This window comes from Trachurus japonicus, chromosome 6, assembly GCF_045865225.1.
Source record: "Trachurus japonicus isolate A0001 chromosome 6, Traja_1.0".
Classification (NCBI taxonomy): domain Eukaryota; kingdom Metazoa; phylum Chordata; class Actinopteri; order Carangiformes; family Carangidae; genus Trachurus; species Trachurus japonicus.
Window position 1 is genome coordinate 26,515,678 of NC_140912.1, and position 72,089 is coordinate 26,587,766.

At 40.4% G+C, this 72,089-nt stretch overlaps 2 protein-coding genes across 6 annotated transcripts; both read right to left on the reverse strand.

Annotated features, from left to right (window-relative positions):
• Positions 1 to 1,105: 1,105 nt before the first annotated feature.
• e2f4 (E2F transcription factor 4) lies at positions 1,106 to 12,887 on the reverse strand. 2 transcript variants are annotated; one of them, XM_085780058.1, is made up of 11 exons: positions 12,460 to 12,887; positions 10,016 to 10,125; positions 6,644 to 6,805; positions 4,807 to 4,850; positions 4,645 to 4,709; positions 4,353 to 4,541; positions 3,583 to 3,679; positions 3,258 to 3,425; positions 2,207 to 2,254; positions 2,051 to 2,095; positions 1,106 to 1,963 (listed from the first exon to the last, which is right to left on the reverse strand). In XM_085780058.1, the coding sequence occupies exons 1-11, from the start codon at positions 12,631 to 12,633 to the stop codon at positions 1,848 to 1,850; spliced, it is 1,218 nt and encodes a 405-aa protein (XP_085636184.1). In that variant the 5' UTR covers positions 12,634 to 12,887; the 3' UTR covers positions 1,106 to 1,847. The 2 variants fall into 2 exon arrangements, with proteins under 2 accessions (XP_085636184.1, XP_085636183.1); XM_085780057.1 differs by having other exon boundaries at positions 1,731 to 1,963; positions 3,258 to 3,422; positions 12,460 to 12,691.
• A 7,872-nt stretch (positions 12,888 to 20,759) lies between these two features.
• wt1a (WT1 transcription factor a) lies at positions 20,760 to 48,769 on the reverse strand. 4 transcript variants are annotated; one of them, XM_085780060.1, is made up of 9 exons: positions 48,196 to 48,769; positions 42,793 to 42,915; positions 41,399 to 41,501; positions 36,124 to 36,207; positions 30,713 to 30,812; positions 26,272 to 26,416; positions 24,836 to 24,925; positions 24,371 to 24,454; positions 20,760 to 23,137 (listed from the first exon to the last, which is right to left on the reverse strand). In XM_085780060.1, exons 1-9 carry the CDS (start codon positions 48,713 to 48,715, stop codon positions 23,016 to 23,018), a joined length of 1,371 nt encoding a protein of 456 aa, XP_085636186.1. In that variant the 5' UTR covers positions 48,716 to 48,769; the 3' UTR covers positions 20,760 to 23,015. The 4 variants fall into 4 exon arrangements, with proteins under 4 accessions (XP_085636186.1, XP_085636185.1, XP_085636188.1 ...); XM_085780059.1 differs by having other exon boundaries at positions 24,362 to 24,454; positions 48,196 to 48,766; XM_085780062.1 differs by lacking the exon at positions 36,124 to 36,207 and having other exon boundaries at positions 48,196 to 48,764.
• Positions 48,770 to 72,089: the final 23,320 nt, after the last annotated feature.

Here is a 72,089-nt window from a genome sequence, read left to right on the forward strand (position 1 = left end):
AGTGATGTAAAGTGCAACGATGAGACAGGAAACTTTTTTATGAAGCAGAAGTTTTTTGTGGATAAATCCCTTAAGAGTTTTTTTTTAAGTGTAAGCACAAAATTAGTAGCAACGGTCATGTCATAATATAGCTAGCAGGTATAAAAAAATAAAGGCTATTCTATACAAGCGGTAGAGAAGGATATACACAGTACATACTGTACATACATACATGTCACCCTGGGCAAAAAAGTGATTTTACAGAAGAAAAGCACCGTAGGAAGATGAATATAATATCAGTATTATATTTATACAGTCTGACGAGACTGCAGTCTGACTGGTAACAACAACTCATCCTGTGTTGCTACTCATCTGAGATAATAATTAGAGTTGAGAAATCTAATTGAGGGTGAACAGAACGAAAAAGCAGCAAAAAAAAAAAGATGTCAGAGCCAAATATACAGAAACAAAACAATAACGATCAGATGTCATGACATGGTGACTATATTCACTGCATCAGTAAAAATACATCAGAATTACATACGTACATGTTCTTTTACATACAAATGAAGGGGGTACAATGGTTTTCATACACATACATTATAATTGAAAGACAAGTCGCCACGAAACTCAAGTTTGGAAAACAACTGGGGAAAAAACTAAACGCTACTCCTCCTCCAACAGACAGACACACATCTGTTAAGTTATATATATATATTTATATATATAAATCAGAGCCAATAAAGATCTGCAAGGTCCAATAGAGGTCGTCTGAAATCATGCCTCTTTTCTTTAGTTTTTTAACAATCAAACCTCTCAGTGTAGATGTGCTAATGTTTTACCAGTTTACACAATAGTATGCGTTTATTTTTCATTTTAACAAGCACATTCATGACCTAAAAAGGCGTTTATGTAAAAATGATAATAATCTAAAACTCCCCTCCTTGCACCTTTTTTTTTTTTTTTTGGTTTAACTTTATTGGCGTTAATAGCTGAATATTTAAAATCATCTTTCTGTAGCTGGAAGCCAGCAGCACGCCACCACTGAAAGGTTTAATCAAGTCTCATAATTCATAACAAAGCAATTCATACATTATTGATCTTTTTTTAGAATATGGTACCTTCCTTTCTTTTCTTTTTTGGCAAACTACTGCTCTGCCTGTGTCACCAATGTAGTTCATAATAATACAATAGTCTTGTGTGCTGGCAATACAAAATATATATTCTCTATGTACATGAGGACAGTGCATATTTAACCAGCTGTGTTTGGACTCATTCAGCCAATGAGTGAGCAGCTGCCAGGTGATGAAAAAGGCCGTGCTCCGTTCGTCTGCTTTGACTCTTTGACCTGATAAGTTTGTTTTTTTATCTCTCTCTCTCTTTTCTTTTTAACTCCTGGAGACGTCTCGACTCAAGTTTAAGAAATCATTCAATACAAAACACAAGCAGGCACACGGACTCACACGCACACATTCGCTCTTGAGATCATGGGGAAAGCTTGATACACAAACATGACGCTTTATAATACACAAAAATCCAAAAATATAATTATTTTGTCACTTGTTTTGACTCTGTTTCCTTGGAAAAGCGGTAAATAAAATGTTTTGTTCTCGCCTGTATTTTCTTCATAAAGCTGTACATCGAGCTACTACTGCCTGACCGAGCTTAGAGCGAGCTCGCCGTGTCAGTGCCAGAGGTGTCCTTGAACGCTCACTGGAGTCGCTGCATCTCTTCTCACCTTCACCGTCAGTGAGGGAGGGAGGGAGGGAGAGACGGAGAGAGGGAGGGGGGGAGAACTTGGAGAAAATTAAGGTAGATTAGCTTCTTGTGTGGGAAACAGTTTCCCGCTCCGACGACAATCTCCGAGGTCAGAGGTTGAGAATGGGGACGTCGAAGAGGTCGCACAGGCCTTCTGTCTCGTCCAGGTTGTATATGTAGTCGTGGTCGCTGGGCGGAGGGGACAGCCGCAGGAGAGGCGAGAAAACTGGGGAGGAAACAGACGATGAAACATTCAGGATGCGTAAAAGGGTTGTTGACATGTTCAAACAGAATCAAATCATCTCTGTCGTACCTTCTGATGACATCAAGTCCTCCAACAAATCTCCACTCATGATCTCTGCCGGAGAGAAAACAGAAGGGAGCGAATGTTTATTACATCCTGGTGTCACACTGGCAAACTCTGCAATCATCTAATTTATGCAAATATAAAAAGAGATATTTAATTTACCTCTTGTTGGGTCAAACATTTCAGAAAGCTCTTTGGGAAAGTCCAACACTAGAGGGAAACCGAAAAAAAAAATTAATCAGCTTCACAGTAACATGGTTAAGTCTGGGTACGATGGGATAGTGACATTGTCTTGCATGGAATAAACACCGATCAGGCAAAACATTATGGTTGTATCTCAGTTCTCTGTATGTCTCCGTTTATGTTAGGGCCGTCGATCTTCCCCCCAAATCAGATTCAAATTTCTAATGCTACTTTGGTAAATATTCTAATTATATTCAAATTTTTAATGTTTTTTTTGTTCATTACACACCTATACCAGCTTATTATTGCGTCCTGCATCCACTAAACCAAATCTGTTTTGTAACATTTGCGACACACTTAAGTTTTACCAATTCAATACAAAACTTCAAGAAGGGAATTTTAAATATTATAAGTAGTAATGCAAAGGATCGCAGTTGATCTCCACAGATCGGCACGCAAGTCGTCCGCAGATCGATCGATTAAAAAAAAGAATGTGTGCCTGTAGTGTGGGAATGCGTAGGCCACTGCTGCAGCCGAATAAACGTGCAATTAAAACAATATCTGGTTGTATATTTGAAACTGCAGCTCTACGTCACTCTATCGTTGCGGAAGGCACAGGTTCATTCATTGTTACTTAGTTCACCTGTCAGTGCTGATAATGTTATGCTTGATCAGTGTTTATGGATATAAAAACTTGTTTTGTATAATTAAATTACTTTTGTGGCCTCAAATATTCAAACAGATGAATCTGTGTGTGAGACGTGATCCTAATGACACATAAAATTAACCTAAGCCGGGCTTTGTAATTCTTCTGCAAATGGCAGATGAGCTGCCAGACAAATGAATTTCCCTTTAGGGATTAATAAATTAATTAGTATCGTATCATATGATACCCTCGCCAAATGTTAAAACAGTGATATTTTGAATGTAAACGTGGAAAATTAGTCCTCAAATCATCGTCGTCTTCAAAGTTTGTATTTTCTAAAGCGGTGCACGTCGCAGAGAGAGTTCAGCTACGTGCAAAACTCACATTCAGAGGGATCTGACTTGATTGGTTCAAATACTGCAGAGGTGGACGAGGACACAGATCCATCCAACGAGGCCGAGGACTGGAGCTGCTGAGTGACTGCAGAGGGTGCGTCTGTCGTTGGGGTGAGTGCAGCCGCTGCCGTGGTGTTGGTGGTGGAGGTCACTGCTTCTAAAATAAAACAACCGCGTCCGTGATATGACATGTCGTAAATCACTGAGGTAATGGTCGCCCTTGGCATCATGTTACAGTCACAAAAGGCTGACGATAAAATCTGATATGATGAGGTGTTAATATGTTCTTAGAGAATAAAAACCACTGCACCCACCTGTCGCCGACGCCGTCTGGTTCCCTGCTGCTGCTGCTGCTGCTGCTGTCGTAGCAGGAGCTGGTTTTGAAGTAATGGCAGGAGCTGCTTTGGAGACCTGCAGGATGAAAAGATAAAGGAAGGTCATAACACTGCAAATGCAAAAAAAAAAAAAAAGAAGCTACAACCTAGCCTGACAAGCCATTAAAATGTATAGTCTGGCAACGACCGGTAGACCTCGGCTCAATCCAGGGGGCGGGATGAAGGCTGTCTTTCAAACTGCCTCTGCACGCAATAGGGTAGCGCTACGACCAATCAGAGCAAAGAGCAGGATGACGGAGCAAGCTGGTAGATTAAACTTTTCCCATATCCCGTCGGCAAAACACCAAATACATCCTTCTTCGAAATGAATGACTTCAGTGCAGTTTCTTGCTCAACTTTTAAAGAAAATGACAAGTTTAATTCTTTCAAAGTTGATGCCAACGCCGATTCAAACGATTCCTTTGCCAAAGCCATCTTGCCAAAATGTTTTTCACCGTTGCAAGTATGTCGTCATGGCGTTAAGCCCGCCCAACGACTCTCTAAACAGATAGAGCGCTGTGATTGGTGAACACAAACGGTGTTCGAGACTCAAAAAGTTCCTATGGCTCGTTTCTAGACCGACCTGCGGAGCAAATATATTTGCTGCCGCTAGGGTGCGTCTAGATTTCTAGGCCTAGCTACAACCATTTTGCATGGTTTAAATTGTGTGAACACCATCTCAAACAGCAGTTGGCAGTATCCGTGTGTACCTGGGGGGCAGCGGCGGCCAGCTGGGAGGTAGGAGTCGGTGCTGGGAGGCTCTGGAGGACGTCATCTGGAGGAGGGACGGGTAAAACGACCGGAGAGGCGCTGGACGGGTCCTTGTTGACCAGCAGAACCTCGATAGGACCAGATGAACTCTTGAGACGGATCTGGTATTTCCTCTGCCCGTTCAGGATCTGGACGCACACACACACAAAACAACCCAGTCTAAGACAGGCGGCACAACAGCAGCAGGTGGACTGGACATATGAAGACGATACACAGACACACACAACTTACAGATTCTGGGATGGGCACTTCTAGTTGTGTGCCGATGGGAGCACGAATTGCTAGGAGTGTGTCACCTATAAAAAAAAAGAAAAAAAGGAGGTAATGAGTCATGAAAAATGTCAACGAAGCAGGATATAATAAGAGAAAACAATGAGTATGAAGCATAAATACCTTTGAAAGCTCCACAGAGGTCTTCATGTTTTACATACGCCATCGTATTAACACGTTAAGGATTCATACAATAACAAGGTTCCTAACAACGCAGCTTAATGAAAACATAGATTGGTTTTCAAAGCGGCGGCCAGGGTCGTCGGTGGTTGCTATGATCCTTATCAAATTAGATTGAAGATGAGAACAAATGCAAACTACAAAATAAAATCTAGTTATTATATTTTGAGCATTATTGTGAAATATCATTTATAATAATATAACATATAGAAACCTAGCCTCAAACTCTGTAGTTCCCCCAGCCAGAGGGAAATGCTATTTGTGGGGCCTTGACATGGAAAAGTTTGGGATCCTCTGGTTTAATTAACAGGTTAGTGCAGTAATTAAGTCAAGAACATACTGTTCCCAAGTCCTACAGTTCCTGGAGTGACAGTTCATGGCACATTTGACTCTCCCTGTCTTGTAAGTACTTAACATCTGTCAATCTTCACACCCTCTGAAAAGCAGGCATGTCTATGAACAATACACAGTATCAAGCTCAACCTGAATCGACCATGATGCCGTCAACACCAGGGTTATTTTCTCAAGGCTTTAACGAGCTGCCTCCAGAAGCTCAGGGGTTAATGCCAGGGGTGCCAAAAATAATCCTTTCAAAGATGCATCGAGATTCTTAATGGGGCGATTCTGAACAGATGCAGTTTTGTCACATAATCTATTTTTAAATTCAGATAATTCATTCAAGTTTGAGCATAACGCCAAGATTTACGTTTTCTTTTTGAGAATTTAGCAAGTGCACCTTTAAGTAGACTGTAGGCCTTTTCTTTTTCTTTGAGTATTCAGACTCCAAGGAAGCTGCTGTATTGTGGAAATGCATTTGAATCAATTTCCTGACTAGTAATTAAAAAGCCATGTGTGGCAACATAGAAAATTGAGGATGTGATGCATCAAAATGCAAATGAATCGTAATGAAACTGAATCGTGAGGCCAGTGAAGATGCACACTGCTAGTTAATACACAGGATGGCTTATACTCTTCATGTGTAAAAAAAAAAACTAAATCAGCAGAAGAGCAGAACAGGAAAACCTCGACAGGAGCGGAGTGGCTGACAGACCTGGGATCAGTGCCCAGGAGAGAGCACGATGAGAAGCCAGATGGTGTTGAGATTGGATATGTATCACTGGTTTGTCATGGCGTCTACTGTCTCACGCACATATCTAAGTAGTGACTGAGCGTGAATGCTTTGAACAAAGTGCAGCGTATAGAGCACATCCAAGTAATCCAAGTATTTCATAACAGCAGCGTTACACCATTGTCCTTGTTCTTCTTCATAAGCATTTCATCCCCATGATAAAAACAATTGGCACTGTGTCCCATACAGGAAAATCCCTGGCTGTACATCAGTACCTACGGATTTCCATAGTCAGCAGCGACTTGGCACTGCTCCTGTGAGTCTGTAGATTCACCAAATACTTTCCATTGACAGGTGAATGTTACATTATGTTGCTCTACTGAAATACTTCAATATGAATATACAAAAATAACTTGTTACAGGACATAAAAGGTAAAAAGATGATGCCTGGTCACGAGTGCTATTCATTCATTCAGTTATAAAAGCATAATAGACAAGTAAAATGTCTTGGTGACTCATGCGGAGAAGGGTTTCTATGGCTGGATGTGAAGCAACACAAATGAGGAACTAATCCTGTGAGGAACAGTCACTGCGTGTGATTGATTGGGAACGAAACAGAATAAATTTATAACTAAAGTAATCAATGCTGATCTGACAAAGTGTTTTTCTAGCTACAACAGACATAAACAATCTCTATGCAGTAAAGGATATGGGCTGTTGTTGGAGTCGTCTGTGACATTCTTGATGCTCTGCTGGACCCAGACTCGCTGCTGGTCCAGCTCGTGTTCCCTGAGAGCCAGATCGTCGAGCTCGGCCTTCAGATCAATCAGCTTATCGGCTATCTCCCTGGTGTTGCAACCTGGACCTACACCCCTGAAAAAACAGAAACACACACACACAAACAGCTAAGTACTGACAGCAATTGTGGAAAAAAATAAACAGCTTCACACACTCATGAGCACATGTGCTGTTTTTAATTAACAGCCTGTTTTATCATCGATACAACGAAGCAGATTCATTCAAACTCACTTTGTTTTGGCTACTGGTCCATCTGTCTGCCATTAGATCTTGGATACAACAGATTCGGCCGCACTAATGGGAGATTTTTTTTGCGTAGTGTTTACTTTAAGTAGTCACATTTTTAAATTATGTTTCCAGAACCCATATAACACTATTTTGAGAGCATCTGCCCTCACTGTGGTTTTCTGTTTAAAGAGGAACGATGCAGGATTTGTAGCTTAACTATGCTACATTTTTACCTTAAAGCAATACTTAAGAACTTTAATTTTTGGTTGAGTTTGGCGGCGCCAGTGGACAGAAGCGTAGCGTCGTAAATATCCATATCTCCCGGTCGCGTGCAACAACTCGCTGCTGACCTGTTGATCTGCCTATTTTGTGAAATTACAATCAGTATCTCCTCGTTCATGGTGTCGACGGGGTGAAATGGTGTCTGAAAACCTCTGACCTGTTGACTTCAGGCCGGCCTCAGCCCGTTACAACGTTTTCTTTCTTTTTTTTATTCAAATTTTCTTTCAACAATTACAGTGTCAGGGCACATAATACATACATGGTTGAACACTCATCCTTACATCAATGTCCTTATTGTTCAGTGGCAATGGTGGTGTCCTCTTCTCGTCTTCTGTAATCAGTCCATTTTTCACATTTATCCTCAAATTGTGTCTCGTTACAGCGTTTTCAAAGTGTAGAAGAGGAATGACATCTCAACCAGCCACAAAATCAAAGCGTGGCTGTGCTGGGTCCGCCACTTAAAGAGCAGATGGAGAGGAAGGGTGGCACAAGATAGAGGACACAGATGAAGAGCCTGAACCATTCCAGTTCCTGCCAACCAGACCATTGACGCCACCACATCATGGACTCCCCCTTTCTCTGTTCCAACTGTTATTCAGTATGTCAGTCATCCATACTTTGATCACCGACACCAATGCTGCAAAAAGAACAGCATCTGGAATAACGTTCACCTGGAAAGTGCTGACGGTGAAGGGCTTTTACATTTTCCTTGCCATCATCATGTTCTTGAGCCTTGTCAGTGTGCATCGTCGAGCGGATTATTGAAGAAAGAAGCATCCAAGACGATGAGGAAAATGAGAGAAAGAACGGTACTGCAACATATGACAGACTCGCTGTTCAAGGCTCATTTTCAACCCTACCAATATATTTGTATTGATGAGAGGATGGTGTCATCGAAGGCCCTCATAAGCATGAAGCAGTATATGAAGGACAAGCCCACAAAGTGCAGACTCCTCAACAGCCTTCACCTGGAATTTTTTGTGTATTCCAGTTGGAGCGAGTCTGCCACAGGCAAGGGTCTGCTGAGCTACTCGTCCATCTGGATGAAGAACATTCCTGCTCCGGACGCTGTCATTCACTATACTAACAGCAAGATTGGTGATGTGGATGTCTCAGATGCGCTGACTGGGTGTCGTCCACAAGACCATGAAATGGTACAAGACTTGACTTGGTTTTTTTGACCATTTTCTGGACATCGCTGTGGTGAACAGTTTCATTCTTCACAGTCAAGGAGCTGTGCAAGCTGATGAATGAATGCTGCATGACGCACAAGGCGTTCAGGGAGACTCTTGTAGCAGAGCTGATTGAGTTTGCGCAGGGTCACCCAGCACCAGAAACACCCCCGTCAACCTGCACGCCACTCTTTTGGAGACGATGGTCCAGCATCCAGGAGATACTGTATGCTTTGCCAGGAAGCTGGAAACATGAGGGTAAAGACTCATGTGTACTGCAGAAAGTGCCAGGTTGTAATGGTTCCAGTTTTGCACTTTAGTCAGGGACACAAATGGACTCTGAGGCAATTTTTCTATTTTTCATGTTTACATTTTTACAGTATATTGTATTTTATCATGCATATTTTTTTTTATAAATAGTTACATTTTTTAGTGTGTTGTCTGTTGTGTACAATAAAACTCAATTTTGAGACTATTCTGTTGTTGTTTTTTTATACATTTAGACTACGCACAATGGTAGATTTGCTAATAAGCTGTATAATATGATGGGGAAATGACTTTATTATGTTCACATAATATAAGGAATATGAGTTGTTGGTTATAGCAGGAATCTCCTGTAGCAAGTGCAACACATGTTTGGGGACATTGGTCTCCAAATGTCTCCAAATTGAGATTGACCTAGTACTACCCTCACTAAAACCTCTGTAGAGTAAATAGGCTTTTGTATATATAAGCGAGTTGGAAACACAAACGCAACCCGTATCCTCTTTATGACAGATAAGACTAAACAAATATGTCATAACATTGTATATGATGAATAATGTTATCTGTCGCTCTATTGATTGCTTTCTTGCCGGCTTCGTTGTAAACATGCACATGGCTGAGAGGAGGGTTAGCAAAACAGCTGAAAAGCGACCAGACTTACACAGTTCCTCTTTAAAACCAAAGAGTTAGAGGAAAGATGCAAACTTTATATATCATGTACATTCCCTATCCTGATAGCTAAAGCTCTTAAAAAGTGGTTAATTATTGTTGCACATCTACAGTAGACGGTGGATACTTTACTACTGTTCAAGTCTTTTTTTATGGTTTTAATTATGAAATGATTATACAAAGACAACTTGTCAACTACACGCTGGAAAAGTGACAGACTTTGATTCTTGTAGTACGACTCACGCACAAGCAGACGTTAAGTACATTAAAGAATATTATGACATCAACACTGCTGCTGTGCTCCTGTGAAGAATCACCCTCCACTACGCCATCTCTCGATAGCTGTAACATTCATACACCACATGAAAAAGTGGAAGGGGTGTGGTGGTGGTGGGGGGGGGTTGGTGAGGTGCTTTCTAAGACACTATGGTTTCACATAGTTCCACCCTATAATGTAACCGCAATGACATTTGTGATGACGGCAAGGTCAGACGAGGACAAAACTCCTAAATATGATTGTAATCAGCTCATAATATATAAATTATGGAGGTATTATGTACTGTTTGTTTTTAATTAACTGGTACAATGAAGATGAATATTTGCCTTTTTCATGAGGATGAAACACAGACAGACAATCTGTTATACGGTAAATGTTGAACCGTGAACTTACTTCCATTGGATGCTGTTCTTGGACTTCTTCTCTATGAGTCCAATTCCCTCCAGCACATTAGTGATATCGTAAATCCGTCGTTTCTGCCGCACCGCCAAGGTGTCTGCAGCCTGAACGACAGGAGGACAAAACCAATGAAAAATACAATAGAGATTGCTATCACTGCCACCTCCTAAAGTACAGTCGGCTTTAAACTAAAAGGTACATACAAAGAGAGAGAGAGAGAGAGAGAGACTGCTGTGTCTGTGCCAACGGGTTCAATGCCCCGGCCGCAACCAAGTTTTCTTTACCACCCGTCTTAGTGTCATTTTAACTTCCTTCCCAGCCCAACCTCTTGATGTTTAACAAACTAATGATAACCACATGTCTGGTGCTGATAAGTCTGGGCTTTGTCATAAAGCCGACTGGGTGAAATACTGTTTCAGAGCTGCTGGATGACAGCCAAAAAAAAAAAAAAACTACAAGGACTGTACCTGAATAGTTCACATGATGGCATACGTTAATTATTCACTTACACAAATATATGTTAAGACTTCCAGCTCAGTGTGACTGTGGGAGCCACAGATGATCGATAGCAATACCCCAACCGCTCATTATACAGTTTTGACTGGCATGTTTTTCTGTTATGTTTGAAATGAAAAGCTCCCGTTTGTAAATACAGAACAACTTTCAGTCATAGCGCTGAATTAAGCCCTTCAAGAAACTAAAACATGTGTCAAATTGAAATGATCACAAACACCAAGGGTTTTAGTTAATATCTAATAATAGAGGAACAAGATGAAATGTTTAAATTTACTTTTGAGCTGGTTTGACAGTTCATAAATGCAGTTTGGTTTGCGGATGCATAAAAATGAAGAGTGAAAGAGAAAGAAAAAGAAGAAAGTGCCTGGTGTTTTATTATCAGCACAGCACAGAACCAGGATGAGTGTCGGCAGCTCTGAAGCCAATCTGTCCGCAAACTAAGTCACTGAGGTCACAGTGAAAAAGAAACGGTTCTGTTATTACAATACAAAGTAATGCTTGGCTAGTCAGGCTGCCATCTGTGTCTCCTGTTTTGGTGGAGAAATAACATGGATGTCAGTGTTTATCAAAATGTCTATTTATAGTGTAATATACCAAGTCTATTAATAGGTTTTAACAAGTCTGGGCTTTAGACGAATACCCCAAGTATATATATCCTTGCTCACACCAGCCACTGTGCAAATATCTATTTGTTTCCAGTATTTTTAATTCATTAAATGCAAAACTAGTCAAGTATCTTTAAACAATACTGCTCAACCAGTGGGATCAATATGCAATATCTGAGCATCTTATTTTATAGATTAAACCCTACAGAGTGTGTGTGTGATGATGAGGGACAGAGCGAATAACAGTATTTGATTGATGTGTTTCTAAAAAAATGCAAAGCAAATTCACTGGAGTCAAATTCAAAACTAGTGACCACGAGGTTCTCAATCAGGGGGGAAAAAATAAAAAAATTGTTCATGTGTGAAGATGCAGCAGCAGTTAGCTCAAAAGGGAAACGACAAAAGATGACCCACTTTTTATAACTTTGAATCTGCAGGGGGCAGAGTCTGAAAAGTTGACCACCACCACCAGTCTTCCCAAAGTTCATTTAGTAATCTCACTTTCCTTTTCTTTGGAAACACAGGGCTCCAGACTGCCCCTAATTGGGAGCATTTTTCCCCTAAAATTTGTGACAGTGCAAGAAAAGTTTTTCATCTACTTGCACATGTGCAACCAGATAATCTGCTGTTTTTTTTAACACTGGAGGGGGGGGCGACTCAAAGAATCTGGTATCTGTCATTGCAGGTGTCAGGTCAATGTGTGTGAGGATCATGAATGAAAAGGAAAGTAAATATTTGCTTTGCAAGTCAATTTAAATGTTCTGCTTGTGCTCTTAAAGTTAGGGGCAACAACTGTGCTCCTGGTAGTAAAAAAAAAAAAGTTACTATGGTTCATGTGTGTAGATACACCAGCTGCAGCAGTTAGCTCAAAAGGGAAATGACAAAAAGATGACCCACTTTTTAAATTGAGAAAAAAAAACTTTGAATCTGCAGGGGGCAGAGTCTGCAAAGTTGACCACCACCACCACCAGCAGCATCAGTCTTTTTCAAAGTTAATTTAGTAACCTCACTTTCAAAATACCACAACATAACACAACATTTAAACAGTGAGTGTTTTGAAAAGAATAAGTCTGGATGGTTTAAAGAGAAGAAAAGAAAAGACTAAACTACACAGAAGCAAAGAGAGATCTCGGTCTATTCAAACTAGCCTGTCACACAGCAGCAGCAGCAGCTAGGCTAACATGCTAGGCTAGGCTAGGCTAAGCTAAGCGAAAGTGCATGTAACCCAACGAGGCTCAGACTGACATGTGCTAGCTTAGCTAACAACAAAGACTCTCATTTCATTTCATTTCATTGCCAGTTGGCTTCAAAACTTACAGCTTTCAGATCCAGCACTCCGTCCTTCGCCTCCTGTAGTAAAGTCACAAACTTGGTGGTGAGCAGTCCGAGGCTCTTTTCGTGCCTGCTGGGGGTCTGCGGCTGTAGCGACGAGTCCCCCACCACCGCTCCCAGTTCGCCTCTGTTACTGGCCGACTCCAGCTCCATCATCATCGCCGCCGCCGCCGCCGCCGCCACTGGGGACGAGCTCCGTACTTCCCCCGCTGCCTCTCCGAGCCCAGCGAGCCCCAGGAAGAAGAAGAAGAAGGCCGAGTGGGGAGGTGGGAGGAGGGGAGGGGGGGTAAAAGAGTGTAGCAGCAGGTAAAGTAGTTGTTCAACGAGCTGCTCCAAATCCCCCCGTTCGTTTGGCTCCAAAATATCCGCTTTAATCGAGAAAACTGACAAGGCGGTAGGTAGTAATTCAATGAGCGAGGCAGCAGCAGCAGCAGCAGCTTCGGTGTTGGTGGTTGGAGAGAGCCGTTGGCCACGCGAGGTATGACGGGACAGTTCAACCGCTGGAGGGACCGTCTGCCAATTCACACACCCGGTGAAAAAACGTAAAAGGAGAGTTTAAAATCTGTGAATACTTCCTAAGGGTATTAAAAGGTGATAAATCAATTTGGGGGGAAATTAAGACCCTTAAAAGGTATTAAAAAGTCTTTTCACGACTTTATAAAGTCTTAAATTTTGAAAGTTTTTTTTTTTTTTTTTCAGAATTATGGTGCGTTCCAGGCAGGCTTTTTAACCCGTAAGTCACGACTTCAAGTCACCAGTTACGAGTTTGTAGCGTTCCAGGCAAGTTACCAGTTACGAACTGGGAACTGGGAGTAGATCGATCTAGTACGAGTTCACAGGTGGGAAGTTACGAGTTTGACTGTACGTTCTAACGGGTAACCATAGGAACAGGTCGGAAAAACACGAGTTACGAGTTGCCTGGAACGCACCATTAGCTGTCCAAGAGTTTGAGTCCTAAAAAAAAACATTGTAGAAGTGTGTGAATTTATTCATTTAAAAACTAAAAACAAAGATGAACTGCTACATAAAAAAGAAAAGAAGATTGTTGTTTTTGTTTTTTGAGAGTGGAGCAATGTTTTATTTTTTTATTTTTTATTTTTGATAAACTTTGCCTTATCCCAGCCTATTTTGAATTCTGTAGCATCATAGTGGTCTATAGTCTTTATCACAAACTAAAACTGTTACGTTAAAAGTGTCACTGATATAAATGGTTACAGCTTGAAGTGGCAGTGAGGTATTGAAAAATATTGAGAAGGTCTTGAAAAAGTCTTAAAAGGGTATTAGAATTAACTTCAAGATTCCCGTATATACCCTGTTATGTTGTATTTACCACAATAGGTTAATACGCTACAAGTATTAACCACTTTTCTATTTTTAGGAGCGTGTCAAAAAGGACTTTTCGGTTGTTTGTAGGAGGGTTATTTTTAGACGAGCCCTTACTCACTCAAACTTGAAGAAAGCGTGTGCACGCAACGCGATCGCGGGTGTGTAGTGTACTACTAGGCTACACACTGACATGCAACTGATGTGTGAAATGGTTAAATACAAATTTGAAAAGTTTCATTCATTTTCTTTCTACGTTTTAATATATACAGCTCTGGAAAAAAAATAAGAGACCACTTTAAAATGATCAGTTCCTCTATTCATAGGTATGTGTTTGAGTAAAATGAATACTTTTGTTTCATTCTATAACATACTGACAAAATTTCTCCCAAATTTGAAATAAAAATATTGTCATTTAGAGCATTTATTTGCAGAAAATGGCAACAGAAAAATTCTGGTGTTTTCAGACTTGTATAATGCAAAGAAAACAAGTTCATATTCATTTTACAAACAACACAACACTACTTTTTAGTTAGGAAGAGTTTAGAAATCAACATTGGTGGAATAATCCCAATTTTTAATCGCAGCAGTGTTTTTTATTTTTTATTTAATTATAATCCTCCTCATTGAAAATCTTTTGCTTCAGGTGATCAGCTAAGTAGAGTGAGGTGTGCTTGTGTCGGAGTTCAATAGACACTGGAAACGATGGCTGCCATACATGTAGATATATAAGCTGATTCATTGAGAACATTTTGGAGTGGTCTCTTTATTTTTTCCAGAGCTTACATATTACATATTACATAATTTATATTTATTACCTTTTATTAGACTTTCATTAGCCTGCATAGTTATTTTACCCAGAATAATTTAGTGTATGTTTGTTTTTTTAACAAAGCAAATTATTTACTAGATTTGTATTTTTCCCTCAAAATGGCAAGCAGATGAAGTTTTGAATATAAAAGCAGCTTAAAACATGCTAAAAGGCGAGAATCAACTTTACTAAATCATTCACACAACAGAAACCTCAGCTCCAATGTTAAATGTTTGTCTAAATTAGAAATATAAAATATTAATCATACTGTGATGAATCTTCTCCCCTTTAAACAACATTTGTCAATCATGTCCACCACATCTTTGAATCTCAAAATCTTTTTGAACAATTGCACTATATGTATGTTTAATCCACAGAAATATAGATTTAAATGAGCCAGCAAATAATGTAATGTGTCAAATGTAGTGTATTGGTAGTGATTATTTTTCACATCGATTTTACTGCTGCTCATCCAACTATTTTCAAACAGATCCATACAATTTTTTTTTTTATAAAGAAAAACAGCCCTCATTGTTTACATGTAGATACATTTTCCTATCAAATTAGTGGTTAGTTGTTCCTTATAGTTCCTTATCATATCTTCCAAAATGTCTTGATGCTTAATTAAAACAGAGCGACCTCTGTTGGCCACAAGGTGAAACAGGCAAAATAAATATTTTTACAGTATTGCAAAGTATCAGGAAATAGGAATCCATTATTATTGTATCTTCACATAAGGCAGTTAAAAAAGACCTTGACAGTGTATATTTTAATAAAAATAAAGAATCTGTAATAGTGATTCTAAGGTCTTTTCAAAGCAAGTTTTCCAAGGTACAATCTGGTCAGCTAACAGAAACACTTGTTTGGTGAAAACAAGTACAGTATCATGGTTATAAATACCTTAAATACCACAAAAAGGAATTATATTATAGCACTTGACTTGACAAAAAACACACAAATAGTTTGAACATGACACATTCAGTTCACATTCAGAGACAGTGACACTGAACAACCACAAGGTGGAGGCAGAGACTGAATATTTGTCTGGTGTCCATTCACTCCATCACTTTTTATCAGGACAGAGCTGCTTTTTTTTTTTTTTTTTTTTAAATTTCTCAGAGATGTTTATCCAAGTAAGGACTAATTGATATGCATTAAACTCAAGATTAGCATATTTCTATTCAGATGTGTGGGAGCTAAAATGTCCAGATGTTATCTCCAGGACATCATTATTGCAACAGGAAGCAACAAACCTTGTTAGAAATGTGGAAAGTAACACATTTAAACCTTGATGTTAAATCTTGCACATATTTTCATTTATAAACAATAATAGACAATGGAAAATATCATAGATAAATGATGCTTGATAACATCTCAGCTCATCCTTTACCTCCACCTGTTTGATCGTCTTCTTCAGAGAGAAGTAGGCTATACGTCAGTGATGCTCTCATGGTTTTACAGGAAGTTCAAATCTGCCCTGACCTCTGTTTTTTTGAAGTGACCCTCCAAATGTAAATTTCTCTTGTTCCTTCTCTCTCTCTCTCTGTTTCTGTTTGCTTTTCTTTGTCAGGGCGCTTATAACAAATGAGATTGTAATCAGTTTGAATACAAAGGGTCAGTGTGTCTGCTGCCCTGTATGTTTTGATTAGATTGGGACAAATAATGAGTTATGTAATTTGTTTTGTATTAGAATCATTTCCCACATTAGTTAGTTTAATCTTCTCTTTTCTTATTTTTCTTTTCTTTGCACTCATTTTTATTGAGAGCTTTTTATTTTGTAGGTCTGATCTACTTCTACAAAGATTACACTGCAGACTACATTGACTTTATTCATTATTGTTATATTTCATAAGTTTAGATAATAACATGTGTGACCTAGAAAAAAAAATTCATGTGTTACAGTGAATGGAAATGTCAGCTGAGGTCATAATTTCATTTTTTTTTTTTTTTTTTATCAAAGTGTGGACAAACAGAAATGTAATGTTTTCTTTTTCAAAGTTCCCAAAGGAAATGAAGAAACAACATGAAGTCACCAAACCTGAGTTACTAATACAGATGATAAACTGGTAACATCTCCGCCCGCTCTCACAGCTGCAACAGAGCCATGTACACACACACACACACACACACACACACACACACACACACACCAGCCCGTCCCCAGAGGACGTCCAGTCAGACACAGTGAGTGAAGACACCTGACTGGATGTGATGATGACGCTGTGTTTCGGTCTTGGAAGGCTAAAAGTGAAATTAGTTTTAAACACCCTTGTCTGCTACCACTATTTAAAAATGTTATATTTTCCATTTTATCTTTAATTTGACATCAACATCACATATTTTTTTATAGCTACAGATACTACACAATACACATGGCAGGAGGTCTGGTTGGTTAGAGCAGAGCATATATGTAAAACATGTGCAAATTTATTATATATACAGTGAATTTATGAATATATGACATGAACATATGAAATAAAAGCACATATAGAAAATTACAATATGAAACCACAATTTTATGTATTGACATGCCTATAAATATCTATGTTTATGTATGTAGGTACGCATCAATCTTCAATCTTTATCCATCCCAAAGTCAATACATGTTGATATTACATTATATATTGTGAAGACAGACATGACAATTAATAATGTTTGTTGTATCAATTAACTTTCGCATAAGTAATATATATTGTGTACATATGTATGTTTGCAACATGCTATGCTAAACATCACAGACTTTTTTGAAAAATATACAGGTTTTTCATATGACAATGGCAACTTTATTTATATAGCACATTTCAGGGTCATTCAAAGTGCATATGTTACAATATGTCTTTCCAGAGGATGCATATGTGATATTAATATACATGACAATCATGATGACATCACTCTTGATGTGGGGACATTACATATTACACATATTTCTCTATGGGTAAATGAACTGAAATTATTTTAAAATGTCAAACATTTAGCACTTTAGTGTCAAACTCAGATTTCTCCTACACTTCATTTCTTTGAGATCCCCCGTCCCTCGTTGTCCATTTTGGCTTCACTGACGAGGATAATCATGTCGGACATGAATCTTCCATCAGCCTTTCACTTTTCTCATCTTCCACAGCCAGAAACTGTCAAAGCTTCAGCTCGGTCTGGGCCGGGGGAACATCGCCTTCTTCCTGTTCGGTGCCATAGAGCACTAAAACAGATTTCCCTTCCAAATCCAAACCCAGAGCTGCTAGATGTGAAACACAGAGAGTAGAGGTGCTGGTAGCGAGGCTGCCAGTGGCGTATTAGATAGCTTACATGGTATTGGTGCTAAGATAAAGTTGTTCAAATCACCATTAAGGCAAATTATGAGACCGGTGCCAAACAAAAATGATAAATGGTGATATTTTCTTGCTCTGCTTTGTGTTTACTCAGCACTTACTCTGCACTTTTTTTGATACTAATCTCTCCTGCTGTGGCTTCGCTGCACTCATGTCAGAATTTTTATCCTCTTTAAAGCAACTTGAGTATTTGACAGTAGAGGAATGCAGCCTCTTGAGAAACAAACTGCACTGAGCACTTCCAGCTCTGTGTATGTGTGTGTGTGTGTGTGTGTGTGTGTTCAGCTTCAGAGTTGTACTGAGCCGTACCAGGACGTGGACATCCACAGTATCATCTCGCTCTCTCCGCTTCCTCAGATCCCAGAACAACATGACCGCAGAGGATGTCGATGACTTTCCACTAGATGTTGTTTATCTGTTAATTTGGGTCTCTTTTTTTCTTCTTTGTTTTGCTCTTGTGGAAGAAAATAGTTCACCATTAGTCAATTCTGCTCTTATCTTCAGATACCAAATATATACACACTTTTTATTTTGACTTTAATAACATTCAGGAGGAGGACGCTAAAAATACATCATGATGAATACAGAAGGCCTAGTAATACCAACTCACTAGCAAAATGACTTCAATGCCACCAGCACATGTACAGAAATGCATGTCCCAGAGTGTTGCTGCTGTATTATCACCTATAAAGGGACACATTATCGACATATCATCCCTTGGATATACAGATATACCCATAGTAGCCTAAATGTTTGAAAATATAGGCTATGTATGTCTTTTTTTATTTTTTTTATTTTGCATTTGCTGTAATGATAATAATAAAAAGAAAAAACTTAGCCTATTTCCTTCTGTGTTGTTTGTATTGTAAATAAGTCAAAATATGCAGAGATAAACTGTAGTCCTCGACAACCATGAGTAGCTATGACGGGACCCAGGCTCACAAAATCTGAAAAATGTAATAGACATTTTGTATTATTCATGTTAATTAGATCTCTACTTGAAGCTTTTACCACTATTATGGACATTAAATGTGCTGTAAAAACCAAAACAAGCTAAAAAAAAAAGTCAATCGTTGCCATGAGCAACCCCATTCACTACAGTAGCCTACATGACGACATTAGCATGGCTACTGCTAACATTAGCTAAACTTTGCTGTTTGTTTTAGTAAATTGTCACTAGATAACCGAGCTCTAGTTGTTTATGTTACTTTTAATGTTCAGAGACTTTTTGACTTACTTCCATTCACCAATTACTTTATGTTTATGGAAATTTCTCATAGTTAGCACAGTCTGCTGCAGCCACACAGCTGTCACTGAAACCAGATTAAAGTAAACTGTAAATTGACACATGATATTGCCCTCCAAAAGTCCTTGTGTGTGATATTTCTCAGTAGTTTTTACAACGGGCCTAATCCAAGTTGTCTCTATCTGCTCCAAATAGCTACAACATTAAGATACAGCGACTATCTGACTGTGACTACTGCAGAACTACAGTTACACTGACCAGCTATCTCGCTTAAAAGGGCCTGTATAACTGCATGGGTCTGGAAGAGAGATGAAACACCAACACACACACACATACACATACACACACACACACACACACATACACACACATACAGACAGAAAGAGAGAGAGAGAGATGAGAGATATAGGCCCTGTCAGACAGCTGAGATATAGCACAAGAGCCCTGGGGAGTTTCAGGGGATTTCCACCCAGGGAATTGGACACATTGTCTGATTTACACTAACACTTTGGCTAAACTTGATGATAAAAGTTCACATAAGAAACATTGCCGTATCTGTCTTTATCCATCTCTACCTCCATACGTCTCTGTCCCTCTGGTTTTCGGCCCCGCTCCTTTTCTCTTTTATACTCTCTCTCGCCATGAATTCTGCCGTGAACATTTTTTAAAAGTTGGGAAATGTTGTTTCCAAGTGTGCGAGTGTTGTCAGCTACCATCTTTCTTAGGATATTTTATATTTCCTGTTTAAAGAAAAGAGGATTTTCACAGGTTTTTGTGAAGCTTAAAGGTCATAGAAGGTGACAGGAATAATTAACAAAACGACAGATTACGACCTAAGAAAGGAGCCGATGGAGGACGGGTAGAGATGAAAGGTGTAGAAAGAAGCAACATGGGAGAATGAAAGAGTTGAGAGAGGCTGAAAGAAAACACATTCGTTTTTTATCCGACTTAACTGCTCCTTTTTCTTTTTTTTTACCGAGCGCCAAGGAATGCAGCGAGGAATCTGGTGAGAGATAAAGAGAGGAAAGTGGATGGTACCCCACTGTACTGACTCTGTGTTTGTGTGTATTACAGTGTGCACAGTTTGAACTTAAGCTTCTGGACTCTGTTGCTCTGTTTTCTCGCTCACAAACCTGCTATATAACAAATTAATTGTGTTTTTTAAACTTTAAATGTGCTGCTTAGGTCATAAACAGGACAGGATGTACTGCAAAGAAGAAGAAATATGGCATTGAAGCTTAGTGAGGGTCATCTGGTGTATAGGCTTAGTATATAATGTATTACACTGTTTTTTTTGTTTTAGGAAATAGTGGATCTTAAAGTTAAGTTTCATGTTGTAAGTGATCATGAGAATCCATGTTGTATTTCATTTATATTACTTTCTGTAGTTGATATTTTAATGTCACAGGGCTGATTTTAATAAAGGACTTAAACTATTATGTGACCTGCCTGTGAGCCCTGAAACATAAATAACCCATGACTGACCGATAAATAAATGTGGACTTTCTCGAATGTTAAAAAAAAAAAAAACCCATCAACAACAAAGAAATGAATAAATAATGACCACACGGACAAACTGTTACTGTATCAAAACAGTCACAATACATTTACACAGAGAGAGAAACCAGCATTTTCAATAATCTCACACTTTTGAGTACAAAATGCTTCACTTGACATTTTCTGTTTTATGACTCATATTAATACACATCAAAGAAAGACAAAAGAAAGTATAAACAGGTCTTGGATCCATCCAAAGAAGAAGTCTACAATACATCAGTTAAGTTAAGATGTTTCTCCCCATGGAAAGAGCTCAGTTCCCATGGCGAAGAAGTATTATTTACATCTTGACCATAATGCCCCGGCCACAGAGCCAGTGTGACCCAGCGGACATATTTTAGAGCTTGCAGTGTCTAAAACGCTGCCAAAATCCAGCAATATTTACACACCATAGAGACAAGAGACTTAGATGATTTACCTCAGAGTGCTGAGTACTGCTAGAAGAAGTATCCAATTTTCACATTACTCAAAAACAAAACAAAACGAATGAAAAAAAACAAAACCAAAAAGTTCAGCATGTTTGTATTTGCAAAATACACTTAAAAAGACAAAAAAGCTTAAATTACAATCACTGCTTCGGGTGTCAGAGGCAAATTGTTTTAACTTTTCAAATTAAGTACTACACTACACTGTAAAAAAAAAAAAAGGCAAAAAAAAAAGAGGCAGAGAGGACGGTCCTGTATGAGAGACACTGAATGACACCTCTCTCTCTTTTTAAAATCAATCCAGTGGAAGTTTTTTTTGTTGTTGTTGTCCATGAAGAGATAATAAATAAGCCATCCCAAAGTAGTTCAACATAAGACATATTTACAACAGCTGAGAAGGCGCTGAAACTAGAGGGCAGCATGGATGCGGCTGACCTCCCACTGTACATACAGTTAGTGGTTGGTGGCAAGAAAATAGATGATCAATAATTGGAGGATGAATGAGATTTTACATCACAGCTGAGATGGCAGCGTTTAAAACCATTGAGGATCTTATAAAGTAAATGTCAATCCAACGAGGTCCGTGTACATTTTTATATTTACATCTGCCTGACGCAGCATTTTATGCTGGCAACAACATTTTCTTCCTGATAAAAAAACAAAAAACAAACATCAGATGATGATTTTTTCAGTTGTAAAAACCTGGAAGACCTCAGGTGCTGACTGATTTTATAGATTTATTTATTGGATAGTTCTGGTGATGTTCTGTATTTTATTCACAGTCAACAAATCTCATGAAAAGACCAAAAGCCTGACTCCACTAAGAAGTCTCTGGAGCCGAAGCCTGACAGATCTTATTCCTCGGTGCCAGACAGGACGATCACAGCACGTCAGAGTTGCGCCGTTAACGGGGCTGTTGCACCGCGTGACATTTTCCTTCATTACAATAAATATGGGTTGTCATTTATTTTTGAATAAAACTCATACTGTGGCGGGATGAATCTGCATTACAGTGCTATATTTGCAGCTGAAAAGTGCACAAGTGCTCAGCTGTTTTATGAAATTAACTTTTTAAAAAAAAATTTAAAACAAGACTAGGTCAAAACACATAGTATAGTTTATTTGCAGTAAAAGAGGTGAGGCTCAGTGTATTGGAAGTGCTCCTCTGCTTCCCTTTAGTTCCTGAGCAGCAGAAACCAGAGCAGCTCGAGGTGATGGACCATAACTCACTCAGTCAGTTGGGAACATTTGCTATTAAAGTGCTAATCCTGTTGTTGCAGTCCAGACAATATATCATAAGTTTTGTTTTGTATAATTTAACTGCAGCTTCTGCTTGACCAGAAACACCTCTGTGTTTTTTTTTCCAGCACTAGTGAGATGATGAAGTGAAGGATTATCTGATACCAGTACACTGCTGCACAGAGGCTTAAAATGTTACTAGAAAGGATTTCTACAATTCATTTCACCACTATCACAAGATAAACATTAGAAATATTAAGTTATCTGAGTGATTTTATGTTTTTAACCGACCAGCGCGGCACGTTATCAAATGACATTTCCTGCTCCGTCAACATTGTGTCTCATTCAGTTGGATGAAGGACACTTTCAGCGTCGGCCTTTTCATGGGATTTGTCGGAAACAACACATAAAGTGTGTAAACTGTAATAAAATTCAGATGATATACACCTACTATTAACTTCTCACAGGGAGCCATTAGCGCTGTGGAGTTTAGTGAGGCAGATTTCACAGGTTCAGAGGGGGTCATGAGAAAAAAAGAAAAAGAAAAAAAAAAAAAAAAGCAGATGTCGCCCAGATGTTTACATGTAAAACTGGCATATGGGCTGGACACATGTTCAGATGGCCAGCTGCAGCTTGGTGAGGTTCCTCTGGTGCATGTTGTGGTGTCGCACCAACTCGTCACTCCGGGCGAATTTCTTCTGACAGTTTGGCCACCGGCAGTTGAACGGCTTCTCACCTAAAGGACAGAGGTGGATACGGACGGATGGACGGACAGACATTAGCTGAACGGGAGGACAAAGCGGACTTTATGTGGAATATTTATGTCGTTATAGCAGCAAAAATCAAGTATTATATTAACATATCTACGTGCTGACATACACTCACTGAGCGATTTGTTAGGAACACATACACCTGCTTGTTTGTGCAAGTATCCAATCAGCTGCACATGTGACAGTGGCATCTAATATCAGAATATGTAACATGTGATATTTGATCTGATGTTTTTTAAAGGGATAGTTCAACATTTTGGCAAATTGGCCCATTGCCATAATCCCTATAGTCTTAGCAGTAGGTTCGTTACCTTTAATTGTCGGTGCAAGTTATTTTTAGAACAGCGGAGCAGAGCCGTGAGCTGCTCAGAGCTACGCTACGGAGGCTCATGGGATTTCTTGGTTTCCCTCATCAAACTCATCAAATACACAATCCAACAACTCCAAAACGCTCTGGTGGACAAGTTGTGACCTTCACATTCACCACGCTAGAGTTGTTTTAGAGGTAAATTCATGCAAAACCGCTGATGCGCGTTCCCGTCGGGGGCAGTTTTTCGGCAAGCAGTCTCTGCATTTACCTCGAAAACAACTCCGTCCTGTTATTATCTCATAGCTTGGTGAATGTGCAGGTCACAACTTGTCCACCAGAGCGTTTTGGAGTTGTTGGATTGTGTATTTGATGAGTTTGATGAGGGAAACCAAGAAAAATGTTGAACAATTCCTTTAACCATCACAATTACTCAGAATCTGTTTACTTCAGGTAAAAATGTAGCATAGTTAAAGTAAAAATCCTGCATAGTTCCTCTTTAACCCCTTGACCACCGATCACCCCTCTGAGTATCGTTATTGATCAGGTTTATCTCATCTCTGCCACTGTTTACCATCATCTAACATCTGACATCTAACAATCATCTTCCTGTGTCACAAAGTCGTCTATGACTCCACAGCTTCCAGATTGGTGCTATAATAAAATGTGCAGCTGACAAATAATATAATAATGTTGTGAAGCAATGACAAGTTTTAGTATGGTGTTCCTAATAAAGTGCTCAGTGCGTGTACTGTACATACACTAAGTTTTAACATTACTTTACTTTGAATCTTTACTCTGTCTAGTTCACTACACTGTAAACATTTACACTGTAAAACATCAAATGGATGAAGAAGAAATGAAAAAATAAAAGTTTACGCACTTGTTTTACCTGTATGAGTCCGGGTGTGTGTCTTAAGGTGGTCAGACCGAGAGAACTTTCTCTGACACGTCTCGCATTCGAAGGGTTTAACTCCTAAACACATGTACAGTATGCATGCACGCACACATACACACACACACACACACACACACACACACACACACACACACAAACAAACACGCACACACACACACACATTCACAGAGGGAGATAGAAAAATACAGTAGAGCAGGGGCTTGCAGGCGTTGAAGCCATTCCAAAGATTTGCCAGCCTTTCAGTGTGGTGCACCATTGTACACAAAATGCAAACTGTGTCCTTTAAGAGACACTGCACTGTCTACAACACGGCTTGGTCATGCAAACAGAAAAAAAGGGAAGTACGTGAGAGCAAAGAGAGAGAAATAAATAAACACTTAAATAAATAAATGAAGTAAAGACAGATAAGAGCAGCAGACTGAGTGACAGGGATCAAACCTGTGTGTCTCCTCTGGTGTCGTTTGAGCTGATCCGAGCGGGAAAACCCCCGACCGCAGTCTTCAAACTCACACTTGTAGGGTTTCTCCCCTGAACAGAAGGCAAGGAGGGAGTTAAATAAATACAAGTTCAAGTTAAATACAGCTTAATTATCATTATTGTGTCACTTACTGTATGTTTAAAGGGATAGTTCAACATTTTGGCAAATTGGCTATAGTCATACTGTAGCAGTAGGTTCGTTACCTTTAATTGTCGGTGCAAGATATTTTTAGGACGGCGGAGCAGAGCCGCGAGCTGCTCAAAGCTACGCTACGGAGGCTAAAGGAATTTCTTGGTTTCCCTCATCAAACTCATCAAATACACAATCCAACAACTCCAAAACGCTCTGGTGGACAAGTTGTGACCTGCACAATCACCACGCTATGAGATAATAACAGAACGTTAGAGACAGAGTTGTTTTAGAGGTAAATACAGAGACTCCTTGCTGAAAAGCTGTCCCTGAACGCAACGCACATCAGCAGTTTTGCATGAATTTACCTCTAAAACGACTCTGTCTCGTAACGTTGCGTTATTATCTCATAGCGTGGTGAATGTGCAGGTCATAACTTGTCCACCAGAGCGTTTTGGAGTTGTTGGATTGTGTGTTTGATGAGTTTGATGAGGGAAACCTAAGCAGCTCGCGGCTCTGCTCCGCCGTTCTAAAAATAGCTTGCACCGACAATTAAAGGTAACGAACCTACTGCTATGACTATAGGGATTATGGCAATGGGCCAGTTTGCCAAAATGTTGAACTATCCCTTTAAGATATCACAGATAACACACAAAATGGGAAAATAAGGAATAAAGGTCTTTTTGTAGACCATAACACTGCTCTTCTCTTTGTGAATACAGTAATAACGAACCATAGAAATATCTACAGAGCTTCAATTTAATAAATTTAAAAAAGCAAAAATTCACTCGTTCCAACGTCTCACATGTGAAATATTTGCTGGTTTTCTCAGTCGTCAGCGCCTGTGAACTAAATACATGTTTGTGTTGGGGAAAGACTCGTTTGTCTTCACAGTTTTGTGTCACAGAGAAACATCTGCTGAGGTCACACTGACTTGAGCAGCCGAGTTGTTAACATTGGCTCTGCCGGTCACGAACGTGGGAGGAAGGATAAAAAAAAAAAAAAAAAAGAAATCACAGTGAAGGAGTGTCGTGTTTTGCTCTTTAGATTTGACTGGAAATCCAAATGATTTCTTAATTTTACATGACAGGAAGTGTTTTCTGGCAGCGGTGGTGGCGGACGAGGAAACTGGAGCCAGTAGAAACATTTTTTTTTTTTAAAAAGTGAGTTATCTTCAAGTCAAACAGAAAACGTAGTGAGTGAGATAAGAACATGCTGTTAACTGAATGAGTGTGACATTATTATATGTTGTTGTTTTTTTTTTTACCTGTGTGTTTACGACCGTGCATCTGCAGGTGAGACAGCTTGAAGTAGCGTTTGTTGCATCCTGGGTACGCGCACACGAACGGACGCTTCTCGCTGCTCTCTGATCGCACGATGGCCGGAGCGATGCTGGGCACCCGCCGCACATCCTGCAAATGCACACACACACACACACAAATGCACACACACTTTTATGTAAAGCCAAACCACTCAAAAGCAAATTGAACAAAAAAACACCCCGTCCCTGGACGTCAATAATGAAACCAGTGAAAATGTAATTTAGAAAACAGGCAATTAAATCTTAACTGTGTGTAAATATAAGTACATGTGATGTGTCTGGCTCGTGGGGATCATTATAATAAAGTGGTCATATATTCATTAGATGGGAATTAGCAGTAAAATGACCCCAGACTGACTGCGGCCCGGAGGGAGCTGTTAGTCACGCCTGTTAGACAGATCCCCTCCGAGAGCGCCCCACTACAGCCGCGCTGCACGGCTGCAGACGCAGGAAACAACACACGGCTGCACAACAGAAGAAGGAGGAGAAAAAAAATCAAAACTTTGTTGTAATTGTAGTTTCTCATTTTTGTTTATTTTCATGCCATGTGTTAATTTCTATTTCTTCTGCTTCACACTTCCTCTGTCTCTCTTCCTAAAAATGACATCCATCACTTTGCTCTTTCTTTCTTTTTTCTCCCTTTCTCCCTCCAGACACACCTATTCCTCCTCCTCCTTCTCCTCCTCCTCCTCCTCCTCCTCCCAGCGCCATCTGCTCTTCATTTCCCCGGCTGTTTAGCATAATGACAACACAGACCTAGAGGTCAAGGCCGCTGTTGGTAATTAATACTGTTAGCAGCAGCTATTGACCAAATTTTACCCAAATATTCAACCTGAACTCTCACATTAACAGTGTGAGTTGTGACATTATTGTCTGGTGAATCTGAATCTGCAGCATGTTCAGCGATGCACAACGAAGCTATAAGAGGTCTGGGCTCTTATTGAACCCAACAAGTGTTTATCCAGCTCATAACAAGAAGCGTTCAAGAAAAAAAACATTTAGAAATGATGATGATGAGTTTAAATTTATTTGGTCAATTTAGAACAACTCATCATGCATTGAATGGTTGGTAAAACATGGACCAAAAAGGTGTAGGCTTATTGTGCCTTCCTTTTTTACATTGAGATATGCAGCTACAGGATGAAAATAAAAAGCAAAACAAGACAAAACCGGACAGAATAAATATTATGGCTTATATTTCTCCAATGTGTCATGATATAGCCCTCTATTTGTCAATTATGTTGGATTTATACATTTATTTTTAATTTGTGGATTGAGCTAAATTCATTAACCATATTCACAACGTCGCCATCTTTTTTTCTTATGTCATCACTCGGGGTGGGAAGAGATTAACAATCCATGCCCTTCCTTAAAGCGTTGTCAACCAGGAAGCGATGATGAAGAAAAAGCAGTTTGTCAGATTCCCAACGTTTGTAAGAGTAGGACATTTTGCACAGTTTGTTTTCCCACCCCAAGTGATGACGTAAAGCAAGATAGCGATGCTGTGAATACGGCCAATAGTCAAGTTTATTCCAAAGATCTTGCATGGCTTTTTTTTAAAGATGCAAAATCCTCTTAGGCTGTGCTGGTTCTCTCTTGGCCTAAATAGCTCAATAACCTTATTAACAGAGTTTATCGGGGCGGTGCGTGGCGCAGTGGTTAAGGCGGCTGCCCCATGTAGAGGCTACAGTCCTCAACACAGACGTCTCCGGTTCGAATCCCGCATCGGGCAGACCTTTCCTGCATGTCATTCCCCCTCTCTCTGCCTCCCCCTTTCCTGTCTGTCTCACTATGTACTGTCAAATAAAGGCAAAAACACCAAAAAATATACTTAAAAAAAAACAAAAAAAACAAACAAAAATGATATAAATTTGTGAAATAATCTAAGAAATCTTTAAAAATGACTATAACTATGTCATTTCTTTAACCAGACTTTGTAGCAGAGGTAGCTGTGAGTTAGTGCAACCATAGACTACCACAGGAATGTCAATTAACCAGCTGCTGGTGATGTTTAAGTTAGGTTTTGGTTTGCATTGTGTGTGTTTATTTGCATCCAGCTGGTTAATTCATAACCACTGTGGTTATTTATGTAGCTAACAGGAGCTAGCGAAGTTAAAGAGCAACTTAAGCTCTTTACCTTCTACCAAATACAAATAAAAAAAAGACCGTCTTGTGTGGAAGTGGTAACTGCAAAGTTATTCTACAAGTCGTGGAAGCTGGACTCTGTAAACAGACACACACACATGATTTATTTGTGGTTTGGAGAAATGGAAAACGCACCACACTTGGAGAGGTCGAGATGTTACGATGAAGACAGAGGAGGTGTGTTTGATACGATCTGGGACCATGAACTGAAATTCTTTCAGGCTGGATGCGTTGAGTCCAATGTAAAAACACCACGCTGGGTTTTGTTTCCCATTTTTTCTCTCAAATATACATGTGTACGTATGTATTTGTATATATGTTTCAAAGAATCACTATGTTGAACTAAATTCATCTGTGATTTTGTCAACTGTTTTCATCTTTATGCGAGTGTCTATTTGTGAGTGTGTCTGAGTATACAACATAAATAATTAATGTATTTTAAAAAATAACTGTCAAAATGGGCTGTGATTAATTGAGTCTTGCGTGATATGAAACCGTAATGGGGGGAAACTCCTATAATGTGCAGGAAAAAAAAAGATTTTAAAATAACATTCAATTGTTCTGAGTTCTTCAATATCTTTAAATCGTTTTGTCATTGTGTCGTTATTTTTGTTGGTTTAGTTATGTGTGTTACATCATTTAACTTTGATTGCTCCTGTGATAATTCCTTATTTATGACATTCCTATTGAACACTTGGTGGGGGGTTCATATTTGTGTGATTGATAACTCCTTCAACATGTCTGTCTGAGGTTATCAGAGGTTTGCTATCATAGTTCAATTACGGATCAGATCGGATTGATAACGCCGTGTTTAGCGGTGATTCAGTGACCATGATTCGCGATCACAGGATTCGGTTTCAACGAAGCTGTGTAATAACGTTTTTCTGCTCATAAACTAATATTAATGAAGAATGAAATTCCACAGCTGTGAACCGTATTTCCTTTGGCAGTGGCTGAGAATTAGTGTAATCCCTATAATAAAAAATAAGGCAAAAGCATCACTTTACTACTCTAGGCTGTTATCTCACATTTTAACAGCTCTTAAATTGTACTTTTAAAAAAACGCTTTTTTTTTTGTGTGTGTGTGTTTGTTTTAATGTTTTCATGCGCTGAGCCAGACCTCTTATGAGCGTTTTTGTGCAGTTCATTTGTCTGAACAGAGAAAGAAAAGGCAAAGAAAGACATGGAGCAGGGTGAATGATGAAACAGGCCCCAAGAAAGAAAGAAAGAAAGAAAGAATGAAAGAAAGAAAGACAGAGAGAGAGAGAGAGAGAGAGAGAGATCTCTCAAAAAGACCTGCCGAGGACTAAGAGCAGGTCTGGAGAATCTCTGCTCCCCGTTCTTTAGAGCCGCTGACAGACAATAATTAAAATCTAATGATTTATTAACGTGCTGATCCTCGTATGGAAACTGTATCTTTACCCAGTGTAACCCGACGTGTGTGTGTGTGTGTGTTTCTCCACTGCTAATGGATCAGTGGAAAAAGATTCCTCCTGGCCTTTAGGGCTGCCGTTTAATGTGTGTGTGACGTGTTTGCATGTGTGTGTGTTTGTAAATCTCTACTCTGCTACATATCAGTATTTCCTCTTCACATAGCCTGGTCATTGCATCAGTCTCTCCACCACCACTCGTCTCTTTCAGTCCACTCATTAAAAAAACATGGCGAAAATATGTTTGTTTTTTTTAGGTTTTTGCTTTAGGTCTGGTTAGGTGCTGGTTTTCCTGTGGTGTTTGTTACACCGATGTACATGTAACAGTAGGAGTCTAAGTGTGTATGTGTGACCTCACCGTGGCCTCTAGTTGTGACAGTGACTAAAGATGCAACTATATGATTCATTTGTTAATTATTTTATCTAAATTTTACATATACAAATCTAAATTTTCTGGTAAGAAGCCAAACTGTCTGCATATGTTGGTCAATATACGTATTTCCTCCCTCTGTGATTGTGAAAATAAAAAAGCTGTTAAAACGTATGATCTTTGTACTGTATGCTTTACAAAATATTTATTTAAGTTTTTCTTTTTCCTGTCTTGCTGTCAACCCCTGGCGTGTAGCTATATGATTGTTTGTTTGTGTATTAATGTTGTATACACTCACCTTACTCTAACTGTATTCAATCCTATGTATACTCCTGTTGTCAATAAAGACGTTCAAAAAAAAAGAAAAGAAAAAAGACTAAAGATGCAACATGCACAGACGACGTGGAAACAATAACAACGGTGTGTTTAAGTCCTACTGTACCTGTATTCCCCTGAAGACTCCATGCGTGTGTATGCGGTACTGCGTGCTGCAGCTGTACACCATGGGGGTGCTGGGGTCGCTGTCGTAGCCGGCTGCATGGCTGCAAACACACGACACAGAGAGAGAGAAAAAGAAAGAGAAAGAGAAGACACAAAATCACACCAAAAATCAATAATTAAATGACACAAAAATGGGAAAATCAACGCTGCATCTGTATCATCTGCTGCCATATTGGCTCCATGAGTAGACTGTCCTCTGTGCTGCTACTGTAAATCATCTCGTAACTGTTTCATTTTCATTTAATTTCATTTTGATTTATTCCATTCATGGTATACCTACAATTCTACGCCATGGTTGCACATATTTACATATTGTCACCATGAATGAAAAGGAGCAGGATGAAGAAAACTTATAGTACCTGCCCCTCTCTGTTGTTATAATTACATTGGCTTACTTCAACACCATTATTATTCTCTATTTCAAAATATTAAAGATGATACAATATAGTAGTGACAAGAAAACAAAATAGCAGTGGACACCACTCGTCTATCTATCATTTCTTTTTTTCCCCTTCTTTTTTGTAGACGCTTATCTTTTCTTTTTTAAACATTTTCTTAAACTGAGACATACTTGTACAACTTTTCCTTTCCAATTCCTTGCTTTGTGAATGCCATAATTTTACACCTGCAACAGAAATACACATTTGTTTTAAGCTTAGCCTTGCAAATGTATGTTTAAAATGTTGTTGTGCACTGTTTCCACGTGCACTGCTGTCACAGCCAGTGTGAGGATTGTAAAACTGACAGACATCAGATAAAAAAAGATGCAAGAATATGATGATTTAATACCATAAATATATACGACGTGTAGCAAACACTGGCAAGACCCAGAGCAGGACCAGCTGTGAGAGAGAGCGCACTGTGTGCAGTAGTAGGTACAGTGCAGTACAGTCGGGTCAGGGAGGCATCATTACTCAAATAAGTTCACCTTGTCACATACAGCCCTTAATGCAAAACACAGACCGCTCATTTGCAGACGACTCAGACTTCACTGTAAGAGATGTAAAGTCGTGTTGATGATGTATGCTTTGTCTTTTTTTTTTCTCAGAGCACCGTATATCCAGCTGAGCCCAGGGCGCCTCTGTTTATGCATCTGTGTGTTCTGCGTAAAACATTTGACCCATTGGGCTCAATAAACTCTGATACAAACTCCTCTGGCAAATACACAGGAGGAGTTCACGCTGGAGACACGTGCAGGGTCAACGACTGCATGAATGTATGAATGACTGCAGACGTCACCTCTGCAGGACTGTTGTGGTGCAATGCGGTGATGAGCTATATATTTGTAAACCATAATAGCAACCAACATGTCGGCCACACCAGTCCAGGCGGAGTAGCTCAGCAACATCTGGTTGGGTTGTTGAAGTTTTAATTAGTAATTTATGATATAGGAAGTGCAAAAACAGAGCTGATGCATAAACATTTTGTTGACGCATTGCTGACAAACCAAAAACATTTCCCGTTAAGACATGGCGAGAGGCGATGAACTCAAAATTAGGAAAGTAAATTGGCTAATGTCTACTGCATTTAAGGCTTTTATAGTATCTGCAAGTAATGATTACTGTATTATTAAGTGTTTTCTAGCAGCAGTCCGAAAAATAAATGTAATTTCACATATACAAAGATATAAAACTGAGAAAAGTAGTAAAGGCTAATGAGTAGGCTATATAATTAAACGAATGAGGAATATTTGGCATCAAAACACAATCTAAAAGTGGTATAAAAAAGATGTACTGTAGATTGACATGAAATATGATACACACAGATACTTGCTCGTGTTTCACTCTGACCTCAGGAGCAGAACAAAACCTGCTCTGTGTGACACAGCTGCCGGTGTTGCCTCTCGTATCTTCTTATGATAACACACGGAGAAACAGAAAGCTCTTGTCTATGAAATGTGTTATATTTCAGTCTGTCTGACCGAACGAGGAGGATGGGAGTTTGCATCCTGTGCCGTTGCACAGTTGGGAATGCACAGCGTTCGGCCCAGGCAGGCAGTCATAAGGTGCTCTTTGTCCGCCGCCATTTTCCACCCCGAAGTACAAGACCTCAAGACTTTGTCAGCAGGAGACACGTTGTAAATTATAGTGTATGCTCCTTTACTCATTTCATTCATTCATGTATCCATTCATAATTACAAGATTATCTGCTATGACTTGATTGACTAAACCTTATTGCAGCAGCAGCTAACTTTCAGTCAAGATGAAAAACAACCAGAACTGAATCATTAAAAGGAATCGTTCAATATTTTTGCAGTCAAAGTAAGATTTTGGTCGATGAAATGAATCACTTTCCTGCAGAGTTAAATGAAAATGTTGTTATGATCGATGTTTATTTCAGGCTAAAGCAAGAAGCTAGTTAGCAAAGTCTGGAAACAAAAAGGTAGCTATTTATTTATTTGAGGAATCAATCAAACAAAAACAGTGTGTTAATTTTTGAGTTGTTATTGGGAATCAGAGACTGGCTAGATTGTCCAATATACTGTGTAAATTAAGCTTAACTAGCTTCAGATGATAAGTAAAGCTAACTAGCAGTTGGCGCTTACTACAGTACATTAATGCACAGACATGAGAGTGATAGCATTTATGTTAAGTTATATGGTATCTAACATTTGTCCAAAATTTAAATATAAGAGATAATAGAAACTTAAAAGCAAAAAGTTAAAAAGGTATTATTAAAAATAAGACAGGCTAAAAAAAAAATGCATATTTTAAAGTCAGTATATTATAAATTCAGCAGACTCAGAAAAACAATACACAAATATAAACAAGGCTTTTATATTATTGAGGCGGAGCTTCACTGTTCTCACACCTGAGCTGCTCCAGGAGTTTCAAGGTCATTCATTGATTTCACATGGATTTATATTTTTGGAGAGGACTGAGTGTTTGCTCTTCCTCTCCAGGTTCAACTCCCCTTCACTTCCTCTTCCTCCTCATCTCCCGTCCCCTCTCTATCTCGACCGACTCCTTCCTCATCCTTACTACACTCCCTCACACCTCCCCTCCCCCTCCCCTCCCTTCCCCTCTCCTGCTCCCCCTCATTGACAGAAAGAGAGACAGACAGACGGAGCTGCTCAGAGTAAAATACCGGCGTCAAACACAGTCAGTCATATACATGTACGCTTGTATACAACACCACAAACTGCACACACACACTGCTACACAATCCAGCAACAACCCCTTCAAAGAAACATAATGAGCATTCCTGCTTGATACCAATCTGTTATGCACACAAGTCTCTATCATACACACACACACACACACACACACACACTGATTTGTTAACTATGATGAATGCCTGTTGGTTCGGAGCAGGAAAGTATTTGTGAGCCGACACAGACGTTGACCACTGTGCAGCTCTGCAGGTCACAGTGACACACAACAAAGTAGCTTACAGAACAGTACAGTACATACCGCCGTTTGGTTTTAACTCCTCTTAATACTCCAGGGATCATGTGTGACTGGTTTCTGATGTGTTCCTGTCTTAATTTAGAGGTAGAGAATGAGATGAGCAGTAAGAATGGGATGAAAATGTCCCATTGAGACCTCACTCAGTTCCTTTTTCCTTTTTTTTCTGCTACAAACAATGCAAACAATGAGCTTTAAACGCACAACTCAGATCATGACGACATAGTTTCAGTCCATACAAAGATAATTCAACAAGTATTACTCACATTATTATTATTGATGATTATTCACTGTCCTCAGAGGATGAATCATGATTATATTGGCTTCCTCAGTTCGGTGCCACATGGACCTCAATATGATTAATAACCTCTGGGGACTTTTGAAAAGGCTTTGTTTGTTTTAATGGCCTATTGATTATTATTATAATTTTTTTTATCATATCATATCATATCCTTATCCTATATCATAGTCTCTGCTGCGCTGCTCTCCAAACTTTTTGGTTAATAATATTTAGAATTTTTTTTATTTTGGAATACATATACTGTAAAAAAACAAAAAAAACAAGTACACTTTCCATTGAAATTTTCTAAATCTAGACATACAGTAAGATATGGAGCACACTGTTAGTTGGTGTACAAAAAGTGTTTAAGACTATTTAAAAAGACACAATGCAACATCTGTTGAAGCTCTAACTGTATTCCTATTAAACACACCTATTTATCTCCACTATATTATATCACACCCAGAGGTCTGAGAGTTAAACTTTACTATGTCTTGATGGGATGATAAAGCTCTGAAAATATTCTACAATTAAACCGAAACTAGATTATTTAGCTTGACGTCTTTTAAAGAGTCTAAAACATGTTTTCTAACACTCTAACGCTGCCTCTTGTAACTGAGTATGTGTGACTATCTCACACTCACCCCTCCTCAAATAACCCAAACTGTAACCTTATAAAATAAATTGAAATATACAATATAATCTGAAAACATGCTACTCAATCAATTAAAATACAGAAACACCATTCTCACAAGAACCAGGCAGCCTGCATGAAGATGATAGAGCAGCTCATTTAGTAAGGTAAGCCCCTTTGTGTGCGTGTGTCTGCTGCACAACCACATAAAACAGTGATATCACAGTGTACTTACAGGCTGACACACCCTGGAGTACACCGCCACATCACTTCAGCGAGGTAACAACGATATTAAAGGAGTGTGAAGCCCCGAGAATTATCAGTTCTCTTACTATTAATGTGTCTTTCTTATGCAACATGAACCTACAGAAGAGTATCGGGGCCACTCATGGACAGAAAAATGAGAGGAAGGAGGGTTTTTTTTTTCATTATGCACTTCAAGAATAAAGTTGACATGTCAAGGACAAAGTCGAAATACAATGTCGAGCAGCACAGTCTCTTCAAAGTCCTAATACTGACAACTGCACTGTTTGTGAGCTGAAAGAGCAAGAATTTCTTTGTTACTGAAGATGATGCTGCAGTACAGTTTCATTCATTCATTCATTCATTCATCTACGGGTCTTCAAGGCATTTTAGATAAGCTGTTTGTCTCAAATGGCTGCCTTTTTTACTCGACATTTAAACTTTATTCTCGACATTGTATTTCGACTTTATTCTCGACATTGTATTTCGACTTTGTACTCGACATTTCAACATTTTTCTTGACATTTCAACTTTATTCTCAACATTGTATTTCAACTTTGTTTTCAACATCGTATTTCGACTTTATTCTTGACATTGTATTTCGACTTTGTTCTCAACATTTCAATCTTTTTCTCAAAATTGTATTTTGACTTTATTCTCAAAGTGCATAATAAAAAAAAAAGATTCCTCCTCTCATCTTTTTTTTTATCATGAGTGGCCCTAATATTCTTCCGCATGAGCCTGAGTGACAGCTGCTGTTTCAAAGGGAGCGATGGATGAGTTCCTACCTCTTCATGGTGGATGCCAGAGTATTGACTGGGTTCCACGCCACACACTCCAACTGAGAGGTCATTTGATATAAATTCTCTCCGCTGTGGACGAAAGACAAAAAAAAACGTAGAAGAGAGAGAGGGCGCGTGAGCTTTTACCAGCACAGGTAGGAGGAGTATGAGTGTCCATCTTCTGCACAGCACAGCCATGTTGCCTTCTTTTGTTGTTGCCCTCAAAATGAGACAGACAGTCTAATGAAAAAATACCAACACACACAGACACACACACACACTCACACTTGCATACACACACACACACACACACACACACACTCACACTTGAAGCGAATGTTAAAGAATGCGCCTCAGACAGACACCAAGAAAGTTAAATTCTTCCCATAACAGCCATCTTTCATTAAACACAGCAGACTCCACAATCATTAATCAGAGCTGCCATGTGATTACACACATACACACACACTTCCCACAAACACACACACACACACTTCCCACAAACACACACACACACACACACACACACACTGTGGATTTATAGCTCTCACCCCCCTGACACCACAGCCCCTCTATCACACCACCTGCAGGTTTGCAGCAGCAGCCGTCCGGACCGGGTCGATGTGGTGCCTGGTACCCTGCTCATTACGCATTACGCTTTTATTTTTACAGTAGAGCAGGGCACTCGGCCAGCGCTGAGCTCCTGAGGTATTTCTGCTGATGTATATTTGTTGGGGATGGAGAGGGCCGAGCGAAAAGATTTAACTATTGATCCATCATGACATCTTTTAAATAAATAAATGTCCTGTGCTTTTACTAATGAAAGATTCAAACAGCCAATTAACCAATCCGGGGAAGAGCTGTACTCGTAACACATCAAGCCTCACGGAGCACTGGCATTAAAGCCTGTATATTAATTTGTTTTAAAATTATTTGTACTTTTTATAGTATTATTTTAGTAACCTGTGTCTTTTTGTTTTGTATCGTACTTTCCTTCAAATGGACCATGAGTCTGCAATAAAGAAATGAATGAATAAAAAAAACGCCCAACGTGTCGTACAGTGTTCTTATATGGGTGGGTCTAATATGAGAAGATCCTCTGGCTCACAGGAAGTAAACTATGGTTTTTTCAGAATAAAGTTCCTCACCGTCAGACAAATGAAGAGAAAACTCAAAATCAAGGGAAAACTTGTCGTGCAACTGGACAAAGAAACTAAAAATGAACAATTTTTGAATATATCAGGCCAGACTTACACTCAGCGCTGCTTTGAGTTAAGTGCTAAAGAGTGACAATGTTAACGTTTTAGCTTATCGAATTGCCCATTAAGCATAAAAATATGATGGCAAAGTATCGGAGAAACGATGAGCTTATCAATGATGTATCACCATAGTTACTACAGCTCATCTTCTTCTGGGGGGACGATACAGTAAATGTAAAACTGGTCTCAGACTCCACTGTTTGTAATATCAACACGTACTGACGGATTTTGCGATGGATATATATTTACATAACATGTGTCGTCTACAATATATCCATTCGTACATAAACACACATATTTGTCTTAGGAAAACCGTTCCAATTTATAATTTATATGTAGTTTTAACGTGTATATTTTAATTTTATATGTAAATACAGTATATTACATAGATGGAAGTTCAATGGTCTGCACATATATTACATTTAACAATTGAAACTCTGCACCCGTTGAGAGAATCATGTGACAGCGGCTCCACTCTGAGCACGTTCAGGCATCTCGTACGGTTTCTAACAGTGATAAGAGCCAGTGTGCGTGTGCGTGTGTGTGTGTAAGAGAGAGAGAAAGTGTGTCTCCATTGCTCTCTCTCTCTCTCTCTCTCTCTGTCTAATAATAAGAGCTCAGCATGTTTTCATTTCATGTTGTTCCAGGAGGCCGAGATGACGGCCGGTAGAGTAAATACAGTCCTGTTGGTACCAGGCTGTGAGATTAGACAACTGAGTCAAACCCGTATGAGTATTCCCAGCCGTGTGCATGTGTGTGTGTCTGCATGTGTGTGTGTGTGTGTGAGAGCAGATATCAGTTATGTTTATGACAAAGACGACCCTCAGACTGAGGTTTACAGGACGGCCTATGTACACCCCACATCTCTCCCTCTCTCACACACACACACACACACACACACACACACACACACACACACAGAATCTGTAGTATCCATCCCTGCTGTATTCCTTCAGTTCCCCCCATCGACGGAAAACAAAGCGTCGGTGGTATGTGAGGAATGTTTCATTTGGAAACAAAACAATAAGCAAACAGTTTGGAGACTGTACAGTAAAGGGGGGCAGTGTACCCCCCCTCAGGAGGCTTATTAAAATAAAGGTATAAAGGTTTATAACTGTCTATGAACATCGTGTAAGAGTTACGTGGTAGATATGGAGATGGAGATGGAGCGAATTCTCACTAAAAAGGTTTAAACGTGTACCTTTGGCAAATGCTCTTTAATGCTTTCTTTAATTTAAGTAGAACTTTTTATTGATTAAAATAATTTCATCTTTATTCATTGGCATACCACTCAGGATCGTACATTATAATTGTTGAATAACTGAATGTCGGCACTGATACAGAAACATGCTCCAAATTCAATCATACAACAGAGCAGAAGTGTTTCCAAGACTAAAAAGCATTACACCTCAATTGTGAAAGTTATTTTTTAGCCTTTATTCTGATATTAACCCCCCTGGAGACACCTCTGTTGTGTTGCAGGACTGATTTTACAGCACATTTCTCTATATTTACCACATGCTGTGCTGCTTGAACCTCGTTAAACCATGATGCATTATTATCACGGCTGAATATTTTGTGGATACGATTTGAGCAAATGTCCTAAAAAAAAAAAAAAAACAAGAGTGCAAAATGGAAAGAAATGTTACATTTTTCAGAGTTTGAGTCTGAGTCATATTTCTCTAGAAGCGCTGGCTGTGTGTGTGTGTGTGTGTGTGTGTGTGGGAGGAGCAGGGAGGATGAAGGGTGAGGACAGGGTGCGGCTGGAGGTGAGCTGGTCATCATGGTGAAACACTTTGGTGGAGCCCGAAGTATGAAGTATTTTTTGGACACTTAAACAACTTCAGTTCTTTTGTGGCAGATGAAGTAAAAAGTTTTATGTGTCGGTGATTCACTAAAGGAGTAAAAAAAACCAAAAAACATCATTCACAGGTGCTAAACACGCAGCAACAACAACGCCAAAGTACCAAACAACTGCACCTCTGCAAACGGCCACTAGGGGCTGGCTCCAAAAGTGAGTCAGTCCCCATAGACTCCCATGTTAAACTGACCGACTTTACAGCAGAAATAAACACTTTCCTCCGTCATGACGATTCTACTAGAGGTGATTTTGTCTATAACACACCTGTTTATGTTTCATTAAGGCCTATAAATCTGGATAAAAGGCCATTTTGAGCTTCAATACCGCTCCTCAGAAACACACAGGTGATGTAATGGAGGTGGCGTTACATCGTTATGGTGCGAACAGTCTTCAGGCTTCAGTTACAAAAACGACTTCCTCTCAGCCGCACACGAGTGACAAAAACAGAGCGACAACAGCGACAACATTATTCAAATGCTGTTGTTTTTTTTGTTTTGTTTTTTACAAACGAGGGTCGATCACAGCTGCGGTTTCCTCGCAGCGTCAAAGAAATAAGTAAAAACTCACTAATTTCCTGTTTTTCCACATGATTCATGAATGTAATCAGAATAAAAAACCATTTGATTCTTTATCAGACAAGAAATACTGTGAAACTTGCACTGTAAATCATCAGATCAAAGTCCTGTAGAAGCTATTATTTAAAACCAGAATATATTTGTCTTATCTGTCCTGGAAGAAAATATCAGTTTGTTTCATTGAAAAGATTAAAAAATAAACACAAAAACCTCAAATGAGGCTCATTATCCTGCACCGTTCTGTCAATGGCAACCAAAATGTTTTTTTCCCAATATTTTCCGACCGCAGCTTCCTTCCTGCCAGTGTTACTTTACTTCCTTCAGTGGCACCGTGACTTTTTTTTCATGGGGTGTGGTGCTGCACACACTGGGTAGGCTAATAATAATACGCATATAAACAATAGAGTAAACAATAGAGCGTCTGAAAAGTGCACTTCTCTCTCTCCGTCTCTCTACAGATCAGAGTTAGAGCAAGGACAACGAAGGTGGAGAGGAAGCACTAGCAGCGATGGAGGACGGACCTGTCCTGAAGGTGAACATCCTGCTCCAACCTGCTGCTGCTGCTGCGGCTTCCTCAACAAGAGCGTCTGAAACATGTCCAGCTTGTGTGTGTGTGTGTGTGTGTGTGTGTGTGTGTGTGTACAGTTGTGCTTGAAAGTTTACATACCCTGGAGGATTTTGTACCTGTGTAACCATTCATTAAGGAAAACATGAGTGATCAGACAAAACAGATTTCTCTTATTTTTAATGGGATTCAAATTAAATTGATGGTACCAGACCGTGGCTCGGTATCAACAGAACCCCTCAATTTCCACTTTTATGAGAGCTTGAACACTGCTGATTGGCATTCTCAAATCTTTGGATATGTTTTTATCTCCTTTTTCTGTTTTATAAAGTTGAACAACCTCCTCTCTCAGGACTTTTGACAGTTCTTTTGCTTTCCCCCACGGCTCAGAATCCAGCAAAGTCAGTGCAGCAGTGGATGAAATGTGCAGGTGTTTGTCAAGAACCCAGAAACTCATTGACTTTTTATACAAAGACACTAATTACAAGCAATCAAGTTACCCTGAGTAGCCATTTAAACCTGTCTGTGTCAATCTACTATGTGTATATTATCAGGGTAAAACTTTGAGGGTATGTAAACTTTTGATCAGGGCCATTTTGGTGGTTGCACTTATCATTAGGATTCAAAAAGATCAAACACAAATGTGTGATGATAGATAGATAGATAGATAGATAGATAGATAGATAGATAGATAGATAGATAGATAGATAGATAGATAGATAGATAGATAGATAGATAGATAGATAGATAGATAGATAGATAGATGAGTTTTTAAGTTTATTTGTCCTTTTCAAGGATGGCTTTGCCCAGCCACTAACTCTGAATGAAAAACATTTTGTTGCATTATCAATTACAGTATATTTTCTGAAATGTAGCCAGTATTTCACAAATTCTGCCAGGGTACGTAAACTTTTGAGCACAACTGTATGTGTGTGTGTGTGTGTGTGTGTGTGTGTGTGTGTGTGTGTGTGTGTGTGTGTGTGTGTGTGTGTGTATATATATGTGTGTGTGTGTGTGTTACCTGTTGTAGGGGTTCCTCAGCAGCAGAGCCTGGCTGCCCGTGCAGCTGTCTGACGGCGTGTGGCATCCATAAACAGGAGGGGGGACGGGATACTGCTGCTCACCTGTAGAGCACAAACACACATAGTACGTATAAATATATATGTAGTTGTAAAATATCTGTGCCTCCCCCCTGCAGATGAAGGTCACCTCTCCTTGTCATCTCTTTTAAACTCTCTTCGTTTTTTCCTTTTTTCTCCTCTTTTCACCAGTTAGTCTTCTACAAATAAAGATCCTTCGCTTCATATTTCTCTCTCCCTCTCTCCGAAACTTCCCCCCTACTGTAGCAGTGCAGCGAATGGCTCCCTCGACATTTCCCTGCATTCCTCAAACCTTCTTTCAGCTACAATCTTCTGCTTTATCTTGATATACATATACACAGCTCTGGAAAAAATTAAGAGACCACTTCAAAATGATCAGTTCCTCTGGTTTTTACTATTCATAGCTATGTGTGTTTGAGTGAAATGAACACTTTTGTTTCATTCTATAACCTACTGACAACATTTCTCCCAAATTGGAAATAAAAATATTGTCATTTAGAGCATTTATTTGCAGAAAATGGCAACAGGTCAAAATAACAAAAAAAGTTCTGGTGTTTTCAGACCTTGTATAATGCAAAGAAAGAAAACAAGTTCATATTCATTTTAAAACAGCACAACACTACTTTTTTAAACTTAGGAAGAGTTTAGAAATCAACATTGGTGGAATAATCCCAATTTTTAATCGCAACAACAGCAATAGACACTGGAAACGATGGCTGCCATACATGTAGAGGAACATTTTGGAGTGGTCTCTTTATTTTTTCCAGAGCTGTATATGTGAAAAAACAAAAACAAAAAAACTTTACTTTAAATTTACAGCGGCGGCTTCATAAAGCGCACATCTTAATATTTACCAACAACACGCGTGTGGAGGATTAGAGGAGGAGGAGGAGGAGGACGAGGTTTGGTGGTGGTGGTGGTGGGGGGGAGTTAAACGGAGAGGTGGGTGGATGAAAGAAGGGATAAGAGTTGGGTTGGGGGGAGACGAGGGAGTTCTGTGAGTCAGGATGTGGCTGATTTATACCTCCGACAGGCGAGGTCACAGCGGAGACGTCAGAATAAGGGACAAGACACTCCCTAGGTGAGGGCCACGGAGCTGCCAGACAAACGCAGCTGTGCACAGTGGCTTTAAATACACATCGACATCGGCTTTGTTCTGTTTTTGGTTCCTTTTTTCTATTTTTTTTTACTCGCTTGCTCCTGGGAAAAATAAAATATATGTAGCCTATCCTCGATCCTCGTCTAATTACTGAGTGTAATAGACTCAACCGAAGCTGTACAGTGCTGCCACTCACTCACAAACACAAACACTTACTCATGGTGTTCTGCTGAGCCAACGCGTCCTCGTGTTTGAAGGAGTGGTTGGAGAACTGCGAGCTGTGGTGCGTCGGCGTGTGACCGTAATTACCGGCTCCATCGAATGCGACCGCGCTGTAACCTGCGACACACAAATAATAAAATAAAATTTAAAAAAGCAGAGTGAGGGAGTGAGGGAGCGCACAAACACAACACAAGACATGACATCATAACAGTTATTAGTTATATATCTGATTTTAATTCATTGTTTATATTAATTTTAGTTTAGTTTATCAAGTTTTAGACACAGGAGTTGTTTCAGTTCATGTTTTTTATGATTTATTGTGTAAGTTTTCTCTTTTATTATGACATTTAATTATAAATTACAACTACTGTGTGTGTTTGACAATAGCTTTGTGTCATATTGTGAGTCATATAAATGATGCGGATGTGCACTGTTAACACACTGTTTATGAGTTTAAGGGTGGTTGATGTGGCTCTAACTGAACTAAATTGAACATTATTTATTTCCTTATCACTTAAATCAATATTCTTGCTTTTTGTAGTTTTTCTCCTCAGATCAGCAGCTGCAGTGACGCAGTGTTGATGTTTTATTTTATTCCCTCTTTTGATCTGAACGGTTTAATCATCAAACGTCAAAACAGCTCCAGATGGATAACGCTGCAGTTTGTGTCTCTGTCTTTAGTGTAACACCTGCTGTATTTCTTTTTTTATACACAGTCAAATTACTACAAAATAAAGGTAAAACAATAGAAAAAAGTGAAAGAAGTATGTTTTATGACGCTGTTAAGAGTCAAAAAGTCACAATAAAATTTGTTGTCTCTCAGAAAATCCGAAGAATCGGCTGCATTTAGAGTGACAACAGTCAACTATGCTCACATAGATGATGCAAAAGAGGTTTTTTGGAATAATAATTATTCATCAGCTCTTGTTAACATTTCTGTTTTCCACATTCTGTGTTATAAACTGTTTTCTTGTCTGTAACAACATCTATTGCACATCTGTCCGTCCTGGGTGAGGGATCCCTCCTCTGTTGCTCACCCTGAGGTTTCTCCGATTTTTCTCTGTTAAAAGGGTTTTCCATGGAGTTTTTCCTCAGTCGGTGTGAGGGTCTAAGGGCAGAGGATGTTGTTATGATGCCGTGTAAAGCCCTTTGAGGCAAACTGTTAGTAAAAACAGGCTACACAAATAAAATTGCCTTGCCTCGCCTTGCCTTATTAAACAGGTATTTAATTCACCTGATAACCTCTTGTGTGTGTTTATCTCTTGTGACTCAGGTAAACGAGTCAGAAACAAACTCGTGTGGACAAATATTTGTTGAGAGGAAGAGGAAGGTGGACTTCATGGTAAAAAAAAACTGAGTTTATATTCAACAACATGAAAAGAGCTGAGGAAAACACACAAGATCTGTGTCCGACACCTCAGACCTGAGTCATGACTCGGGCCGACCCACAGGGCACGACACACTCTCATAACTCACCCACATGCATGGACACACACACACCTACACACACACACACACACACACACACACACACACACACACACACACACTCTCACATACATGCTTCATTAATTCAAATGCAACACTTTCACTCACTTTACTCTGTGAATCGGAGGGCGAGAGGAGGAGGAGGAGGAGGAGGAGGAGGAGAAAAAAACTCATTAAACTTCTCCATTTATCTTCCACTCACCTCTGTCTGACTCTGCCCTCTCTCTCTCTCTCTCTCTCTCTCTGTCAGTGTGTGTGTGTGTGTGTGTGTGTAGGGTGATAGTCTGGCTGCCTGCACTGGGGGGTCAAACTGTATTCAACTGGAAAAGCTGGAAGTTTGGAAATACCCTCCATACTTTTTTTCTTTCTCCTTCTACATCTCAGAAAATCAGAGGAATTTCAACGTCATTGTTTCAGCGTATGGAGAAAAAAAAAACCTCCACATCTTACATCCTGCAATTTTTCTACTCTATTTTTCATTACGCTCCTTTTAAAATGTATTTTTCAGACACTTATCTTTGACCTAAACTGTACTAAAGTAAAAACTTCCCAGTGAAATTAGCATCTATGATTAAAATATTGAGTGAACATGTTTGCAGCTGCAGCCTCAGGCCTCTGATAACGACGATGCTGCAGAAACATAGAAGCGATAATAAAGAATGAATGAACTGGTCGTGTGTGTGTGTGTGTGTGTGTGTTTGTCTGTGTGTGTGTGTGTGTGTGTAGTTCACGGTCCCTGCGCTGGTCCCTGTGTGACCCCGCGCTGCTATCAGCTCTACTGTGTGACCCCCCCGGTCCTGCTGTGAGTTTGTTTGGCCGAGCTCGTCGAGCCGCAGCGGGGAGCAGATAAAACAGGTGAGAGGTCAGCGCTGCTCTTTCATTATGATGTTATTCCTAAATTATCTGCTTGATAAGCATGTTATTACTAATTAATCTGCTGGGGGGGGGGCGGGGAAAAACCACCGACACAGCTGGTTGACACAGACTAAAAACTCACCTTTTTACCGTAGCTTTTAAGTCCTCTTGATCTTTGTTTTACTGTTTTGATCTTTTTGTTGGTTGCTGCTTTTGTTCTGTCTATCACTTAAATTCTTTGTATTATCCCTTTATTTTAACTGTACAGGACTTTGGTCAACTTGGGTTGTTTTTAAATGTACTCTATAAATAAACTTGATTGATTGATTGATTGATCTGGACCGACTGACCGGAGGAGAGCAGGATCCTCACCTGGATATGAAGCTCCTGTTTAACCTAAAAATTATATTTTAAAGGGAAATTAAACAACTTATATGTTGCAGATGCACCATGGTGATTTAAAAACAGAAGAACAACAATGTAATTTCAATTTAAAGGTGAATTCAATACATTTAGTCTGATTTTACTCCACTTGCAACTGTTAAGATTCATAATAAAATCAATCATGTATATACAGTATAATGTTTATACATATCCTACAGTATAGCATTGTATGCATTTAATTACTGTATATTATGTAAAGATACTAGATTCTAATAGCCAAAAAATGTAGGATTAACTCCAGATCGATCTCTCAACATGAACAATTTTCTTCTTTTATTTAAAGCTGAACCATAAAAAACAAACAAACTAAAAATGGTTTATTCTCATATTGTATTGTTTGATTTTTCAGGTGCCAAACAACTACAGAACAATAATCAAATCCTAATGTCACAGTGGTTCCACTACTTTCATTGCTACAACCAAGAAATATCAAGTTGTCTTCTTTTTATTTTTATAACGAGCTTCCAACACCTAATTAACAGTACATCTCATCTTTCTTTACATTATAGTTTTATTATGAAACCCTAAGCCTGAAATAAAATTGAGTTAAGTATATATATAATAACATCTGAAATAAAAAGAAAACTCTAATTTCTATATTTACTGTAGTCCTGCGTCACCACACTCATTGATAATTTTAATCCAGTTGCAGAAAATGTCTGAAGACGAGTTTGTTGTTGAATTAAAGCTTTTTAAATTCAGAGTTCACACTATAAATGACTTATTTTATGTCAGTCGATTGAATTAAAATTGATATTAAATCATAAAATAAGCACATACTTTCCCAGCTACTCCAAGAAATATCAAGTATTCAGCCAAATATAAGCACAAAATATATTTAAAATGTATAGAAATCATATAAACTGTGACAAACATTTCAAACACCAATTTTTCTTTTTAGTTGCCTAAACTACATTAAAATAAAAAAAAAGTCAGACTGTACAGACTGAGCATCGTTCACTATATTTAACCCAGAGTTAGGTCAGACTGACCCAGCAGTTGGATTATTAAAATAGGATTAATAAAAGCCTTTTCTTTTTTCTTCTAATGTGTAATAATAAAAACAAACATGAAGAACATTTTTTTTAAAAAGCACATTTTGAAAAAGTTTAAAGGTCAAAACAAGTTTGATGTAAAGTCACCGAGTTTGTTTTATTGGACTGAGGTGCACGGATACATTTCTGCATTTCCTACATCACACAGTGCCGCTCTATCTGTACGACGATATCCAGAGTCGGGACTGAGACTTCACTTGACCGCGGACGATTTACTTCTATCAAGCTGTGACTTTATAACTCATGTGAGAATCAAAGGGGATTTTACAAGTGTCCACTAAACTGAATTGTTTCCTCAGTGAGAGATGTTTGGATCTACGCTGCCAGAAAAGAGACAAGATGAGGAAGAAGGAGGAGGAGTGTAAGAGTTGGCTCATCTTCCTTCACTAAAACCAAACTTTCTCTGTATTCTTTCTTTTAATTTCTCAATCACATATAGGAGTTTTTCAAGTGTTTTGTCACTTACTATGTGACACAGCGTCAGATTATGGTGAACTACGGTGGCCCTGAGGGCTCGACTCACTGCAACTTTGGGGGGAAAAAAGGAAGCAAAACACACAAACGTGCTGCAAATACATTCAAAAAACAAATGCAAATAAGCAAAACGTGCTGCAAATTCAGTCCTAACAACACAAAGGAAGTGTTTCCAAAGCATGAAGGTGCAGCAGCTCAGGTTCGAGTCCGACCTGCGGCCATTACTCCATTGGAAATAAAGAAAAAAATCTCATTTAATGAACCTGCTCCCTGTCAGGTCCGTCACTTTTTATTGTCCCCTGGAAACGTCGTCCATTGTGATGTGACAATGTGATTTATTTTAGTTTTTTGTCAAATTGATTGATAAATTGATTATTTTCTGGGTTTTTCAGCACGTTTGTGTCTTTGTGTGTGAGTTTTCTTAAGTTGCAGTGAGTTGGACTCTCAGATTGTGTTTAAATAAAGTTTCACATCATTGTACAGATGTGATGTTAGTGAAATAAGCTGCAACATCTGGTTTCACGAGGCGTCAGGTGAGCAAATTAAAACACTTTATTTTAGTTTTTTGTCAAATTGCTTGATAAATTGATTATTTTCTGGATTTTTCAGCACGTTTGTGTCTTTGTGTGTGAGTTTTCTGAAGTTACAGAGAGTTGGACTCTCAAGGCCACCATAGGTTACACATCAGTCTGTTCAAACTACATTACATAAAGTTTATATTTATATATTATGGCATTATACAGATGTGATATTAGTGAAAATCTTGATATAAGCTGCAACATCTGGTTTCATGAGGCGTCAGGTGAGCAAATTAAAACACTTACACCTGGAAACGTCGTCCATTTATTTTTGTTTTTTGTCAAATTGATTGATAAATTGATTATTTTCTGGATTTTGAAGCACATTTGTGTCTTTGTGTGTGAGTTTTCTGAAGTTACACTGAGTCGGACTCTCAGGTTGTGTTTAAATAAAGTTTCACATCATTGTACAGATGTGATGTTAGTGAAATAAGCTGCAACATCTGGTTTCACGAGGCGTCAGGTGAACAGATTTAAAACACACACACACACTCGTGTCTCACCTGTCTGGTTGCGAGCCGCCGGCTGCGTGTCCATGCAGTTGGTCAGGTACGGCGCGTTGCTGAACATCCGGCCGGCGGCCTGGTGGTGGTGGTGGTGCGGCGCCGTCGTCATGGACGCCGGCTGGCTGGCGGCGGTCGCCACGGCGGCCCCCGGCGGCGGCGGCGGCGGGGCCCCGAAGGCGGCGCCGTACCTGCAGGCGCCCGTGCCGGTGAACTGCCCGGAGAAGTGCACGGTGAAGGCGCTGAGGCCGCAGTGGGGGTCCACGGCCGCGGCGGCGGCGGCGGCGTCGTGGTGGGGGTCGCCGGCGCCGGCCCCCCAGCTCGGCTCCTGCTTGATGAAGGAGTGCGGCCCCAGGGAGGCGTGCGGCGGGGCGGCGAGGGAGGAGTAGGGCGAGGCGGCGGCGGCGGCGGCGGTGTGGAAGTCCAGCACGGGGGTCCACTGCGGCGGCGCCGTGGCGACGGGCAGGGGGCTGGGGCCCGCCGGCAGCAGCGAGTTGAGGTCACGGACGTCTGAACCCATCGCGGTCCAGGGGAGGAGAGGAGGGAAGTAATGGGCTATTTTTAGACTGTAGCGTCCTCCAATATAGTTACCGTGGTTACCTGTCCGCCTCCCCGCCGCCGTCCAGGTGAGCGACCAACGACCTGAACGACCTGAACGCTCGGCAGCCTCTAAATCCTCAGAGTCTGGGGAGTCGGAGTCGTCGTCGTCGTCGTCTTCTTGGACTCAGCTGTTGCTCTTCAGTTGTTTACGACAGGACGCTGGAAAAACTCCTTAAGTCCAACACAAGTTCATGGCGACGCGGCGGCGGTCAACTCTTCTCTCTCTCTTCTGCAGCAGCTGGACAAGGAGGAGGAGAGGAGGAGAAGGAGAGAAGGAGAGGAGAAGGAGAGGAGTGATAGATAGTAGTGATGAGATGTGATGATCTTCAGGTTGCGTCCACAGCAGCAGCAACGGAGCATCTGGCTCAGAGAGATGGAGCCCATTCAAGGAGGACAGAGGTCTGCGCTCACGGGTTTCTCTGTGAATGGAGAGAGAAGAGAGGAGAGGAGGAGGAGAGGAGGAGGAATGGAGGAGGAGGAGTAGCCCTCTTTTCCCTCAACGCCCTCTGAGGGAGTGTGTGTGTGTGTGTGTGTGTGTGTGGAGGAGGGTTAGAGGGGAGGAGTCAGGAGGTGATGAAGGACAGGAGCCCTCTGACTTCATTCATTTTACTGTATAGTGAACAACACACACACACACACACACACACACACACACACACACACACACACACACACACACACACACACACACACTAAACACTAAAACATCTTAATTCAGTCCTTCAGCCATTAAACACAAAAATCATCTTATATTTTTTGTTTATTCTGGTAAAAATTGATCATCATGTTATTTTCTGTCTGAGCCATAAATCTGTTTATTACAGAGTAAATACATGTATATATATATATATATATATATATAATAATAATAAAGGCCTATACTGTTATTTTTATGTTACCTATATATTCCAGCTGCATGTGTCTGATGAGGACAGATGTTAAATCCTGACAGAAACGGGCCTCGAGCAGCCAGGAGACGCACGGAACTATTTTAATGTGACACTAAATCAAATCCGAGCATTTACATGTTATAATCTGTGATAGTCTAATATTAATTATTATTATTATTATCATTTTGATGTTAAGAAAACAAGGATTACGGTCTCATTGTATTTTATCTGTTTTTATTCAGCAGATTAATAGGCCGAGGTAGCTACTGGTTGGTCGCGCGCGGATGAGCAGCCCCGGCATCGCGTGACGGTAAATCAGGAGGAGTTGGCCTTCAGGGCCCGCGAGGTGTTTATTAATTACATTAGATTTCCAACTGTTCTTAAATTTATGCAACTGAACTCAGTGATATTATGATTTTTTTTTAAAAAAAAGAGTTGATCTGAAAAAACCCTCGGTTACGTTTTAAAATTAGAAAATTAAGCGGACTATTTTTTTTGTTTGTTTACTACTTATTTTCATTTTCTGCCCAATAAAATATAATAATTATATTAATTGTTATTGATACTATTCTTATCATCATCATTTGTGAATGTATTAATTTAACTACCTATATTTTACCGTCCTCTCTCTCTCTCTCTCCGTTTCCTCCTCCTTCGTTATTTCGATGATAAATGTTCACAAAGTCCGTCTCGCCCCGCGCGAAGATAACGACTCGTTTTTAATGAAAAATACCAGAGCTTGTTTTATAAATAAAGACCGTCAGGCTTGATCCGGTGCACATCTTCTCCAAAATAACTTGTAATTTAACACTTGGTCTCTTTTTCAGTTGTTGCGTATCAGGTGGATGTGTGTGTGTCTATATAATGATCTCTCATGCTGCGGTATTTAATTCATATTCTAAACACATTAATAGAGATCGACGCTCTGTCTTTGGCCTTTCTACACTTTTGTTTTTTAACTCGATAATTCCCAGTAATTATTATTATTATAATAAACACTTATTATTATTATAGCTTAATTATTAGCTGAACCTGTCCCTCCAGCTGTGCGTCGTGCAGCCCTCGGCCTCCGTCGCCGCAGCAGCTTCATCCTCTGAAACCGCTCCGGACCGTTTATGACCCTGCAGGAAGATGAGAGAGGAGGAGGAGGAGGAGGAGGAGGAGGACAAGCATGATGAAAAGCATCTTCACTCTGCAACACACACACACACACACACACACACACACACACACACACACACACACACACACACACACACACACACACACACACACACACACACACACACACACACACACACACACACACACACACACACACACACACACACACACAGAAGTGTTTACAGTCACCTCTCTGCCTGTGTAAATTCACAATGAGCTATAATAGGCAAAAAAAAAAAAATTCTTGCATCCAAAAGTAGCTAAAAATTAATTTATCAAAGGTGCATTTTCTAAAATTGCTTCCTCTTTTTAAAAAAAGAAACCAAAAAAGAAAATCCAAACAATACATAATAAAATTTTTACACATTATTCATTAGGCCTACATAAAATAAAAACAGGCGACAAGTGAAGTTCAAATCTGAAGGTGAAAGTAATTTGACATTTGGCCCCAACTGGCTCATTTACACGATATTACTGTCGTAGTGTGTGTGTGTGTGTGTGTGTGTGTGTGTGTGTGTGTGTGTGTGTGTGTGTGTGTGTGTGTGTGTGTGTGTGTGTGTGTGTGTGTGTGTGTGTTTGAGGTCACTGTGACACAGCAGTCTGGAGGAGCGGTGATGTAATCGCTCTGATGTCAGGGGACGAGTTTTCAAGCCCAGACTGTGGTTTGGTGTTCGTCAGGAGGAGGAGGAGGAGGAGGAGGAGGAAGAAGAGGAGGAGGAGGAGGAGAGGAAGAAGGAGGAGGAAGAGGAAGAGGAGGAGGAGGAGGAAGGAGAAAGAAGAAGGAGGAAGGAAGGAGGAGGAAGGTGGAAGAGGAGGAAGGAGGATGAGGAAGAAAGGACGAGGAGGAGAGGAGGACGAGGAGGAGGAAGAGGAGGAAGAGGAGGAGGAGGAAGAGGAGGAAGAGGAGGAGGAGGAGGAGGAAGAAGGAGGAGGAGGAGGAAGAAGGAGGAGGAGGAGGAGGAGGAAGAGGAGGAGGAGGAGGAGGAGGAAGAGGAGGAGGAGGAGGAAGGAGGAGGAAGAGGAGGAGGAAGAGGAGGAAGGAGGAAGAAGAGGAGGAAGAAGAGGAGGAAGAAGGAGAAGGAGGAGGAGGAGGAAGAAGGAAGAAGAGGAGGAAGAAGGAGGAGGAGGAGGAAGAAGAGGAGGAGGAAGGAGAAGGAAGAGGAGGAAGACAGGACGAGGAGGAAGAGGAGGAGTAGGAGGAGGAGGAAGGAGAAAGAAGAAGGAGGAAGGAAGGAGGAGGAGGAGGGTGGAAGAGGAGGAAGGAGGATGAGGAAGAAAGGACGAGGAGGAGAGGAGGACGAGGAGGAGGAAGAGGAGGAAGAGGAGGAGGAAGAAGGAGGAGGAGGAAGAGGAGGAAGAGGAGGAGGAGAAGGAGGAGGAGGAGGAAGAGGAAGGAGGACGAGGAGAAAGGAGGAAGGAGGATGAGGAGGAGAGGAAAAGGAGGAAGGAGGAGGAGGAGGAGGAAGGAGGAGGAGGAAGAGGAGGAGGAGGAAGAAGGAGGAGGAGGAAGGAAGAGGAGGAGGAGGAAGAAGGAGGAGGAGGAAGGAAGAGGAGGAGGAGGAGGAAGAGGAAAGAGAAGGAGGAGGAGGAAGAGGAGGAGGAGGAGGGAGGAGGAGAAAGGATGAATAAGGAGGAAGAGGAGGAGGAATGAAGAAGGAGGAAGAAAAGGAGGAGGAGGAAGAGGAGGAAGGAAGACGGTGACTGTGATTGGCCGACAGACCTGTCAATCAAAACAATCACATCACACCAAACACACTTTACATTGATCAGCTCAACTTGATCAAACTGGAAATATTCAAATCGTTAATTTCTGGTTTTCTGTGTGTGTGTGTGTGTGTGTATAAGTGTGTGTGTAAGTGTGTGCGCACTAACTCTGCTGCAGCTTCAGATCTTTCGGCCTCGTTATCTCTCTCTCTGATCTGACTGATGCTCAAGGTTTTGCCAGCTGTTCCGTCGCCATGACAACACACACACACACACACTGATACAAACACACACAAATTATTATTATTAGGTATCTTTTTTTTTTTTTTTACAGACTCTAAATGATTTCCTCGTCATCTCGTAAAAAAAAAAAAAGACAAAAACTCTAAAAAAAAAAACAAATCACATTTGGACACGAACAAACAGACTTTGCTGGAAACGAACCTGGACGGAGCCGCCGGGGGGACGGACAGATGTTTCACTGTCCAACAGCTGGACACGTTTATTATTAACTCCACTTGCCTCTCAGCGGCCAAAAGAACCTGAACACGATGTCTTCACTGCTGTGGGACACATTTGTATTTTTATAATGAGGCCGGTTTCGCTCTTCACGTTGTCGAAGATGGATGTGTTGGAGACACACACAGAGACACACAGACACACACAGACACACACACACACGCTGTCTTAAGTGTTAAGGTGTCACAGTTGAGCTGGGTTTTCCCCCTTTTTAACAGAAGTGTCCACTCAGCGCTTTCTACCACTCTGTCTGTCTGTCTTTCTTTCTTTCTATCGCTATTAAAGCAGAAGTAAGTGGTCCGGTCGTTTTCGCTAATGCTGCGTTCCAGGCAGGCTTTTGAAATCGTAAATTACAGCTTCAAGTCACAACTTACGACTTTGTAGCGTTCCAGGCAACCCACTCGTGTTTTTCCGACCTGTTTTACCGGTGAAAGTCACTATAACGGCCACTCGTAACTTCCGACCGGTGAACTCGTACCAGATCGAACTGGTACGACTTCACGGTCGGAAAAATACGAGTTTCCTTGAACGCACCATAACAGTCCTCGTCCCTACGTCGCCACATTCACGGCGTCCCTTGGCTGCACACACAGCCCTGCATGCCGTTCTCTCTCCTCATTGGATAAAAACTGTAGAATACGATAAATGTTTTCTCCTGGGCTCAGAGCAGAGCAGAGTGACTGACAGACCCGTGTTTCAGACCAAACACTCTATGTAAGTGATTGCTGTCGGAAGATATAACTATTTAAGACTTATATTAACACAAATATATCACTTACTTCTGCTTTAATGATGGTTTTATGTTTTTTTTGTCTTTGACAGAAAGCACATGCAATAAGGAAGTGCAATTAACAAGAGCTGGGTGAAAAGTCAAAAAAGTCTTTCTACCACTCTTTCTTTCTTTCTTTCTTTCTTTCTTTCTTTCTACCCTCTCTGTCTATCTGTCTTTCTTTCTACCACTCTCTCTGTCGTTCGTTCTTTCTTTCTTTCTTTCTACCACTCTCTCTCTGTCTTTCTTTCCTTTCTACCACTCTCTCTGTCTTTCTTTCTACCATTCTCTCTGTCTGTCTTTCCCTTTCTATCACTCTCTTTCTTTCTTTCTTTCTTTCTTTCTTTCTTTCTTTCTTTCTTTCTTTCTTTCTACCACTCTGTCAGTCTTTCTTTCTTTCTACCACTCTCTGTTCGTCTTTCTTTCTTTTTTCTACCACTCTCTCTGTCTTTCTTTCTACCACTCTCTCTGTCTGTCTTTTCCTTTCTACCACTCTCTTTCTTTCTTTCTTCTTTCTTTCTCTTTCTACCACTCTGTCTGTCTTTCTTTTTTCTACCACTCTGTTCGTCTTTCTTTCTTCTACCACTCTCTCTGTCTTTCTTTCTACCACTCTCTCTGTTTGTCTTTCTTTCTTTTTTCTACCACTCTCTCTGTCTGTATTTCTTTCTACCACCCCCTCTGTCTGTCTTTTTTCTTTCTTTCTTTCTAACACTCTGTCTTTCTTTTTTCTACTACTCTTTCTTTCTTTCTTTCTTTCTACCACTCTCTCTCTCTTTCTTTCTTTCTTCCCATGATGCTCTTCTCCTGGAACCAGTTGAAGCCCGACATCGTCTCAGTTTGTTGTGTCGTTGCACTTCGCTGCCTCCGTACGTCACAGGAAGCAGACGAGCAGATTCAGTCGCACAGCAGCAGCAGTGTGTGTTGTTGTTGTTGTTGTTGTTGTTTACCTAACCCTAACCGTGATTTTAAAAAAAGAGGCTATAATCAGCGTTTTTACTGTACGTGTGAGTTCATTCTGCACTTTCTATGTGTGTGTGAGTGTTTAAGTTTAAGTGTGAGTTTGGGTGTATCTGTGTTAAATTGATGAGCAGAGATAGATGGTGACTTCACCATCTGGAAATCTAGTCTGGCTCTGCACAAAGAACTGCTGACCCATGATTCAACTCTTCAACTCCATGAGGAACGAGCGAGAGAGAGAGAGAGAGAGAGAGAGAGAGAGAGGGAGAGAGAGGGGAGGTTAGTTGGAGGAGGAGGAGAGGACGAGGGAGGGACGAGGAGCGCGTGTTAAAAGTGCTCGTCATGAAGAGAAGAAACATCAGTTTGTCTTTGTTGAGTTGTCAGACAAGAGTCCTGGAAATAAGACGACATGTGCACATGTGCATAAACACTCAGGCGCGTGCGCGGCCGTACTCGTGTGCATGACTTATGTGGTTTCCTTTAAAAGCCAGACAGTGGCCGACGTGCAGGGAATAAAATGGATGCTGTAGTAATGAAGTGTGAGTGGACACGACTGGCACAGAGTCACTGTATGAAACAAGCAGAGATGTCGAACGTACACGTCGCAAGTGAACGCACCGAATGTTCCTCGACTTCAGGCCTCGATGTTAAAACCTTAGTTTGCTCGTTTCAGACGGATACAGCTGTTTGTTTGAACAGTAAACAAACTTCATGCTGCTTCTTTGTGTGAGTGTTGGTGTTGAGGTGTGGGCAGGTGCACGGTTTGTGTGTCAACATCCTGATTCAGGGTAAAGTGAGTGTGCGATTGATCTGCAAACACCACGGCCTTCAACCAACTTTTACAGTGTCAAATCAAAGTGCAACTACGTCTTTTAACTTTTGATTTCGCAATCAATGGATCCATGAGTCTGTTATGAGACACGTGATAAACTCACAATAATAAAAACTGTGATTCAAGATGCTTGTTTAGCTCACTGGGTTGAGCAGGCGCCTCTGGTTCGAATCACCCAGTGTGAACAACGCCTTTGCTGCGTGCATTTGATGAGTTTGATGAGGGAAACCAAGAAATCCCATGAGCCTCCGTAGCGTAGCTCTGAGCAGCTCACGGCTCTGCTCCGCCGTTCCAAAAACAGCTTGCACTGACAATTAAATTTGCCAAAATGTTGAACTATCCCTTTAAAGTGAGTTCTATCATCTCATAGTGAGACACATTTCTCCCCCTCAGTCGCTGCCTCTGTTTGAAGCCTTTAAACCATCTTTGCAGGGGCTGGCGGCCATGTTGCTGTTGTTGTTGTTGTTGTATGTCTTTGTAGGACAAAAGTGAAACACAGAAGCAAATTAATTGCTAAAATTGATTGATTGTAGTTGGTTCCTCAAGTCAGAAGCTATAAAGGTGAATCGCGCAATGCATCCTGGGATAATTTGGCTCACTAAGGATCCACCTGTTGGATCTGAAGGAGCCTTTAAGAAGCTACGGTCTGGTTGCACCACTTCGATGCAGTCGGGCTCGGGCATCAAATGCTGCCTCTGTGTTTCTGTATTCATGCTACAACAAATCAAACTGCAAACTGCTGTTGACAAAACTCAATTTTCATCTGAGCAGTCGATTAAAAGACGTTCAACTGAACAACAACAAGATTTATTCTGTAGCTTGTCAACAGAAACTAATGACAGGAGCAGAAAGAAACAGGTAATAGTATAAATAACCTCTGTAAACTAGATTTGTGTTAATCTAGTTCACATGTGACAAATCTACTCATCCTATGTGGTACAGTTTGTTTCACAAAGTACAGCAGGATTAATTGATTCATCATTATCACTATTAGGGAATTAGAACAAGCTGCAAACACAAACCTGATATATAACTTGGTATGAAAATATTAGCAAATATCTACCATTGTAAATTAATCCCAACACAAATTCCCCTTTTTAGCTCTATTTTGGTCTCCACCCCCAGAGAAATAAAAGACTCTGTAAATAACTTCTGCACATTTTAAAACTCAATGACTCCTTATACACACATCTGCCTGTGCTGTGGATGTATAGTGAGAAGTCACGGCCTCACGCTCTCACTCACTCCTCCTTTCACTTTCTGTGGGGTTGAACCGTTGGACACGAACACACTGATAAAACGTACGCTGATCCATCATGATAAGGCTTCTGTGATCTCTGATAGGACCCGAGGTGAAACAAGCCAGCGTCACCGAGGTGGACAACACAAAGTCCGTCTATACTCTACTACTCCGTCTCTTTGGTTTAGTTCAGTTTTTTTTTTGTTCCACTCAAACACAGATAAGTACATAAAGAGACACGATCTGATCCCAGAGGAGCTTCAGGCATCTGACCAGCAGTCGACCAATCTGCTCTGAAGATTGATGGCCCCCGCGGCCAATGGGACGCATTCCTGCTCCACTAACAACAAATGATCTTCAAATGAAAAAAAAAAGTCCAGAGGTTTTCTCTAGGCACGCAGAGATCCCAGTGACCCAGGAAATATTTTGTTTTTCCATATTCAGCCGACTCATGTTAAGGTGGAGCGTCTTTAAATTACGACCTGCATCACTGTCACCGAGCCTCTCCTGCTTTTTCTCTCTTTAAAATACACACACACACAGACACACACACTAAAACAGAGGTTTCTTTAACGTAGCCTGACTTTTAAGTCGTTTCTTAACACTAAAAACACATAACTTCTTTATATCACTCTGTTTTTTAATATAAGCTGTAAACAAAATACACTTATTTTACACTATATTTAATTTTAATTCTAATTTTAACGCACCGTCGTCCGTATGTGTGTGAATTTATGTTCAGCCAGGTGTAATTTTTGACACGGTATAAAACACTTTGAGTGTGTGTGAAACGCTCTTTTGTTTCAGCAGGATCAGTCAGAGCTCGAACGGTTCCTCCCTGCTCTCCTACAGACTAACTCTGTGTGTGTGTGTGTGTGTGTGTGTGTGTGTGTGTGTGTGTGCTGGATCCTCCCGTCTGAGCTATTTACTGATATGACGGAGGAAGGATAAGTTCAGCGATACAGCAACAAAGAGACATTTTTCTGCATCTGGCTTTGACCAAAGTTACTTCATAACAATATTTAATAAAGTAAATAAATAAAATAAACTAAAATCTCCAATAGTCATGGTATGTTGGATGGAAACAGCTAACTTCCTCAAACCTCTTTGGTCCCATTTTAAAATGAAAACAACAAAAGCGATACAACATCTGAGTCCTGCTCTTTTTGTTTTATGTTTCATCTCTCAGGAAAATGATGTGAAGTGTCCCACACAAAAAGGAAAAAAAAAAAAGAAGTGATGTCAAGAGGGAGGAAGGATTAGGAAGAAAGATGAGCTACTGGTGTTACGAAACAGAATCGGCAAACGATCTTTTTTTCTCTTAACAGGCGTTTGGACGGTTTTGCATGTTGGCTCACAGCGCAAAACGTTTCCATTGAAAAACGCCTCCTCGGATCCATGACTCACAGATTAGAGAGCGAGGATGAGGATGATGAAGAGGTTATGTGCTGGTCACAAAGAGAAAACGACAACGGGCAGAAAACTTAAAGTTAAAATTCTTTTAAAAAGAAACATTTAAAGCTTTTCTTGTTCTTGTTCTTCTCAGTGACAGTGATAATTAATGGCCGTGGGTGAGCTCAGTCCGGCTGCCGTGACCTTCCACCTCTGAATAATGTTTTCGTTCGGTCAGTGTTGGTCTCAAATTTACAGCCCACAGGAGGAAGAAGAGACGCTCCCTGAAAACACAGGTGGTGAACTGGACTGACCTGGACTCAGATCTCTCTGAAGATGTTTGAGTAAACATTGGCCACCTTGCAACGGATAGAAAAAAAGAAGAGAGCGGTCAGAGTTTTTGGCTTTGGACGCTGGTTATGAGACGAGAGAGTGGTACCACCGGCTGATGTCTCGGTTATTAATACACACTGCTCTTGAATCAACTTTAAACACACACACACACACACACACACACACACACACACAAATAGAAATATACAAAACGGGAAAAGAGTTAAGAGCTTGAAATAACTCCTGCCTGCTGGAACTGACCGGGACGAATCAATAACACACTGAAGCTCTGGATCTTATTTAGTCAGAGGAAAGTAAAAACAAAATCTGAGCTGAGTGTGTCCAATACGAGAGCTAAGAACTATGCTGTTATTATATATCGTAATTTACATAAAGTGGTCTGAAACTATACACTGTTATACTGAAACTGAAGTTAGCATCTGTGCTAATTGGTCAAATCTGGATTCAATTACTGTCAAAGATGCTAAACACGATGTAGATTTGTGAAGTGTTTATCTCGTTTGACAAATCTACTCGTCCTATGTGATATAGATTGCAAAGCAAAATAGATATAGTTTTATGCTGTTTAATGTGATTTTATGCATCATGGGTTCAAATGTGGTTTTTGGTAGCACTTCATAATAAATACACACTATTAAGCATTAGTTAAGCAATAGGGTGAATTCATCATTTATAACACATGAATACTCATTAGTGTGTGGTTTATAAACACAGTCACGTGTTTTACTCATCATTGATAAGCACTAACTGTATTTATAAACTACATACTAATGAGTATTCATGCGTTATAAATGAAGAATTCATGTTTTGAGCCCTAAATTTAAGACAATTTTTCCTATACTGTAGGTGATGGACAATAAAGTCTTTTTAAATTGAATTGAACTGAATTGAATTGTTTTCATTAAGTACAGCAGTATTAATTGATTTATTATTATTACTATTAAGGAAGTGGAACAAGCTACAAACACAACACTGATATATTGTGTAACTTTATATGAATGCAAAAGCAAATATCTACCGGGGGATTAGCATTCATCCTCATGGTGATATTTCTGGAAAGCTGACGTTTAAGTAAATTAAGTCCAATACAACTTCCCCTTTTAGCTCTATTTTGGTCTCCACCCCCAAAATAAATAATAATAGACTCTCAGCTAGTTTTCATACCAGACTTTTGTCGACTTGTCAAAGTAGGAAAATCACATGAATGAAACCTTAGATCAAGATTCTTGTGTCTCATAAAAGTCACGGACAAAAACCTCAGCCATGTTGACCGCTCAGATGCTAATTAGTTAAATAGCTCAATTAGCTCATATGCTCAGCAACAGACGATTCATCAGAGCTGACGAGAGCAGCTAAAACAATGAGCCAACAGATGCTAAAAGCAAACGAGAGCTGACACGCTCTCTGTGGGTTTGTCACTATAAGCGACTCCATTCACATTTCACACAACCTCACCGGGTCCACCGATGATATAAAAATGTCAATACATAGACACCTTGGTGATTGATAACCTCACACAAAAAGACGACGATAACTCACTCATCAGCTAGGAGGAAAGAAATCTCCTGTGCTCGTGCGGAGGTGTTGGTTTCTAAGAAGAAACCAGCAAAAACGGCTTTACGGAGGATTTTGTTGAGGCAGATGTGAAAGAGAGGACACGCACACACACACACAGACACACACACACACACACACACACACACACACACAGAGAGTCTGGCCTGCTATCGGCCTCAGCTGGCTGTGTGAAGTAAGTTATGTTCTGGCTGTTGCAGACGATTCTTCAAAGATACTATCTCTGTCTTCCCAATCAGTGTGTACATATATATTTTCAGAGTTGAACACTGGAGAAACAAATCACTGCGCTCTCCTTAATATCCACCTGACACAATCTTGAGGCCGCAGACGTTGAGTTAATATACATCTGAAAATAGACCCAAACATTTGACCCACTTGAGATCCCTTTGATTTAACTCCGCAGACACTTGAGATCGTTTGGTGCTAAAACATCCTGAGGAGAAACCGGTGATTCATCGGTCTCTCGTAAAATATTTGGTAAACTGCGGCCGCAGTGTTGTTGTCGTCACCGTCCTAAACGTCCATTAATTACATTAAAAGAATGTAGAGACGAAGCTGACGTCAGTTATTGAATCACGTGGATGATGAATAAAACCTGATAACGTTTATTTTATCAGGTTTATTAAACCGCAGAGGGAAACACGTGACGGTGCCGTCTGGACTTTTTGGTCCAGGTCACGTTCAGAGGAAGTGCAGATATAGGGACGGAAAAAACACACACACAACCACACAGACACACACAACCACACACACACACAAGACCAACTTCATGTAAACACAAGAAAACAGAATTCAGTGTTGTCTGATAAGGACGGAGGACTGGTAAAACAAGGGATAAAAATAGGAGGAGAAACCAGCGAAGTCTGTCTGTGACCGGTACCTATTTATAGGTGGGTGGTAAGAAAGAAGAGAAAGATAAGAAAAGGAAAGGAAAGAAAAGGTAAGGAGGAAGGAAGAAGGGAAAGAAAGAGAGAGAAAAAGACAAAAGGAAAGAATGAAAGAGACAGACTACAGAAAGCAAGGAAGGAAGGACAGAGAAGAAAGAAAGAAAGAAAGAAAGAAGACAAAAGGAAAGAATGAAAGAGATAGACTACAGAAAGCAAGGAAGGAACGACAGAGAAGAAAGAGAAAGAAAGAAGACAAAAGGAAAGAATGAAAGAGACAGACTACAGAAAGCAAGGAAGGAAGGACAGAGAAGAAAGAAAGAAAGAAAGAAAGAAAGAAAGAAAGAAAGAAAGAAAGAAAGAAAGAAAGAAAGAAAGAAAGAAAGAAAGAAAGAAAGAAAGAAAGAAAGAAAGAAAGAAAAAGTGATGAAAGTGATTAATAAAACAAAGTATGAACAGTGAAAACAGACGAGTGAAGACAGGAAGTGACGACTGGCGCTGATGGACGTTGGTGCTGAGGCTGTTTTGCTGTCGTGCTACCGGCTGTGCAGGCGTCATGGTAACACACACACTGATGGTGAATAAGCCATAAGTTCAGCTCATGGTTGATCATATATTTGAAAACCAAATATTAAAAAATAACATTATAAATCAACTGAAAAAAAAAGAGTAACTAACAATGATATTATTGTATGTCAAGCGTCTTTGAGCACTTGGAAAAGCGCGTTACAAATAAAAATTTATATATATACAGTGTTACAGATAATAATATTGAGGTATGGAGGTGAAAAATGTCACCTTAAAAGCGCCTAGAGTAATAACACAGTAAAGTTTTCTTTACTACTGATACAAACAAAGGTTAAAACTCTGAAAATAAGAAAGTAGTTGTAATAAATCTGAGTTATCCTTCAGTAACACATCAACAAAGAGAAAGAAACAGGCAGAGACAGACTGAAAGTGAGGATATTCTTTATAAGACAATAAACTCTCAACTTTGGTTTATTCCCCACATCAACAAACCATTTCCTGATCTCCACATTATGTCAAAATGGAGTCCGATATCACCTTAATTGATCAAGTTTCTCAATAAGATTTAAAAAAAAAGCAAGATATATCTCCAAATAAACACAGGATACGCTGTGTAAAGAGTAAAACAGCCTTTCACCGTGAACTAACTACTTGACCCTCAGGCTCCAGTGATCTAACGCGGCTGCCCTCCATCTTCATCTTGTCCTTGTCACCTGCTCATAATGAGCCGGAGTCACTCAGAGTCGACCGACCGGCACAATAAAGTAGCTAACAGGGAGTCGGAGCAGAGCAGATGACCCTGCTGCTGCCGCTGCTGCTGCTGCTGCTGCTGGCCATGAAACTTCTGGCAAGAAAACTGAGAGGAACACTGAAACAGATATCAGCCGGAGGAAGGAGTGCGTATAAATGTGTGTGTGTGTGTGTGTGTTGGGTTCACCAGATGGTCACCGACAGAAACAACAACAAAAAAAGAGGAAGAAAAGAAAAGGCAACATCCACGGCTTGTCATCACGTAAAAGCCAAGGCTACGCTGGAGGAAAAGGTTTGATCTCGTAAAAAAAAACCCGACTGAACTCTGTCCCCCTTTCACAGAATTTATTCTATTTCAATTATCCCGCTTCATCTAAACAACTGCCAGGATTTAAAGGTCTAACCTGGTGTCGGCTTCAGCTCCACATTTTTACAGCTGCTGCTCTGCAACTTAGTACAGAAAATACAAAAAACACATGCAAAGTCGACACAAACGTGCTGCAGATTCAATCACACGACACAACAGAAGTGTTTCCAGGGGGACACAAAAGAGTGACGCACCATTCAGGCTGGGATTGGTTGATCAACGTCTTAATTGTGACTTTTGGAGTTAAAAGGCATTGATTACAGCTCACACCCCAGCTGGATTCATCATATAGAAAGTATATGTTGGCATACCAGACTCATCTAAATACTACAATACCCAGAAGCCTCAGTTGGAGTTGCTATTTAGAGGAAGCCAATCAGGTCGTGGTGAATGAAACATGTCGACATTGATGCAGAATTCATCCAAAATTACACCAGATTGATTTAACCAATTGATTTTTAAGTGACGTAATTGGAGGGTTCCTGCCAAAATGCATCTTGGGAGTTGTAGTGAGGATTCAAACCAGAGAGGAGCCTCAACTCCGAGTCAGGCAACATTGTCTCTGGAGAAAATGATTGTGTGTTTTTCTTTCTGGGAGTGACGGATATTGAAAAAAAAAAAGCCTTTATAAAGGTTTTGTGTGGTTCGGCCTTTGGTCTTGATTCTTCACTTCCAAGATAAGCATTTCTGGTAAATCTAAAATAACCAGACACACCCACGTTGTCCTGTAACCACAGACAAACACTGTGCTTTACTCAGATCATCACAGTACGGTGGCCCTGAGGGCTCAGTGCACTACACTATAAATCAACATCATCATTTGACATTAACCCCTTGGTCGCACTGCACGCGGAAGCTGCGCGCGCGCACTGCGTGCGGCTTCTCGAGCGCTTGGGTGGTCGCACTGAGAGCGTACTTCTACTCCTCTCTCCGCGCCCGTACTCGTATTCACTCGGTTTTCCACACACACATGTCATTTTAAACTTGTGTGTGTGTGTGTCTCGTGTGCAGACGCAACTGACAAATATTTAGGCTATAGACGGACAAGCAACAACTTAATTAATCATCATTTTATTTATTTTATTTAGAAAATTGACCGGATTCTCTCGCCTTTTCTGTGCCCGACTTCCTGTCTGGTACGATCTGGTCTATCCAGCTTGACAGACGGCGCTCTCGGCGCTCGCGGCTCGCGTGAAAAATAGAACTGAACCGATCTGAAGCGCTGCAGGCGCGCGCACTGCGCTCCAGAGCGCGAGATGTGCGACCAGGCAGACCGGTTAACATGTGCGCCTATCTGAAACTGCCTCCGCTCCAGGGCGCTGCGCTTCGGTTCCGCGTGCAGTGCGACCAGGCTGTTAGGCCCAAATCGCACAAATTGCACATTCACATCAGAGGTGGGGTTAACCTCGAAGCGTTGTAACAAATTTCCCAGAATACACCAGATACAAGATGGCTGCACCACCGACGAAAAAACACAAAGAAGTTTCGGTAACCCATAAATTTATGTGATAATGTCAGGAAATAGCCAAGAAAACACAAGTAATTGTGTCAAAATGTCTAGAAATAGCCTAGAAATAACAGTAATGTTGAGGAATATAGCCAAGAAATAACGATTGATTGCGTAGAAATAGCCCAGAAATATTGGTCAATTCCAAGGAATTAGTGGAGAAAAATCTTTCATTTATGAAAAACATGACATAACTATGTAAATGACTGTTATTTCTAGGCTATTTCTTGACATTATCACGTAATTAGCGGCCTGTAAATTAAAGGGATACCGAAGTTTCTACTTCGGTCATTAATGAGGATTTCAAAATCACAACATTGCATCTTCTAATAAATCTTTAAAATAAAATCACTATTATTTTTGTTATGTTTGGTAACGTTTCATTGTAGTCGCTTATTTTCATGACATCATCGTATTTACACACTTTCATGTCGGACACAGCAGAATAATTTTGAAAAGCAAACTTTATCAACTCATTGTGATGCATATGATGATGTGTTATGGTTTAGTAGACTTTTATTTTGTAGGGGAGGATTTCTACCACTACCCCCGGCCGGCCACTCTGTTGTAAAGGGAGGGGGAGGGTGAATGAGAAATGGGATTGAGCCTTAATGTTGCTTGTGGTCAGTGGATAGAAGTGTGTGTTTGTGTGTCAGTACCTGTGTTTCTGTTGTAGCTTGAGTGTGTTAATCAGGGTGTTGGTGGTATTGGTGGTGGGGGGGTCGGGGGGTGTAGCTCAGCCATGCGGCCTCCTGCTGCAGAGTGACCGCTCGCATGATGAAGTACCAGACACATTCCAGCACTTTAATAACAAATGGTCTGACAGGGAATGATGAAGGCGGGCTACGGGTTCAGTCGTCAAGTGCAAAATAGATTATTTTAAAAACTGAGGTCCGACATCGTCCGACATGGCGTGAAGTTTGACCACGACTCCAAAACGAGAGTGGATACAAGGATCTACTTTCTTGTAGTTTTCTTAGCGTCTCTCTTTGTTTTCCTTCCTTGCGAATCTCTCTCTCTCTCTCTCGCTTTCTCTCTCGTCTATTTCTAGTTCCGCTGTTTCTCTTGGAGGACGTCCCGACTTCACTTCCGACGTGAAACGGCGCATGAAAAACAAACAAGGTTCGTCTTTATCGGAGACGCAGAGAAAAGAGATGACCACAGTTGGCGGTGGCGGTGGACAGGAACTCTGCTGCTCTGAATCTGATGACCTCTGGCCTCATTTTTTCCCCCCGCCATCTGACAGGTCATTAAGGGCTGTACCGAACGCCATCAGTCAACAACTAACAGATCACCATCGATTCTCGTCATTAACTCCCCTCCCCAAATAGTTATTTCAAAGCAACAACACTTGATCCATCATTTTATCGATTAGTTATCAAAAAGCTTTTCAAGAGAAACTTTTGACCTGCGTTTTAAATGAAGCCAATTATTAAATAAACAACGAGCTAAAATTACACAAACGCACAGTTATCAATCAGATAAGAGTTTATCTGCAACGAAAAATGTTTGTCAGTTTCGAAAAACCATTAAGAGAGAGAGGGGAAAAAACATGAGAACAAATAACAGACAAACTCCACAGGAAGTGAGTAAATCAAAGCGCTGACCTCTGTGTATCAGTAAATCAGCCGATGGAGCCGTTTCTAAAAATTACTGCTCGACAGAATGTGAATGTTTAAAAAACTCAAAATAGTAAAATGAACCTTGGCTTAAAAAACACAGAAACACAACCTGTAGGGGAAATTTATGAGCTTTGCAACAAAAAAAAAATCTCCACAACAAAAACAACAAGAACAACTGGAGCATTTTAATGTCGGCTTCATGACCCCGGAGTCATTTTAGGCCAACGAGCAGGTTTGTGTATTATTTGGTTCAACTACTGTCGTGGCTCCCCTTCGCTCCACATGCAGTGTTGTGGTGAGTAATATGCAACCATAACAACCCACAGTGTGAGTCTGGGGTCAAATCATTTATAACAATGAAATGAAAAATGAGCATCGCCGCTTCAAGTAATCATCCACATCATAGTTTAAAAAAAAAAAAAAAAATCACTCGTTTCTATTTTCCTACTGGATTGAGTTTAATTTCTAAAACATGCACTCTAAAGTTACATGTCACGCTGCTATGTATTGGATGTTTATCACGTTTTTTTCTTTTTCGAAGACAGTAGTCGGACATATAAATAATGTGTTTGCACAAAAATTATTTCACACATGTTAATTGGTCTTTTTTTAAAACACTGAATGGTGAGAATGAGTGAACCTGAGTCCGTCCATTGACCTTGGTCTTGTACCAGCTGCATAGTTTAATGTCCTTAACATCTAAAGTAAGTCATTCTGTAAACTGGGTCATACTGGTTGGTTTAATATTTACTGAACATAACTTAAGATGCCTCGTAAAGATGTTTCTAGTCCCAAAAATGTAGTTCAGAGTAAAGTGGGTTGTTGCATTGCTTTGAAGTTCACAGATTTTATTTTGACCGACGTATTGGATGATGGATCTTCCTGACTATAGACTAGACTTGAGATTTCTCTTTGACCTGAACACAACCAACTTCTTGACCTGATATGTTATGAATGTCCATAAAATTAATGGTATATAGTATATACATATATAATATAAATAACGACTTTTTAAGGCATGAAACACAATGAAACTTTGGGCATTTAGCACAGAAGCTTGACGATTTTTCTTGAGACTTTGGGGATTTTTTGGTTGTGATTAGTAACTTGTAGGTAGGGATGCACATTTTGAATTTTTTTTCTGACCGATAACCGACGCTCGTTAACCGATTATTAACCGTTAACCGATAAGAATAAGAAGCTTGCGGCGCAAGGCAAAAAAAAAAAAAAAAAAAAAAATTTTTTTTTTTTTTGCCGTTAAATACACACGTGCGCCGCGACAGCTGATCAGTGCGCTCTGTCTCAGCTGATCGCGCTCATATGGAGGTTAGATCGTCCAATGTAGAACTGTATTTTTATACAAAGTGCAGCCAAACACCAGGCTGAAGGAGCAGCAGAGCTCCTCTGTGGAGCTGCAGGAGAGCTGCAGGTGAACAGGCTGGAGAGCAGCGACGTCCTCTTTTTTTTTTTTTTTTTTTGTCTCAGCGCCTTTGTTACAGGTGATTCACATCTATGTCCGTGTAGGTTATTTATTGTCTGATCTTCCTTCATGGGGGCTGCTATAGGGCCTACTGTCAGTCCTCCTGTGTAACTTTTTGCTGCGAAATATGACTGAAGGCACGTGAACTCTGCACGTGTCGACACACCCCCATGAGTTGACGACCTAATAAAATAAATAAATAACCGATAGTATTAATCGGTCAAAGTTCTTGTTATCGGTTAACGGTTAAACGGTTAATCATGTGCATCCCTACTTGTAGGTAATTGTAGGTTTTCACTCAATTGGACGTCTTCGACTTGTTGGTCTTGACATGAGGTTTGACTCCACACATCACAGCTAAAATCTGACTCTCTCTTAGACCAAGAAACACTTGAATGCAAACTGTACTCCTACACCGTTGGCTGAATGATGCGTTCAGTGACCGTCTACAGGTGTCTTAATCCCATCCTGCCAACTGTGCAGGCACTCAGTCTTTGTGTTATGACAACACAACAACATGGTGAATAAATAAATAAATAAACACATGAGTCACATTCTTATTCACTGCTGTTTTAACTTGTTAAGCAACATGTTATTCCAGTTGGAGAGGAATTTTGTGTCCTCACGGATTCAGGCGATCACCAGACCAGAGCGTGATCAGTTTCAGAGCATCACGTACACAGAGGGAATTCAAACATTGTCTACTTCTCTGTAATTTCTATATTTATGCCTCTGACCTTGTTCTAACTGTGAAACTGTGGCAAGTGAGCAAAGAAAAAATATTGCCCTCTGGTGAGATCGTAAAAATTTCCATTTTGGTTGTTATTTGTTTTGCCCTTTTTTTAATTCACTCTTTATCTCCTGGGTCCTGCCTCTTAACCGGCATACCAGGGGGTCATCCAGACGTGTCCCCGAGCAGGGCAGGACGTCTCTGGGGTAGAGGGCAGTGGGTCTCTGGGCAGAGCAGCCCCACAGAGGGAAAACCACAGAGGCCATGAGCCGTAGAGAGAGAAGGAAAACGAGACTGGCTCTGCTAATGGAATCATAACAGAGAGAGACATTCATCTGTGTCGTGGCTGCTTTACTGTCAAAACAAACAGACCTGAGATGTATCTGAGTGGTTAATGGGCCAGTCAGGGGGATTACTTGCCCATTTTTAATCATGATCTCCATCACTTTCTGCTCTCCTGTCTGCTGCTCTCACTGAAAATGGAGAAAGTGAACGCGGTTTGAACTTTCGGTGCAGAGAAGACAGCGGCCCCGTTACATAATCTGGTTATAATAGCAAAAAGCACCCGACCTTTTGACACCATGTCTACAGAAGAGGTGTAGCATTAGCAAGTAAGAAAAAAAAAAAAAGATTTGGCAACCCATGAGTCTAAGGAAGCTAAAAGAAAAAGTATGATGCTGTCTTTCCATGTGAGCAACTTTTTAGTGTGAGACACCAGGTGCATCTTCGCTGGTCGGCCATGGAAATAATTACTCAGCTGATAACAAATGGAAAGGTAGATACTTTGAAACAAAGAGCTGGACCTGGACTTCCTAACTGGAAACCTCCTCATAAGGTTGCGTGGAGCTAGATAAGCAATTAGCAATGTTTCAGTGACATGAAGCTGGAAGTGAATTTCACTATTCATCACAGGATAGAGACCTACAGTAACATTAATCCCAATTAAAAGGGATACTTCACCCAAAATCAATAATTCACCAATTTTCTACTCACCGTCATGCCAAGGAAGGGTTTGGAGAACTTTTGGAGTCATCAAAACGCTTGTAAACCATTGGATCTTGCAGCAAATATCATGCACAAACATCAACAGAGCCACTGGGAGCTACTACTACAACAAGGCTAAAAACAGAGATCAAATAAATTTCTTCCGAACAACTTTTTCATGTGGCGGCTTCAGGACACTTGGGTAAGTACGGACCATTCAAAAGTGAACTCTATCCGCCGCCATTATATGAAAATCCGTTTCCAGGCGGACCCAAAACTCCAAAAGCGTTTTGATGACTCTGAAAGTTCTCCAAACCCTTCCTTGGCATGACGGTGAGTGGATGATTGGTGAATTATTGATTTTGGGTGATGTATCCCTTTAAAATGGCTAAGTTCTAATATGCAGGTTTCCACTACTTTAGCCATTATGCCAGTCTTTCTGTTGCCTCTTCTCTTATCTGCTCTGACCAGGGCATCATCAAATTGAGCACTGATGGCTCATCCATTTGCAAATGTCAAGAGATACAGTATGTGTCTTGTTTTCCCATTAATAGGTCTATCTGATATATGAACACATCCCACAAGTCATTCTTTGAAATTGGGACAGGATTTGTTTTTTAATTTGTCATGGGACTGGGACGGGATGGAAGTGAAGATCCACTCGCATGTCATCCTCTACCACAGACTGTAAATAAAGATGGATGAAGCCTGTGTGACGACACCCACAGGTTTTCTAAAAAAAAAAAAAGCTCATAGTGGGCTGCTCTGCCATCGCCATCTTGGCAGTGTACCTGACTCCTCCCACTTTCTGGTTAATGCAAAAATGGGAGGAGCCTGTGTGGAGCTCAGATTCACCTACTTAATAAAATCTACACAAGCGAGTTACATATAAGTTCACGTCTGTACTGTCATCATGACGGAGTAAATCAGCCGTACGGATAAAGCAGTTGTTGTACAGTGCCAGGCTGTAAAAATGTTTATTTCTGCTCTAATGTTGGTCATTTTAACATGGGAGTCTATGGGGACTGATTTGCTTTTGTCTGGTCCACATGTACAGAGCCGAGTGCTAAAGACTTCACAGGTTTAGATAGAACAGATTGACCTTTTGCCTTCTCACTCTCCACTTGAAGGCTTTGAAGTTATTAATGGCCTGAACTTTGACAATAATCCTATGCTCCTATGTGCACTGTTAAAATTCACAAACATCTTTCAAAGTCGGGGCCTGCGCACAAATCACACGTTACGTGACACCCTCTGTTTATTGTTTCAGCCTCACAGGTCCCATCTATTTGAAACAAAATCTAAGAAAACAAGGTCAAACACAGCGGCCGTTATCGGCGAGCTCGAGCTCAAGTCCAGCGTCAAAACAAGAAGTACACAACAGTGTTGTTATGCACCACAGCGCCTCCAATCTCCATCTGTCAAAACCTGTAACTTAACACATTTGTTGCACAGTGTCACTTGGCAGCTCACTCTGAGTCTGACGTTTAAAGTCTTGATCTAATGTGAAGCTTCGTAATGTGTCTAGAAAAGTAACTTTAACTCACAAATGCAAAAGTGGCATAGAGAGAAAAGATGAAGAGAAGCAGAGAAGGAGTCAGAGAGACAGCGAGAGAGAGAAAGAGACAAAGATAATGGCTGTGACAGGTTTATAGGATCCCCTGGAGTGAAACAGAGTTCTTCATCATACTGACTGAGGGAGAGCCACCGAGGGAGGGGCTCGCACACCAACACCTCCCCGAGTGTGTGCGTCTGTCTGTGTGACCCAGACCCAAGATTTAGGCCCCGACTCCATCAATAACAAAATGGCTTCATCCTCTGGAGTGGAGTGCACGAACGAACACACACACGCACACACACACATTCCAGTAGATATATAGGCATCAGTGACAGTGTTGGTCTGTGGGAGTACCATGTACCCATAAGAAGTTAAAGCCTTCCCAGGAAATCAGAAACGTATGTCTGCCGCCTCGGTGGTCCTCGGTGCAGGATAACTCAGTCGCTACCACAGTCCAGAGAGAATCGCAGACCCGCAGACTTCATCCTATCTGTTCCTCTAGTCTCCTTAGTACGGTGGCCCTGAGGGCTCAACGCAACGCAACGCAACTTGAGAAAACACATGCAAACACAACATACAAACATGCTGCGAGTTCAGAAAACCACTTGGCAACACATGAGCAGCACTCAAAAAACTCAACACAACAGAAACGTTACTACGTACACAAAAAAGTCACAGACCCGGCTGTTTGGTTGGTTTATTATCGTCATTATCGACATCATGATGCAGATGTTATGGTAAATATATACTACACTGTAATTGTGAAACCTCACGTTTTCTACAGGTTCCAGAAACCTTTCAGACATTTTTCTAAAAGCTGGTAGACACTAAATCTCAATTAATTACTCAATTAATCAGGATTTTAGTCTGAAAACCATAGCAGCTGAAAGTGAACCCAATAATCAGGGGCGAATTAAGGCGACACACACCTCGCTGCCTCTCCAAACTCCATCAGTAACTCATATTCTTTCATTGTGTTTGATTTCATTGAATATTTCAGGAGAAACTTTCAGTAAAGCAAAGACCAAAGGACCAAAGTCTGTTGCGTCTCTAATGTTTTATATTATATTGTCTGTCATACAGATGTTGACAAAAAAAAACGAGTGGAAGATGAGCTCGGGCTCAGCCATTCACATCCACCTGTGTAATTACAGTTAACAGAGCAAAATAACTGTAAAAATACGACAGAGCAGAGGACAGACAGGTCCAGACCCCATCGGCCCCTATTTTTTTTTCTCCCCCTGTATTTGTTTTCGTCTTCTTCCCACAATGCTCTCTTTCTCTTGCGCCGTATCTCCGATCTCTCTATATATGCTCAGACATGCAGTACAAGACGTTGGGAAGATAATTCATAACTTGTAAAATCTGATAACTGCTTTAAAAAGGGAGAGCCGGCTGGAGCAGAGGGTCTGGGCTTATTTAAGAGCCTATAAATGATGCGCAGGGCGACCTTTGGACTCTGCTGACCTTTGACAGCGGGGCGAC

Bases quoted from the DNA above. Each gene is read 5' to 3' on its own strand.
- wt1a (XM_085780059.1), bottom strand. From the start codon at position 48,715: ATGGGTTCAGACGTCCGTGACCTCAACTCGCTGCTGCCGGCGGGCCCC. The intron at 41,502-42,792 runs GTAAGTGTTTGT...TGTGCTCTACAG, and splicing joins GGCTCAGCAGAACACCATGA to GTGAGCAGCAGTATCCCGTC. The intron at 26,417-30,712 runs GTACAGTAGGAC...GTGCATTTGCAG, and splicing joins GAGTCTTCAGGGGAATACAG to GATGTGCGGCGGGTGCCCAG.
- e2f4 (XM_085780058.1), bottom strand. From the start codon at position 12,633: ATGATGATGGAGCTGGAGTCGGCCAGTAACAGAGGCGAACTGGGAGCG. The intron at 4,710-4,806 runs GTATTTATGCTT...TTTTTTTTATAG, and splicing joins CCTCTGTGGAGCTTTCAAAG to GTGACACACTCCTAGCAATT. The intron at 2,096-2,206 runs GTAAATTAAATA...TCTCTCCGGCAG, and splicing joins AATGTTTGACCCAACAAGAG to AGATCATGAGTGGAGATTTG.